We start from the raw sequence: 72,089 nt of genomic DNA on the forward strand, positions 1-72,089 counted from the left end.
TAATCCGAGTAATTCCTCCAGAAACACATCTGGATACTCACATACTATCGGCACACACTCAATCTTCAATTCAGTTTCCTTAGTATTCAACACAAATGCCAGGTAAGCTTTGTATCCTTTCCTCATATATCTTGAAGCAACCATTTCCGTGATTACAATTGGCGGCAAACCTAATTCTCTTGATTTGACCCGTAGAATCTCACCACCCGGGCATTTCAATTTAATATGCTTGCTACCACAATTTACAATTACATCATGAAGGGTTAACCAATCCATACCAAGTATTACATCAAATTCTTCAAATGGTAACAACATAAGGTTAGCCGGGAAACAATGTCCTCGAATCGTCAAAGGACAATTCTTACAGACTTTGTTAACTAGAACTGATTTGCCTAGTGGGTTTGACACTCTAATGATAAATTCCGTAGGTTCAACAGGTATGCTCGTACTAGACACGAATCTCATGAAAATATAGTAATGCATCGACCTCGGGTCAATTAAAGTAATAACATTTGTATTAAAAAGGGAAAAAGTACTTGTAATAACATCAAGAGTAGAGCCTTTCTCTCGAGCACGTATCACATACGTTCTTGCCAAGGCTTGAACCTCTAATTTTGCAGCGTCTTTAGTCATGACTCGACTACCACTAGCACTCCCAAAGTATCTCAGAGGTCCACCTCGTGGAATGGGAGCACTTGACTTCGGGGCTATTTCCACTTCTTTTTCACTCGTTTTGGGCAGTCTCTGAGAAAGTGATTAAGAGAACCACATTTGAAACACGCGCTGCTCTTCATCCGACACTCTACGAAGTGAAATTTGTTGCAGCTCTTACACTTCGGTTTTTGATCATCTACACTCGCTACACTAGTCACCATCGGGGAGCAAAACTTTTGCCCTCGTTGTTTAGAGCTTACCGCTCTACCTGAATATCCCACTGATGAAGTGGAGCGTTCATACTGGCTCCTAGCTTTCTTCGTACAAAACGAGAGTGTTTTACTGCTAGACCTCTTATTCGTGACTCGAGCCTCTCTTTTAGCTCGTTTTCTTTCATTATTAAGTTCATCGGCCTTCTTAGCTCAATCAGTCAATGCGAAAAATTCTTGTATTTCCAAGATCCCAATCCACAACTTGATTTCCTCATTCAGACCTTCTTCGAAGCGTTTACACATTTCCGATTCTGTTTGGACCCATTCGTTGCATACTGACTTAGTCATACAAATTCTTTCTCGTATTCTGCTATAGTCTTATTCCTTTGTTTGAGTCTCAAGAACTCCTTTCGCTTCGAGTCCAAAAATCGTTGACTAATGTATTTCTTCCTAAACTCTGCTTGAAAGAAATCCCAAGTAATATTTTCCTTCGGCACTATCGAGGGTACGGTCTTTCACCAATGATATGCAGTGTCTTTCAAAAGGGACACAGCACACTTTAAACATTCCTCGGGTGTGCACGACAAATCATCTAGCACTCGCATAGTATTTTCGAGCCAGAACTCAGCTCCTTCAGCATCATCATCAACTTTAGCCCTAAATTCCTCAACCCCATACTTTCTATGTTTATCAACAAGGGCTTTACCAATTCTCACCGGTGTCATACATCATGGCACATCCTCATCAGGTTGGTTAGGGGGTGGGGGAGTCTTGGTATATTGGGGAAATTTCTTAGATAATCCCCAAACCATTCATCCATCATATCAAATAAGGCAGGTTGGGCCTCTTCTCGGCCTTCTGACATCAGCCTTCTACTACTAGTAGATACAACTCGTTGTATGGAAGCTAGACCATGGCTCTCGGCTCCCTCAGACTCATATTGTGCTTGATTGGAAGAAATTTACTATATTCAAAACAATTTAAACAATTAGGAGATGTCACACTATCAACATTTGAATAATGGCATGTATAGCGAACTTTGACATCCTCTACGGTAGTCCTAGAACTGACTAAACTGTAGCTCTGATACCACTAAATGTAACACCCCTCACCTATACCTGCCACTGGGATAGGGTTCGAGGCATTATCAGGACTTTACATTTTGAAACGTACTAATTTGGGTCACCGAATTTACTCAAATTTAAAACTTTTCACCTATGAACAACTCGTCCCTTATATAGGTCTACGAAGCCCTAGACACAATCTAAGGCAGTTTGGGACAAACCAGGAGTGTTTGATAGACCTTGGATATCTTAGGAATTGTAACACCCCAAATTTTGGGCCTAGATGAAATGGGCTTTGGGTCTCATAAAATTTTTAAGTGAGCAAGAAAATGACAAATGACATGTTGGTATTAAGGATTTATGGAATTTGAAGTGTCGAGGCATGTTGGAGAAGTTCTGGGTTCGAGTTCTATGGTGGATGAATTTTAATTTAATTATTAAAGGAATCAGGGTTGGGAGTAGTTGGGCTTTAAAATAAAGATAGGGGAAAATGACATCAAAAAGCCTTGTGGAGGAGTGGTTACGTGACGCCACTTAGGGTGTAGGGAGGTGGCGTTAGTAGATAGCAAGGACATCCGAGGTTCGAATCCTAGCTTAGTATTTTTTTAGGAGTTTAATTTTGGCCTTCCAGAAGGTTGGAAGTGGCGTGAAGATGGACTCCAAGGGGAGTGTTCAGAAGAGAAAATTTAGGAAATAGATTGGGGAGTTATCAGAGAGAAAAATGAGGAGATGAGAAGGGGGAAGTGATGGAGCCGAATGGGGAATTGAGGGTCAGGCAATTCGACTATAGGGGCTATAAATAGGTGCCAAATAGGGGGTGACCAGGCTAATGCCGAATTCCCTTCACATTGTTGCTAGAAACCCTTTTTCCTAAAAGCCGAAAACCCTTTGTTTTACTTTCTTCCTTTGTGTCGATTTTCCCTCTTTTCCTCTACACAATTTTCTTTGTTCCACTTTTGGGTTATTCAATTCATTCTTCTACTCTTCTTCTTTAATTTGTACCAAATAAACCTTATTCACCATACTAGTTTGAAAGCCAGAAAGTCGAATCTCCCTTGGGTCGATTACACTTCTGATGTAAGTACCTTATCTCTTTTTTAGCTAGTATTGTTAATACCGATTACTTCCCTCCCTCACTCTTTCTAATCAAATTTGGTAGGGAATTAGTATCGAATCTCGGGTTTTAGCTCTCTGTCGAATTGCTCCTTAGGTGTTTTGCGTTTTGGTAAGTATTTCTCTCTTGTTGACTAAGGTTGGCCGAATGATCTTAAGTGAGATAAGAGGGTGAATTATGTTGGATGCTAGTCCCCTAGTATTTGGTTTTAATGAGTAAGATTAATGTAGATCTAAGGTGTACGTGATCAAGGAAAAACTATTAGGGTTGTTGTTCCAGGTAAGGTTAAGGTGAGGTTTTAGTTTTTTTTGGGTAAAATATGTGTTATGCATACGATTAATGGAAGGGTGATATCATTTTTAGGTTGGTGACTAAGGGAATCGCAGCACGCTTGCTTACCTGGTGTGTACATACACTACACACACAAGTAGATCAGTAAATCTCGAAAAACTGAAATGCCGAAAAGCCGAAAGTTTGGCAACAGTAGTCTTGCGAGTGCGCGAACACTTACAAGGGGGAAACTGATACGTTTCCTGAAGACCATAGGCGAATCCATGGACTTGGGTTGTGAAATGGCCAAACGGGCCACAATGGGCTAAATGGGCCCAATGGGCTATTGGACTGATAATAGGCAAAAATTGATGATTGATGCTATGTGATGGAAAATTGTATAGGAGCATGACTGTAAATGTGATTTGGGCCTAATGGGCCATATGAATGTGATTTGGGCCTAATCGGCTACATAAATTAGAATGGGCCTAATGGGCCATATGAAAGAGATTGGGCCTAGTAGGCCATATATATATAGGTATGTGGATTTGTCTGGGCTTTGTAAGAGGTTGTAGGCCTAGTATATTATGACTGCATAAAACTTAATTAATTTATTAAGGACCGTGGACAAGTCATAGGGTTAAGGTGTGGCAACAGGTTTGTGTATGTCTAGGATTGGATTTAGGGAGAGCTTGGTACTTAAGCGGTCTTAATGACCCACCTCCTCTTCTCTGGAATCCTACTTGGTGCATAGTATTCGTTTATCTTAGCTCACGGGATTTGATAACGGGCCAAGGTAAGTAAGACCATTAATAAAAAAATACCAAAATGCCCCTAAGTGCGAAAATTACTAAAGTACCCCTATGTGATGAGTGTAAGATTTATGATTGCTACATGTATATCTACTGCATTTATATAATATTCTGTTTAGGATGCATATGGGTTGGGAATTATGGAACGGAGGAAGTATATGAGGGTCGCATGGTTGATTGACCACCATGGATCCATCGACGACTTTTAAAGCCCAATATGTGATTGGCAGCTTGTTGCAATGAAGGTAGTTCCGCAATCGGGCTACCATTGGAGTGTACCGGATGGTTGGGACGATATTTATATCCCTACATGGTGTGTAGCGGATGGATTATGAGGGTGGGTTTTACTGCATTGCATTGCATGTATGTTGTATGGTGAATGATGTTTGCTTCTTACTTGTCGAGGGTTGTACACACTGAGTTTGCGAAAACTCACCCCCTCTTTTATTTTTCTCAGGTGATGCTCAGTAGGACGTTTGATGTCTGGAGGTACTTTGGGTGGCCAGCTAGCTAGACAATTTGGATTCATTTTAAAAGTATTTAAGTTACTCGTTTATTAAGTAATTTTGTGACAACCCGAATTAGGGCCTAATCGGAATAGTGGTTTCGTGACCACAAATCCGAGATAGAAATAATTGTTTTATAATTATTTTGGGGTTTATGATATGATTGCATGATTGTGTGAAAATTTCATGATGAAATTCTATGCCTAAAGTGCTTAAATTGAAAGTAGGGACTAAATCGAATAAGTTGCAAAATTTGCATCCCGGAAGTTTTTAGTATGAAATTGTTTTGGAATATTAATTAGGAGGTCTTAAATAGAAATTTGACCAATTTTAAGTTCATGGACAAAATTAGGACATGGAAGGAATTTTTGAAAGTTTAGTAAGGAGGGCATTTTGGTCATTTGCATATTAAATGAAATAAAATGGGAAAAATAACACAAAATTGATCATCATCCTCCTTAGTTGCTGCTGAATTCTCCTCTCTCCATAGCTAGGGTTTCTTCAATTTTCAAGCTCCATAGTAAGTGATTCCAAGCCCGCTTTTAATGTTCTTTACGTTTTGGAATCCGGAAGCTCGATTAAGCTTATGCTAGTAATAATTTAACCTAGGGTTCATATTTGGAAAAATACCCATACGTGAAATTTGTGTATTTTGATGTTTTATGATAGAATATGAGGTTTTAAATTATGTTAAATAACTTGTGCTACTCGGTTTTAAGTGAAAACGAGTAAAAGCAAGCATAATCGGTAAAAATACCTATTGTTCATAACTATATGATAGAGTGAGAATTTGATGTTGTTGTAGAAGAGAAAATGTTCAGCATATCATAAAACATAAGAATAAGGGCTGAAATTAAATTTCTGAGCCTAGGGAAAAATTGTAATTTTGTAAAGTTAGGGGCAAAATGTAATTTTTCCATGATGTAATTTTTGGATTGAAATAAATAGTATGAGTATTAAATGAGCTAAAAGTGTTATTATAGATCAAGAAAGACGCGGGATTGATCTTGAACGGGGGAAGGAAAAAGTTTTGGACTAAATTGCAAAATTTCCACATTTTGCACCAAGGTAAGTTTGTATGTAAATATTACAATAATTTCATGTACATTCTTATATTTCAGCCTATTATATAAATATACTAGCTGATGTTAAAATATAAATCGACTATTGGAAGAATGGAAATAAATATAGAGAGAGATCCGGTTGAACATTTGGAGAGATCGAATGAAATAGAGGGCGTAGCTAGGTCACATGTATGATCTTGAGTGCACATCATGTGTACAAGAAAGCTACGAGACACCTCAGTAGTAGCTAGGTCACATGTGTGATACGATATGTATCCCATGTAGACAAGAGAGCTACGTGAAAGATAAATGTAGCTAGGTCGCATGCGTGATTCCAAGTGAAGGACACCATGTAGACAAGAGAGCTACGAGACAAATCGGCTAGGTCGCATGAGTGGTACTAAGTGTTTACCATGTGTACAAGAGAGCCGAACTAAACGAAGTATGATGGTGGAAATGTGTCTTTGAAACCATTAAATATCGAGGATTGATCCGAATTGTTCAACGGGATGGTTTTGTGGTGATATTGTGGTTTGGACCTACACTTATGGTGAATGAAATGTGGTGAAAATGATTTGTGGTATATACATATATAAGATAAAATGAGGTTAGCATAAAGAATTTGTGAAAGAGTGAAATTAGCATTAAAACTGTTTTTAGATGGTAGCAGTGACGTGATTTTGAAAAAATCACCAAAAATAGAAGGAATATAATTAGAGGTTGAATGAGATGTGAAATTAAAGTTTAATGAGTCTACTTTCATATAAAAGAAACAGAGCAAGCAAAGGATTTCTATATTTTGAGATATTTACAATTGTATGTGACTTGCTCAGGATGAATACGTGATCCCCTGTTCCAAATTTGAAAAATCATTAAAAATTGTACAAAGCAAATTAAGAAATATAGTTTACATGCCTAAATTCCTTATTGAGACTAGTTTTAAATGAAACAGACATAAGGGTTGTTTGAATTGTGTACTGAGAGAAATTCAATTCGTAGTGAACAGAGGTCAGATCAGTTGATCTGTGTAACAGGGGAAACTTTAACTAATAAACTGTACTAATCGGCTGAACCAAAAATTATAGAAAAAAATTAGCAAAAAGCTTTATGAGTCTAGATTCAGGGAAATTTTACGGATTTGAATTTCAAGTTTTTTAACTCGAGTTATGATTTATTTAGTGAATATGATGCAGCAGAGACAGCTTAATCAAAGTGGAATGAATAGTGAAGTTAAGTAGATATGCTTGAATTGTTGTGTAAACATGTTAGATTCTTTAATTAGTATTTACATACTTACTTACTAAGCTATAAGCTTACTTTGTTTCTCTCTTTTGTCTTATAGTGTCCTTCGGCTTGCTCAGGAGTTAAGGATCGTGAAGATCTACCCGCACTATCATACTTTAGGGTATTTGAACTAAACGTTTTGAATTATGGCATGTATAGTAGGCTTAATTATTTTGTTACGTGTCATATTTGTCTAGGTTTAAAATATTAGTTATAGTACTCGACCAGCTACTTTGTACAAGCCATTAAAGTTGGCTAATATTTTTCAAGACATATATTATACGATGCACTATCAAATTGGATGGCATATTTATATCTTGGTTATGTTTAATGGTATGTGTTATGTTCTGGTAATACCTTGTATCCTATTCCGGTACCGGTAACGGGTAAGGGGTGTTACATTTAGTGGTATCAGAGCCAGGTTTAGTCGGTTCTCGGACTAATAAAGTGTGTGTAAAAGTCTAGCTATACATGCCATAAAAATATTGTGATAGTGTCGTGACTCCTGATTATTCTAAAGCGTGTTTTGTTTTAATATAGTAATGGATCCTGAAGGGCTGCGGTGATGATCTTTAGTAATGCGCCGGCTCCGCACAAGGGACCGCTTTGTGGAAAAGTAGACTGAGACATTGAGACAAGGAGATGAGGCTCGGGATGCCTTTCTCCAAATGATGAACAATTGGTATACTGAATTTATTCAAGCAAATCCAAATGCTCAACCTCCTCCACCCCCTCCTATACCTCAGACGATTCCTGTAGCTGCTCAAGGTATAGATTTGGTAAGAATGAACAAGCCTCCGGTTGACAAGATTCGAAAACAAGGGGCCGAAGAGTTTAGAGCAAAGGTCGATGATGATCCTGAGAAAGCGGAATTCTGGCTTGAAAATTCTACCCGTGTATTTGATGAGCTCTCATGTACACCCGAGGAATGCTTAAAGTGTGCTGTATCACTTTTGAGAGATTGACTTACCACCGGTGGAAGACTTTGGTTGCAGTGGTGCCAAAAGAAAAGTTACTTGGGATTTCTTCCGGAAGAATTTAGAAAGAAATACATAAGTCGTTGATTTATTGATCAAAAACGGAAAGAGTTCCTTGAATTGAAGCAGGGAAAATGTCAGTAGCGAGTATGAACGCGAATTTGTAAGACTCAGCAAGTATGCCTGAGAATGTGTGTCCACCGAGGCCATTATGTGTAGAAGATTTGAAGATGGGCTGAATGAGGACATTAAAGTGCTTGTAGGAATTTTGGAGTTGAAAGAATTTGTAGTATTGGTTGATCGAGCTCTTAAAGTCAAGAATTGAACAAAGAAAGAAGAAAAGTCGCTATTGAGGCCCGAGATGTCGAAAAGACAGATAAGCAAGCCATTTCAATCTCAACCAAAGAGGTCCAAAGAGACAAACCCTCGAATGACAGTTTCAGTTGGGGATTCACACAGAGATCGTGGTAGAGCATATTCGGGTCTAAAGCTCAAGCTACTTGGTGGCAAGTGTTGGTAATGTGCGACCTAGAAAGCCCGAGTGTCGACAATGTGGCGAGCAACATTATGGTGAGTGTTGGGGAGCGAGCGAGCTTGTTTCAAAGGTTCTCGCGAGCATTTTATTAGAGATTGTCCGGAGAAAGTTAAAGAAGAAAGATTTGAGTGCTAGATGAATACCACCGCTAGTAGAGGTAGATCACCGAGAAATCTTGGAGGTGGGACTTGTAGTAAAACTGTGATGAAAGATTTAACGGCAAGATCGAAGCTAGAGCACCTGCTAGAGGTTATGCTATACGTGCTCGAGAAGATGCATCATCTCCGATGTCATTCTTGGTACATTTCTCTCTATGATACTATTGTTATTGCATTGATTGATCCGGGTCCACTCATTCCTATATTTGCATGAATTTAGTATCCAATAAAAGTTGCCTATTGAATTTCTTGAGTTTACGATTAAAGTGTCGAACCCTTAGGCAAATATGTGCTAGTTGACAAGGTTTGCAAGAATTGCCCATTAATGATTCAAGGTCACTGTTTTCCGGCCAACTTGATGTTGTTACCATTTGGTGAGTTTGACGTTATCTTGGGAATGGGTGGTTAACATTGTATGATGCTAAGGTAGATTGTAAACAAAAGACACTAGAGTTGAAATGTGAAAATGGAGAAATTCGTGGGTTGAAACAGATGAATCAAATAAATTGCCTATGGTGATTTTGCACATGTCTGCATGTAAATACATGAGAAAAGGTGTGAAGCTTATCCGCTTATGTAATGAATATTGAGTTGCCTCAACTGAAATTTGAATCGATCTCGATAGTCTGTGAGTTTCGGATGTATTTCGGAGGAATTGCACAGGTTGCCTCCGAACAGAGAGATAGATTTTGCCATTGATTTGTTGCTGTCATCGCACCGATCTCGATCGCTCCATATAGAATGGCTCCATGAATTAAAAGAATTGAAGGCTCGGTTGTAGGAGTTAACAGACAAGGATTTGTGAGACCGAGTTTCTCTCCCTGGGTGCTCTGTATTATTCAGAAGAAGAAGGATGGTTCAAGGAGACTTTGCATTGATTACCGTCGACAATAAGGTGACTATAAAGAACAAGTACCCATTGCCGAGGATTGATGATTTATTCGATCGGTTAAAGGGGCCACAGTGTTTTCAAAGATTGATTTGAGGTCCGGTTACTACCGGTGAGAGTTAAGGAGTCGATGTGCCGAAAGCGCCTTTAGGACAAGGTATGGACATTATGAGTTTCTTGTGATGCCTTTTGGCTTAACAAATGCTTCACTATATTTATGGACTTAATGAATCGGATCTTAGGCCATATTTAGATAAGTTTGTAGTAGTGTTTATAGATGACATTTTAATTTATTCTCGAGATGAGTCGAACATGCCGAACACTTGAGAACTATATTGCAGATCTTGAGAGAAAAGAAACTGTTTGCCAAGTTTAGTAAAAGTGAGTTCTGGCTTCGTGAAGTCAGATTTTTGGGGCATATAGTCTCAGGTGATGGTATTCGGGTGGATCGAAGCAAGATTTCTACGATTGTTGATAGGAAACCGCCCAAGAATGTATCCGAGGTTAGAAGCTTTTTAGGCTTAGCAGGGTATTATTGACATTTTGTTGAAGGATTTTCGATGATTGCCTCTCCTATGACTAAGTTGTTGCAAAAGAATGTTAAGTTTGAATGGACTGATAAATGTCAACAAAGTTTTGAAAAGTTGAAAGCACGATTGACTGAAGCACCAATTTTAGTACAGCCCGAGTCGGAAAGGAGTTCAGTAATTTATAGTGATGCATCATTGATGGGCCTTGGATGTGTGTTGATGCAAGAGGGTAAAGTGGTAGCTTATGCTTGAGACAGTTAAAACCGCATGAGAAGAACTATCCTACACATGATTTGGGCGGCATTGTTGTTTTTGCCTTGAAGATTTGGCGACATTATTTGTACGGTGAAAAATGCCGAATTTTTACCGATCACAAAAGTTTGAAGTACTTGATGAATCAAAAGGATCTGAATCATGACAATGAAGATGGCATGAATTATTAAAGGATTATGATCTAATGATTGATTATCATCCGGAAAGGCAAATGTAATTCTTGACGCCTTGAGCGAAAATTTCTTTTTACTTTGAGAGCCATGAACACGGGGTTAGCATTGTCTCGATGATGGGTCAATCTTAGCAGAGATGAGAGCTAAACCGTTATTTCTCCGATTGATTTGTGATGCTCAAAAGAATGATAGTGAGTTGCGGATCAAGAGATCTCAATGCGAATCGAGTTACGACTCGATTTTCGAGTTGGACCGGATGACTATTTGATGTTTCGAGACAGGATATGTGTGAAAAACGATAAATTGATTCGAAAATATTACATGAGGCGCACAATGGTGTTTATCGTTCATCTTGGTAGCATAAAATGTATAATGATTTAAAGAAGTCAGTATTGGTGGCGTGTATGAAAAGGGACATTTCGAATTTGTAACCAAGTGTTTGATCATCAACAAGTAAAAGTGAACATCAAGTGCCTTGAGGATTACTTCAACCAATAATGGTGCTCGAGTGGAAATGGGACAAGATTACCATGGATTTTGTAACCGGTTTGCCTTTAACTCCTAAAAAGAAGGATCTTTGTTTGGGTAGTGGTTGATAGATTAACAAAGCCAGCCCACTTTATACCAAGACGCACGATTACTCACTTGATAAATTAGTCGAATTATATATTGCTGAAATTGTGAAGTTGCACGGAGTACCTATGTCTATAATATCGATAGAGATCCAAGATTTACCTTGAGATTTTGGAAAAAGTTACAAGAAGCTTTGGGTACAAAATTGAACTTTAGTACCGCATTTCATCCACAAACAGATGGTCAAACGGAAAGAGTAATCCGGTACTCAAGATATGCTTAGATGCTATGTTTTAGAATTTGGAGGTAGTTGGGAGAAATATCTATCTTTGATTGAGTTTGCCTACAATAATGCTTATCAATCAAGGATACAAATGGCACCGTATGTAGCCTTGTATGGTCGTAAGTGTCGGACTCCTTTATATTGGACCTGAGCTTAGTGAGAAAGCAGATTTATGGAGTTGATCTAGTTAAAGAAACCAAGAGAAAATAAAAGTAATTGGGATTGCTTGAAAGTCGCTTCAGATCGACAAAAGTCATATGCGATTTAAAAAGAAAAGAGATTGAATTTCGGTGGGTGATAAAGTGTTCTTGAAGGTGTCACCATGGAAAAGATTCGAGATTTAGTCGAAAAGGCAAGTTGAGTCCGCGTTTTATTGGGCGCACGAGATTCTTGAGAGAATTGGACCGATGGCATATCGGTTGGCCTTACCGGCAGAGTTAGAAAGAATTCATAACGTGTTTCATGTATCAATGTTGCGACGTTATTGTTCGATCCTTCACATGTGATTTCCCAACGAAATTGAGATTCGATCGGATATGACCTATGAGGAGGAACCAATAAAGATTTTGGCTCGAGAGGTTAAACAAGATAGCTTTAGTGAAAGTATTGTGGCACAGACATGGGATAGAAGAGGCTACGTGGGAACCGAGGAAGCTATGAGGAAACAAGACCCAAACCTCTTCTACGGTAAGATTTTCGGGACGAAAATCTCAAAGGGGGGAGAATTGTGACAACCCGAATTAGGGCCTAATCGGAATAGTGGTTTCGTGACCACAAATTCGAGATAGAAATAATTGTTTTATAATTATTTTGGGGTTTATGATATGATTGCATGATTGTGTGAAAATTTCGTGATGAAATTCTATGCCTAAAGTGCTTAAATTGAAAGTAGGGACTAAATCGAATAAGTTGCAAAATTTGCATCCCCGAAGTTTTTAGTATCAAATTGTTTTGGAATATTAATTAGGAGGTCTTAAATAGAAATTTGACCAATTTTAAGTTCATGGACAAAATTAGGACATGGAAGGAATTTTTGAAAGTTTAGTAAGGAGGGGCATTTTGGTCATTTGGATATTAAATGAAATAAAATGGGAAAAATAACACAAAATTGATCATCATCCTCCTTAGTTGCTGCTGAATTCTCCCTCTCAAACCATAGCTAGGGTTTCTTCAATTTTCAAGCTCCATAGTAAGTGATTCCAAGCCCCGTTTTTAATGTTCTTTACGTTTTTGGAATCCCGGAAGCTCGATTAAGCTTATGCTAGTAATAATTTAACCTAGGGTTCATATTTGGAAAAATACCCATACGTGAAATTTGTGTATTTTGATGTTTTATGATAGAATATGAGGTTTTAAATTATGTTAAATAACTTGTGCTACTCGGTTTTAAGTGAAAACGAGTAAAAGCAGATAATCGGTAAAAATACCTATTGTTCATAACTATATGATAGAGTGAGAATTTGATGTTGTTGTAGAAGAGAAAAATGTTCAGCATATCATAAAACATAAGAATAAGGGCTGAAATTAAATTTCCGAGCCTAGGGGCAAAATTGTAATTTTGTAAAAGTTAGGGGCAAAATGTAATTTTTCCATGATGTAATTTTGGATTGAAAAATAGTATGAGTATTAAATGAGCTAAATGTGTTATTATAGATCAAGAAAGACGCCGGATTGATCTTGAACGGGGGAAGGAAAAAGTTTTGGACTAAATTGCAAAATTTCCACATTTTGCACCAAGGTAAGTTTGTATGTAAATATTACAATAATTTCATGTACATTCTTATATTTCAGCCTATTATATAAATATACTAGCTGATGTTAAAATATAAATCGACTATTGGAAGAATGGAAATAAATATAGAGAAAGATCCGGTTGAACATTGGAGAGATCGAATGAAATAGAGAGAGCGTAGCTAGGTCACATGTATGATGTTGAGTGCACATCATGTGTACAAGAAAGCTACGAGACACCTCAGTAGTAGCTAGGTCACATGTGTGATACGAGATGTATCCCATGTAGACAAGAGAGCTACGTGAAAGATAAATGTAGCTAGGTCGCATGCGTGATTCCAAGTGAAGGACACCATGTAGACAAGAGAGCTACGAGACAAATCGGCTAGGTCGCATGAGTGGTACTAAGTGTTCACCATGTGTACAAGAGAGCCGAACTAAACGAAGTATGATGGTGGGGGGTGTGTCTTTGAAACCATTAAATATCGAGGATTGATCCGAATTGTTCAACGGGATGGTTTTGTGGTGATATTGTGGTTTGGACCTACACTTATGGTGAATGAAATGTGGTGAAAATGATTTGTGGTATATACATATATAAGATAAAATGAGGTTAGCATAAAGAATTTGTGAAAGAGTGAAATTAGCATTAAAACTGTTTTTAGATGGTAGCAGTGACGTGATTTTAAAAAAATCACCAAAAATAGAAGGAATATAATTAGAGGTTGAATGAGACGTGAAATTAAAGTTTAATGAGTCTACTTTCATATAAAAGAAACAGAGCAAGCAAAGGATTTCTATATTTTGAGATATTTACAATTGTATGTGACTTGCTCAGGATGAATACGTGATCCCCTGTTCCAAATTTGAAAAATCATTAAAAATTGTACGAAGCAAATTAAGAAATATAGTTTACATGCCTAAATTCCTTATTGAGACTAGTTTTAAATGAAACAGACATCATGGTTGTTTGAATTGTGTACTGAGAGAAATTCAATTCGTAGTGAACAGAGGTCAGATCGGTCGAGCTGTGTAACATGGGAAACTTTAACTAATAAACTGTACTAATCGGCTGAACCAAAAATTATAGAAAAAAATTAGAAAAAAGCTTTATGAGTCTAGATTCAGGGAAATTTTACGGATTTGAATTTCGAGTTTTGTAACTCGAGTTATGATTTATTTAGTGAATATGACGCAGCAGAGACAGCTTAATCAAAGTGGAATGAATAGTGAAGTTAAGTAGATATACTTGAATTGTTGTGTAAACATGTTAGATTCTTTAATTAGTATTTACATACTTACTTACTAAGCTATAAGCTTACTTTGTTTCTCTCTTTTGTCTTATAGTGTCCTTCGGCTTGCTCAGGAGTTAAGGATCGTGAAGATCTACCCGAACTATCATACTTTAGGGTATTTGAACTAAACGTTTTGAATTATGGCATGTATAGTAGGCTTAATTATTTTGTTACGTGTCATATTTGTCTAGGTTTAAAATATTAGTTATAGTACTCGACCAGCTACTTTGTACAAGCCATTAATGTTGGCTAATATTGTTCAAGACATATATTATACGATGCACTATCAAATTGGATGACATATTTATATCTTGGTTATGTTTAATGGTATGTGTTATGTTCTGGTAATACCTTGTATCCTGTTCCGGTGACGGTAACGGGTAAGGGGTGTTACAAATTTTTATTGGATTGTAATATGGCCTTCCCCTTTTATTATTGTTTGGTTATTTAAATTCGTGTGTTGTAATTATAAGAAGTGGAACATGAATGTTCTAGGCTATAGTTTTCTTTTGATACTACGTTTCCACAACTAAAGTTTTAAAAGATAAGTTTTCTTAAGTTAAATGTTTTAAGCAAAGCTTCGCAACAGGAAGGAGATTTTACTAAGTAATTGAGATGTAACTTTTAAGGAAGGGTTTTCAATGAAAACAAGGTTTTCGCTAAAACACTTCAATGTGACATGCCAGATTCGGCCATAACGTCTGGGCCGGGTTTGGGGTGTTATATTTAGTGGTATCAGAGCTCAGGTTGTAAAACACGGTATGTGAAGTGGGCCTTATTATATGGTTCGTTTTGGTTTTAAAAATATATATATAATTTTTACAATGTCTTGAAAAAGGGGAAGTCTTGCTGAGCGAGACTCTGAGTCTCCAACGTCGAACCAAGTAAGTTCTTTGCATCTTAAGCCTGTTTAAATTGTTATATAATAGATAGTTAGAGGGCTACTTTAGATGATTATGTTAGAATGGAACTGAAGCCGGTAGGATCCTAAAACTGTTGAGGATTTTTGAAAACTAATCTTCTCTTAAATTACTTCCATAAAACGTCGTGTTAATTATTGAACTAACTAAAACATCATAAAATTTTTAATCCAGAAAATATGTGAATCGACGATGAGTGCTAGAAGAGGTGCGAGAGGCCGTGGTCGAGGCTGCGAAAGTGTTAGGGCTGAATCGTTGGCATTGGGCCATATACCCAATGTTGGAGTAGAAGAGGCTCTGGCCTCACCTGTGGCTGAGAATGGACAGTACGATTGGGCCACAGGGGGATGATGCATTGTCGCAGGCAATGCTAAGGATTTTGGAGAGGGTCGCTGGGCTAAATAATGGCATGGAAAATCCGGGGTCCATTCCAGAGATCAAATAGGGCTGAGATCTTTAAGGGCGTGGCTGGTATGGCTCCTAACGTGGCTGAATATTGGTTGGAGGCCACGAAAAGGATCGTGGAGGACTTGGACTGTTCACCAAAACAAAAGCTAAAAAGGACAGTGTCACTACGCAGGGAAAAATCTTACCAGTGGTGGCTGACAGTGAAAGAGGGCACTCAACCCGAGCAGGTTACTTGGGGGTTCTTCAAAGCTGCGTTCCAAGGAATGTATGTAGGTGTGAGCTATGTGGATGCTAGAAGGAAGGAGTTTCTGAACTTGACCCAGGGAAACAAATCTGTGGCGGAGTATGAGGCGAAATTTCTGCGCCTTAGTAGGTACACAAGAGTTATGGTGGGAATGGACTACGAGTGTTGCGTTAGGTTTGAGGATGAACTTGGAGATAGCCTCAGGGTTTTGATAGCTCCACAAAGGGAGCGAGTTTTCTTGGAGTTGGTAGAGAAAGCAAAGATAGGGAAGGAGGTAAAGTGCACTGAGCACCTAAATCAGGGAGAAAAGGGGTAAGAGCAAAAGGGAGGCTGAGACTCCTAGTGTTGGACAAATGCCTAGGGCTAGGGCCAGAGTTAATGGGCCAATTAGAGCAGGGGCCCCTGCTATTAATCTAGGGGTGCCACCTTGTGCTGATTGTGGGAGAAGCCATGGAGTCGAGTGTTGGAAGAGGATGGGAGCTTGTTTAGCTTGTGGATCTATGGAACATAGGATCAGGAATTGCCTTAGAATGTCAGGTCAGGTGCTAGTTGTGGATCGAGGTGGTGTGCAGCCACCGAGGGGTGGTCAGCAACTGTCGAGAAGCCGTGATCAGGCTAGGGGCAGAAACGGTTTGGGTTGTGGAGCACTGGGCAGAGGTGCTGGTCATGTTGAGGCGAGTCAGCCAGCTTTGGTCTATGCAGCAGGTCGTCAAGTGGATGGAGACGCTCCAGAGGTGAATAATGGTACGTACTTACCCATAGTGTGCTATTTACCTAAGTTGGAATTAGAGTGCGCAGCGAAAGTGTGGTGTGGTAGTCTGTGTTAGTAGTTGGAAATTTCGAGGACGAAATTTCTTTTAGGGGGTAGAGTTGTAACACCCTAAATTTTGGACCTAGATGAAATGGGCTTTGCGTCTCACAAAATTTTTAAGTGAGCAAGAAAATGACAAATGGCATGTTTGCTTTAAGGGTTTAAGGGATTTGAAGTGTCGAGATATGTTGGAGAAGTTCTAGGTTCGAGTTTTGTGGTGGAGGAATTTTAATTTAATTATTAAAGGAATCAGGGTTGGAAGTAGTTGGGCTTTTAAATAAAGATAGGGGAAAATGGCATCAAAAATCCTTGTGGAGGAGTGGCTAAGTGATGCCACTTAGGGTGTACGGAGACGGCGTTAGTAGATAGGAAGGAGATCCGAGGTTCGAATCATAGCTTAGTATGTTTTTTAAGAGTTTAATTTTGGCCTTCTAGGAGGTTGGAAGTGGCGTGAAGATGAACTCCAAGGGGTGTGTTCAGAAGAGAAAATTTAGGAAATAGATTGGGGAGTTGTCAGGGAGAAAAACGAGAAGATGAGAAGGGGGAAGTGATGGAGCCAAATAGGGAATTGAGGTTCAGGCAATTCCGCTATAGGGGCTATAAATAGGTGCCGAATGGGGGGTGGCCAGGCTAATGTCGAATTCCGTTCACCTTGTTGCCAGAAACCCTTTTTCTTTAAAGCTGAAAACCTTTTGTTTTATTTTCTTCCTTTGTGCCGATTTTCCCTCTTTTCCTCTACACAATTTTATTTATTCCACTTTTCGGTTAGCTGATTCCTTCTTCTACTCTTCTTCTTTAATTTGTGCCAAATAAACCTTATTCACCATACTAGTTTGAAAGCTGGAAAGTCGAATCTCCCTTGGGCCAATTAGTTTTCTAGTGTAAGTACCTTATCTATTTTTTGGTTAGTATTGGTAATACTGATGACTTCCCTCCCTCACTCTTTCTAATCAAATTTGGTAGGGAGTTAGTATCGGATCTCGGGTTTTAGCTCTCTGCTGAATTGCTCCGAAGGTATTTTGTGGTTTGCTATGTATTTCTCTCTTATTAACTAAGGTTGGCCGAATGATCTCAAGTGAGATAAGGGGGTGAATTATGTTGGATGCTAGTCCCCTAGTATTTGGTTTTAATGGGTAAGATTAATGTAGATCTAAGGAGTACGTGATCAAGGAAAAACTATTAGGGATTGGTGTTCAAGGTAAGGTTAAGGTGAGGTTTCGATTTTTTTGGGTAAAATATGTGTTAAGCATACGATTAATGGAAGGGTGATATCTTTTGTAGGTTGGTGACTAAGGGAATCGTAGCATGCTTGCTTACCAGGTGTGTACATACACTGCACACACAAGTAGATCGGCAAATCCGAAAAGCCGAAATGCCGAATAGCCAAAAGTTTGGCTATGATAGTCTTGCGAGTGCGTGAACGCTCGCAAGGGTGAAACCGATAGTTTGCCTGAGGCCCATGGGCGATTCCATGGACTTGGGTTGTGAAATGGCCAAACGGGCCACAATGGGCTAAATGGGCCCGATGGGCTGTTGGGCCCATAATAGGAAAAAATTGATGATTGATGCTATGTGATGGAAAATTGTATGCGAGCATGACTATAAATGTGACTTGGGCCTAATGGGCCATATGAATGTGATTTGGGCCTAATCGGCTACATAAATTAGAATGGGCCTAATGGGCCATATGAAACAGATTGGGCCTAGTGGGCCATATATACATAGGTATGTGGATTTGTCTGGGCTTTGTAAGAGGTTGTGGGCCTAGTTTATGATGACTATATAAAACTTAATTAATTTATTAAGGATCGTGGACAAGTCATAAGGTTAAGGTGTGGCAACGGGTACGTGCATGTCTAGGATTGGATCTAGGGAGAGCTTGGTACTTACTCGGTCTTAATGACCCACCTCCTCTTCTCTGGAATCCTACCTGGTGCATAGAATTTGTTTATCTGAGCTCACGGGATTTGTTAACGGGCCAAGGTAAGTAAGACCCGTAATAAAGGAAAATTACCGAAATGCCCCTAAGGGCAAAAATAACTAAAATACCCCTATGGGGTGAGTGTAAGATTTATGATTGCTACATGTATATCTATTACATTCACATGATATTCTGTTTAGGATGCATATGGGTTGGGAATTATGGAACGGAGGAAGTATATGAGGGTCGCATGGTTGCTTGACAACCGTTGATCCACCGACGGCTTTTAAAGCACAATATGTGATTGGTAGCTTGCTGCAATGAAGGTAGTTCCGCAACTGGGCTACCATTGGAGTGCATCAGATGGGTGGGTCGACATTTATATCCCCACATGGTGTGTACCGGGGGATGGAGTTGGTGTGTAGCGGATGGATTATTGGGGTGGTTGCACTGCATTACATTGCCTATATGTTGTATGGTGAATGATGTTTGCTTGTTACTTGTCGAGGGTTGTACACATTGAGTTTGCGAAAAATCACCCCCTCTTTTATTTTTCTCAGGTGATGCTCAATAGGAGGTTCGATGTCTGGAGGTACTCTAGGTGGCCAGCTAGCAAGACAATTTGGATTCATTTTAGAAGTATTTAAGTTACTCGTTTATTAAGTAACTTTCTTTGGCTTGTAATAAGGCCTCCCCCTTTTATTATTGTTTGGTTATTTAAATTCATGTGTTGTAATTATAAGAAGTGGAACATGGATGTCCTAAGCTATAGTTTTCTTTTAATACTACGTTTCTGCAACTAAAGTTTTAAAGGATAAGTTTTCTTAAGTCTAATGTTTTAAGCAAAGCTTCGCAACAGGAAGGAGATTTTACTAAGTAATTGAAATGTAACTTTTAAGGAAGGGTTTTCAATGAAAACAAGGTTTTCGCTAAAACACTTGAATGTGACACACCAGATTCGGCCATAACGTCTAGGCAGGGTTTGGGGTGTTACAGGAATACTTTCCTAATTTGAAGTATCACACGCCCATGTGAGTGGGCCGTGTGGACTCACACGCCCGTGTGTTTTGGGACACATCCATGCCTTTTAGCCGTGGACAACAATGACTTACCAACACGGCCATAGCACAAGCCCATGCTGTCTGCCCGTGGACAACACTGTCTTTTAGACACGGCATGTACACAAGCCTGTGCGGCCTACCCGTGTACACTATTGATTTAAAATTTTAAGTGCAGGGGTCACACGGCCATAGCCCACACCTATGGGAAGGAACACGGACTAGACACACGCCCGTGTGTCTAACCATGTGGACCCTAATAGGCTATTCTCCAACACTTTGGTCACGCTTTCTACCATCTATACTTAATGGTTATCATTTTTTGAAATAAAACATGACCATGCATTTGTAAATCTTTGATAAATCTTATTGTATGGAAACCTCATATCATTGGTTTCATGCATGAAAGGTTATTTCCCTTTTAGTGTTTATGGGTTTTCATGTCACTTTAATTTGTCCAAAATTGGCTCGCTCATGCGACTCATTGCCAATTGGTAACAGCCCAACACATGTAATTAAAATCATGCATAGATTCGTAGGTCATAGCCCACTTCAATTAAGCTAATTTCCATGGCCAAATACAAAGAAATAAACATATTTTTACATGCCTTCATTGGCAAAGCAAATGACACATATAAAAAAATACTCAAAAATACTATACATGCCATTGAACAAAATAGAAATGTCTTTATACCAAAACTTGTCTAGTTGATAGTGTGTTGACTCTCCAATCATCTTCCAACGCTTATGAGTCCTCGAGCTCTGTGAGACAGGGAAAAAGAGAGGGGTAAGCGTTTACATGCTTAGTAAGCTCGAATAACAGGAAAATAAACTTACCAAGTTTTTAACATGCATCCATGATAGATAAGGAAACCAATAATTTTTAAATCGTTCCCTATTACATGCACTCAATCAATAAGTTAGTAGCATAATCAAGCATCATATAATTTAATTAGATGAGCTCATCAGTCAACATCTCATTTACACAAACATCTCATGTTAGTCTCGTTGACTTTCTAGGAAATCTCGATGGAATACCCATTAACCGTCAATTCATACGAATGATCATTTCATATATACACTCCCGCAAACCTCACATCTTATGGCGGGATTACCAGTCCAGGCTAAATCCCCCATTTTATGGAACTCATAAGGCGATGTCGGGATTACCAGTCTAGGTTAAATCCCTTAGTACGACAAACATCCTTAAGGAGCTCGGATCTGAACTACTAGTCCAAGCTAAATTTAGATCCTAATCGAATTACTCATCCGGCTTAAATCTATAATGTACACATATTCTTCAGGAGGCTTGATCATTCAAAGGAACACCTGTCCAGGGTAGATCCTTTCTATACTTGAGATCACAGATTACTTGTTCAGGCTAAATCCTTACTACAACACATGCAGGACCTTATTACACATGTCAATCAGGGTTTATCCATCAAATTCTTTTTTTAACCTCAACCGAGACATTTATCGCAATTTACCATCAATTATGCATTTCTATGATATTTCATGCCAATAATAAATGCAATCATCATGTATTCATAAATCATAAAATTATGCATATTAGGTGTTTACTTTAAGTAATCCGAACTTACCTCGTATTTGTTTCGGAGTTGTGTTTCACTTATTTCGAAACCTTGCGTTTACCTCGATCGACCTCCAAAATTTAATCCTCAGGGTTTATAACAGTAAAAATAGATCATTAACACTCCACATTATACATTACAAGTCTAATTCTCACCCCCAATCCAAATGACCATTTTTCCCTAACCTTTAACATTTTTACGATTTAGTCCCTAAGCTCGTATAATGAAACACATGCAATTTCTATCTTACCCAAGCCTAGCCGAACACTTTTCTCTCTTATGGAAGCCCACATTTCCCGTTATTTCCCATTTCTACCACACATTTTATAATGTTTGCAAAATGGTCCCTACAAGGGTTTTTCATAAAAATCACCCAGAAAAAGATGTTTAACACATATTCATCCTTTATATTCCTCTATAATACATTAAAATACAAGCCACTCATGCATGGGTAAATTTTTAAACATGAACCCTAGCATGAAATATGGGTAGAAATGAAGAGAATAAGCTACCAGGATTCCAAAAATACAAAGAGCATTCAAAGCGGGGCTTGGGAGCACTTACTATTGAGCTTGAAATGTTTGAAAACCCTAGCTATGGTGACAAGAGAATTTCGGCAGCTATGGGGAAGAAGATGGCTGATTTTGGCTTGATTTTTCCCATTTTATTTCATTTAAAAGCCAAATGACCAAAATGCCTTTAAGCCCTTTCTTTGAAATTTCATCCATGCAAACCCATTTTTGTCCAAAAATTTTAGAAATTGGGCAAATTACTCCCCAAGACCTTCTATTTTATAATTTAAACAAATTTCATGCAAACTACTTCTAGAATCTATGTTTTACAATTTATTCAATTTAGTCCCTAATTTTCCAATTGGGCACTTACACAAAGAATTTCTTCATGAAACTTTAACACATGAATATACTCATATTTTAGGCCTCATAATAACCATAAAATACATATTTTGAGGTCAGATTTGTGGTCCCGAAACCATTATTCTAATTAGGCCCTATTTCAGGATGTTACAGCTCTCGTCAGGGTTCTACTTGCATAGTAAATGGGTTGGAACAGTTTAATTTTTATTTGGCCCATCACAGCTCTAATTGCATAATCACTTGCATCGTACATCAACTCAAAAGGTGTGCTCCAATCGGGTTTAATGACTATTGGGGCTGAGATTAACCATTTTTTTAGATCTTTAAAAGCCTCTAAACATGCTTTGTTAAAATCAAACACTGCATCTTTCTCTAACAACAAACACAACAGTTTAGAAATTTTTGAAAAATATTTGATGAACCTTTAGTAAAAACCGACATGGCCTAAGAAACTACTGACTCCTTTCACATTCATTGGGCCACTAATCTTTCAATTACGTCCATCTTTGCTTTGACGACTTTAATTCTTTTCTTTGAAATTCTATACCCTAAGACAATCCCTTGCTTAACCATAAAATGGCATTTCTCCCAATTAAGGACAAGATTAGTCTCTTCGAATCTCTTCAGTACCTTAGCCAAATTACTCAAAAAAATATCATAAGTGTTACCAAAAACAAAAAAAATCATCCATGAAAACCTTAACAAAAATTTCAACCATATCAATAAATATTGCCATCATGCATCATTGAAAGGTTGCAGGTGCATTGTATAAATTAAAAGGCATTTGCCTAAAAGAAAACTTATCGTACGGATAAGTAAAGGTTGTTTTATGTTGGTCTTCCAAAGCTACAACTATTTGGTTATATCCCGAATAACCATCTGAAAAACAATAGAATTCATTAGATCTAACATCTGATCCATAAAAGCCAACGAAAAATGGTCCTTCCGAATGGCTTTATTTAGCTTTCTATAGTCAACACAAATTCTCCAACCAATAACAGTTCTTGTTGGGGTCAATTCGTTACGCTCATTCTCAACAATTGTAATTCCACCTTTCTTTGGCACACACTGCACCAGACTTACCCACGAACTATCTGAAATAGGATAGATGATTCCTGCATCTAGCCATTTGATCACTTCCTTTCTTACAACTTCCTTCATAATAGGATCGAGCCTTCTTTGCCCATCAATTTGAGATTTTTCACCTTTCTCTAGAGTAATTTTTTCATGCAAAATGAAGGGCTTATACCTCGAATATCAGCTATGGTCCAACCAATTGCTTTCTTAAATTTCTTTAGAACAAAAATTAGTTGCTCTTATTGATCTTTTGTCAGTTCTACTAAAATAATCATAGGAAAAATGGAACAATCACCTAAATAAAAGTATTTCGAATAGGAAGGAAGTACCTTTAGTTCGAGTGTAGGTGGTTCTTCGATTGACAATTTGGATTGCACAAATTCTCTGACTTCCAACTCTAATGGTTCAAACCATGTGGATTGAATAAAATTTCTCAAATTGGCTTCCACCAGAACCATGTTTTCTTCACTTTCTTCATCCTCCAAAGGGTCAAGATCTAAGGCTTTCTCCAATGGATCTTCTTCAAAAAAATTTTCCATAGAAATCAAGGTTTTTATCTCTTCCATAACTGAACTCTCTTTTGTCGGATCGGGAAATTTCATTGCTTTAAGAATGTTAAAAGTTACCTGATCACCTTTAACTCGTATGGCGAGTTCGCCTTTCTGCATATCAGTTAACATTTTTCCCGTGGCTAGGAAAGGTCTCCCAAGGATAACTGGCACTTCCTTATCTACTTCAAAATCTAGAATAATGAAATCAGTAGGAAAGATAAATTTATCAACTCTTACCAAAACATCTTCAATCTTTCCTTCAGGGTATGCTAAAGATTGATTCGTTAGCTGGAGCGTCACAGTTGTAGGTCTTACTTCTCCTGTCTCTAGCATCTTGAAAATAGACTTACGCATCGAGTTGATACTTGCTCCTAAGTCACACAAAGCTTTACCATAGTAAGATTCACCAATGTTACAGGGTATCATAAAGCATCCAGGGTCCTTCAATCTCGATGGTATCTTGTTCTGCAAGAACGCACTACACTCCTTTGTCAAGGCGACAGTCTTATACTCACTCAGCTGTTTCTTCTTGATAGTACATCCTTTATAAACTTCACATAATTCAGCATTTGTTCTAAAGCCTCCACCAATGGAATATTGATGTGTAATTTCTTTAGAACATCCAAAAACTTTTTCAATTGCACCTCATGTTTCTACTTGTGTTGCTGCAATTTTTTTGGATATGGAGTTGATGGAACTTTCGGTTGAACTGGACAACTCTTCTGAGGAGGTAAATCTGCATCCAAAGAAGATATTAAAGTATCTGAATTCACTAAGTTAGGATTTACCTTGTCAGTCTTTGTAGATTCTGATTCCTTTCATGTAGGAATTTCATCAGCTGGTTGATTCTTCTCAACGAGCTTATCTTTGACCTCAATCAATCGGGGTTCCAGAATTTTACCACTTCACAATGGCACTACCTTGATATGTTCTTTACCCAAATTTCTTGGATTCTCAGTATCACTCGACAAGGTTCTTTGCGGTCTAGTATTAAGCTCCGTAGCTAACTGGCCCTTTTGGTTTTCCAAATTTTTCAATGTTGCTACTTGGCTTTGCATCAAAATGTCATTCTTTGCCTTGTACGCTTTCAACAAGTTTTCCAAACTGTTTGATGCCTCAGGTTGAGGTGGTTTGTAACACCCCTAACCGTATCCGTCACCAGATTATGGTTTCGAGGCATTACTGATCAAATGCAACTCAAAACAGACAATTAAACAATTTATACTTCGTAAATCAATCACATGAATACTCTCATATACCAAGCATATATCAACCAACTCACTTATTATCTGAGTATCAAAACAATTTTATAGCTAATGCTTATGTACACTTTAATAACATATTGTGCATGCTCTATAATTACCAACAATCAACTCATATACTTATTTAATAACTATGGTATTCGAAATTATAACTATGAATCAAACAAGTTTCCTTATTTCAAGTAATCAGTATCATTACACTCAAATAATTCATGTCATATATGTACAAATTAATAACCCAAATTCATAAGCAAAACCTGTAACACCCTAATACCCGTGTCCAATATTAATTTAAGTAATTACAACAATAATAGCACATTTCCATGAGTAACTTCTATAGTAAGCACATACTAAAACAAGGGTAAAAATGTAAGGTGATTTTTCTCCTCTTGACCGAATATACATACATAATGTATCTCGAATGCTTAACATGTTAGTTCAAGCATAACATAATCACACTCATATCACAATATGGATTCATATGTCAAGTTGATTTCACTTCAAGATTTATTATTAAACCATTTTCACATCCATACATAGAACTTTAGGCGCATTCACATCGCCTTATATATATACAATACTATCAAAACAGCAACCTCCCAAAATATTATTCTATACATGCCATAATGTCTAATTGATTTTTAAACAAAGATACCAAAAAGGGGTTGTCAAAAGATGTGATGACTTCGTAACGAATCCAAGCTTTCCTCGACAAGATGATCTATACAAAACCAATAAACACACCAAGTGAGTTATTAACTCAATAAGTCCTAAGAAATTTTTTTAAAAAAAAGATGTAATGATCCAATTACCTTAACAAAAATTTAAAATTTCAATCCAATATTAGCCAAATTCAAACAGGATATCACAAGGAAATCTTATGTCACATGTGTACATTATGAATTTGGTACATACTTACCTGAATTCACTATGTATTCCTACACCATTTAATCACAAATTGAAAGGACCATGGTAAATATCATATGCATATCGTTGGCATATATATATAAATGACAAACAATATCCAATTAACCAAATAAAGCACAAACCAATCCGCTCCATCTATAAATCAATCTCCAATCATTTAGATTCATTGATCATTAATTTATATCTTTGTTCAATTATATACTAATTGAGCCGATTACCTTTCTCTTCTTTCTCTCTTCCCGAGCATTATCTATTAATATACAGATATAGATCAAGTCCCATGTCTAATATCCATGCACATTTCATTACTCCCAGTTTAAAGTTTTAAACTTTTTCATTTACACAAGCAATTCTCTACGATTGATATCGCACACTTAGTGCTCGATTTAAAGGTCCGCACACATAGTGCTCTTACTCATTCGCACACATAGTGCCGCGTTTCCTTGCACACATAGTGCTATATAATCTCGCACACATAGTGCCATGTAGTTTTTGCACACATAGTGCCGCATAACCTCGCACACATAGTGCTGAAATCTCTTATCTATAGCTACCACTATGTCATAGATAGGTTGATAAATCTCACATTAGATTTTCACAAATTCATACATACCATGATTTCTTATCCAACCTATTTTATGTGCAATATTAACCGTAACTTAAATTACTTAGGAACTTACCTTTTTAGTGGGATGAACAACTCCGATCAGCTACTCAACCGCTTTCGCTTTTCCTTTGGTCGAACTTGGCTCCCTTTGATTTTGAGCTCCAACTAAGCAAATAAAATAATTCAATCATCGTAGCCCCAATTTATATTCATTCCTCATAGACACACACACATATTCGATATTCCATCTAATATTAACCATAGCCAAAAACCCACCATACAATTAAAACCCTTGTTCAAATTATTATTCACTAAAATACTATGGCCGAATCCCTCAATTAGCTAACATAGCCTCTTGTATTCAATCTAATCACGTATATACAACCTAAATCCCTCTTTTAACACATAATTCACTATCTTGGAACTCATTTTCTAACTAACTTAACTTACTCCAAATCCAAATGCTATTTGAGGATTAAGCTCATGTTCTTTTCATTATTAAGCAAGTATTATAACTCAACTAACATCCATTTTCAATTTGAAACATCAACATTCAAAATTAAACACGAAAATTCATAGCCGAATATATATACTTTGTCCCAAACTCATAAATTCATCCATTCTAAGCTCAATTTGCCAATTAAACAAGAACTACTAATATTAGGCTATATTTCACAATTTATCTTAAATTGCCGAATGGACTCATGCTCCTAATTCATATACTTAACTCAATTAGCCGACTACTCAAGCTCATTTGAGCCACAAATGGTAATTTAGTTTGTTCATACTCAATTAGAAAAATTTCTCCTTACAAATTATCAAAACATACACAATGTAACCCATTGAGCTCATGACCGAATGCTTCATGCATCACAAACACAAAATCATACACATGGGTCATGTTAGGAGCTTCAAAACCAATTTAAATTTCTCAAAATCCAAAGAAAAACATATGAAATCATACCTTAATTCCTAACACAAGATGGCCGAATGCCTTAGGTGTTCTTTCTTTAATTTCTTGTTTAGTTTCGGCAAAAGGGAGACAAAATGAGAAACTTTGTTTTATCACCCTTTTCTATTATTATTTCATGGTTTTCTAATATAAAACTATTTAATATTGTTTCACTAATATAAAATACACAAAATGCCAAATTTTTCATCATCATTACCGTCCACTATAATCATAGTGGTCCATTTGACATGCAAGTCCTCTATGATGCTATCCGTATAAAATTTGGCCACTTCAACTTTTACCTATCACATTTTTATGGTTTCTCAACTAAGTCCTTTCAAGTAAAATTCCCATTCATAAGACTAAATTAAAACATCAAATTTTCACACATGCACTATCACACATAGAAGTTATGCAAATAAATTTTAAATAAATTTTATGACTCAGTTTTGTGGTCCCGAAACCACATTCCGACTAGGGTCAAATTAGGGCTGTCACAATTCTCCCCTACTTAAAAATTTTCGTCCTCGAAAATCTTACCAGCGTATAAATTCAGATAGCGTTCTTTCATAGAGTCTTCGAGCTCCCAAGTAGCCTCTTCTACTCCATGTTTGACCCATAATACTTTTACTAAAGAAATCTTCTTGTTCCGCAATTCTTTCACTTCTTGAGCTAAGATACGTATCAGTTCTTCTTCATAGTTCAAATCTGATTGAATCTCAACTTCAGATAAACCAACCACATGTGAAGGATCTGATCTATACCGCTAAGCATCGATACATGGAACACATTATGAATCTTTGCGAGTTCAGGTGGCAGAACCAATCTATAAGTAGCCGGCCCAATCCGTTCTGCTATCTCGTACGGTCCAATAAATCTTGGGCTCAATTTGCCCTTAAGGCCAAATCGGAGTAACTTTTTCCAGGGTGAGACTTTCAAAAATACTTTATCACCAATTTGATACTCAATATCTTTGCGTTTCAAATCTGCATATGATTTCTGACAATCCTATGCTGCCTTCAAACTATCACTAATCACTTTCACTTTTTCTTCAGCTTCTCTGATCAAATCAACCCCGTATATCTTATTTTCACTAAGTTCGGTCCAATACAATGGTGTGCGGCATTTGCGACCGTATAAAGCCTCGTATGGTGCCATCTTGATACTTGATTGGAAGCTATTGTTGTATGCGAATTTAATCAAAGGTAAATATCATTCCCACGAACCACTGAACTCGAGAATGCAACATCTCAACATATCTTTGAGTATCTGAATAACTCGTTCAGATTGACCATCTGTCTGGGGATGGAAAGCAGTGCTAAAATGTAGCTTAGTACCCAACGCTTCATGCAATTTTCTCCAGAATCGGGATGTAAATCTTGGGTCTCTATCAGAAAAAATAGAAGTAGGTACTCCGTGTAGTCGAACAATTTGAGAAACATATAATTCTGCCAATCTATCAAGTGAAAAATCTGTACGAACAGGGATAAAAAGAGCGGACTTCGTCAATCTATCAACAATAACCCAGATTAAGTCTTTCTTGCTCAGTGTCAGTAGTAAACCAGATACAAAGTCCATCGTTACTCCATCCCATTTCCACTCAGGTATCATGATCAGCTGTAATAATCCCGAAGGCACCTGATGTTTCGCTTTCACTTGTTGACATATCAAATATTTAGAAACAAAGTCAGAAATATCTCTTTTCATACCATGCCACCAATATTGTCTTTTTAGATCGTTGTACATTTTCGTGCTACCAGGATGGACCGACATTCGGCTACAATAGGCCTCACTCAAAATCATCGAAGTAAGTTCTGAATTTCTTGGAACACAAAATTGACCTCTAAATCTTAAACAATCATTGTCGTCAATTTGAAACTCTGAACCCATATTAGAATTACATTGAGCTCGTTTAGCAACCAATTTTTCGTCGATTTTCTATGCTTCACAAATTTGCCGTATTAACACTGGTTCTCCTTTTAATTCTGCTACCAGAACATCATCAGCGGAAATAGATAGATGTACATTCATTGCTCAAAGAGTAAATAGAGATTTTTGACTTAGGGCATCAGCCACCACATTTGCTTTACCAGGATGATAATCAATGACAATTTCGTAATCCTTTAATAATTCAAGCCACCGTCGTTGTCTCAGATTCAAGTCTCTCTGAGTCATTAAATATTTTAGGCTTTTGTGATCAGTATAAACATGGCATTTCTCTCCAAACAGGTAATGACGCCAAATTTTAAGAGCAAACACAATCGCAGCTAGCTCAATATCATGAGTTGGATAATTTTTCTCGTGAGGCTTTAGTTGTCTATAAGCATACTGCATCAGCACACAACCCAAACCGTTCAAAGAAGCATCACTGTAGACTACGAACTCTTTACCAGACTCTGGCTGAACTAACACAGGAGCCTTCGTCAAAAGGGTTTTCAGCTGGTCAAAACTTGTCTAACACTGCTTTGACCACTCAAACTTGATATCTTTCCGGAGTAGTTTCATCAACGGTGTTGCGATCATCGATAAACCCTTAATGAATCGTCGGTAGTACCCCACGAGTCCCAAAAAGCTCTGAACTTCAGAAACATTCCTCAGAGGTTTCCAGTCAAGAATGGCTGAAATTTTGTTTGGATCAACTCTAATACCCGAAGCGGATATAATATGTCCCAGAAAGCTGACCTCCCTTAACTAGAATTCACATTTACTGAAGTTTGCATACAATTGATTATCTCGCAAAATCTGCAGTACAAGCCTCAAGTATTCGGCATGTTCGGACTCATTGTGAGAATAAACTAGAATATCATCTATGAACACCACTACAAATCAATCTAAATACTGTTTGAATACCCGATTCATCAAATACATGAAAACCGCAGGGGCATTAGTGAGCCCAAATGGCATCACTAAAAACTCATAGTGTTTATATCTCATACTGAAAGCAGTCTTAGGAACGTCAGAATCTCTAACTCGCAACTGATAATAGCCAGATCACAAATCAATCTTCGAAAACACGGAAGCTCCTTTCAACTGGTCAAATAAGTCATCTATCCGCGGCAACGGATATTTATTCTTTATCGTCACTTTATTGAGTTGATGATAATCAATACACATTCGCATAGTTTCATCTTTCTTTTTCATGAACAGAACTGGAACACCCCAAGGTGAGAAGCTGGGTCGTGCAAAACCTCTGTCAGTCAACTCTTGCAATTCAGCTTTCAATTCTTTTAACTCAATAGGTGCCATACGATACGGAGCGATTGAAATCAGTGTCGTACCCTGAACCAATTCTATGCCGAACTCTACTTCTCTAACAGGTGGCAATCTCGGTAATTCCTCAGGAAACACTTCTGGATACTCACAAACTACAGGCACAGTCTCGAGCTTTCATTCTGATACCTTGCTATCCAGTACATTTGCAAGATAAGCTTCATAACCCTTTCTCACATATTTCTGAGCTAACACAGCAGACACAGCAGATATCACTGCTAGTAACCCACTCAGATCACTAGACTAAATTTGAATCATTTCACCACTCGAACATCGCAAGTCTATAGTCTTTCGCTTGCAATTTACCACAGCATCATGTTCGGTTAACCAGTCCATTTCGAGAATAATATCGAATTCGTCGAAGGGTAATAGCATCAAATCCACCGGAAAACAGAAATCTTTAATTATCAATGAACATCTCTTGCATACTTTATCAACTAACACATACCAACCCAAAGGGTTTGACATCAGATCAAGAATTCAAGAGACTCAACAAGTAGAGTCTTACTGGACGCTAATGTTTCACATACGTAAGAATGAGTCAAACTAGGATCAATTAAAGCAAGTACACTAGTACTATAGAGGGTGAATCTACCAGTGATAACATCAAGGGAGGATGCCTCCTCTCGTGCACGAATGGCATAAGCTCTGGCGGGGGCACGAGTCTCAGATCGAACCGCCATATCAGAAGTCCCTCTCTGATTACCACCCCTGCCTCCAGTATTTCTCGGTGGTCTACCTCTAGTTGTTGCACCACTCAATCTCGTACCTTGCATCTTATTTTTCTCATCAGGTTCCATGCAATCTCAAATGAAATGATCCCGCGAACCACATCTATAACAGGCTCTGTTAATAGACTTACCCCAACATTCACCTACATGTTGTCTTCCACACTGTGGACATTCGGGTTTTTCTTGCCGATTGTTGCCAACACTAGCAACCGAAGTAGCTCGAGAGTTCGTTGATGGTTGCTCTTTAATAGAAATTCCTACAGTCGTCTTTGATCTGTTAGTATCATCTCTGAACTTCTTTGCAGCCAAAAAAGAATTTTTACCCGCTGATCTTTTACGAAAGTCCCTAGCTTCATATTCAGCTTTCTTTTTCTCATTTCCAAGTTCTTCAGCCTTGCAAGCTCGTTTAACCAGTGTTACGAATTCCTTTATTTCTAGAATACCCACCAGCAGCTTTAAATCTTCGTTCAATCCCTCTTCAAATCTTTTACACATGGAAATTTCATCAGCTACACACTCCCGAGCATAACGACTGAGTCTTACAAACTCACGTTCATATTCGGATACCGTCAAACGGCCTTGTTTAAGCTCTAAAAATTCTTTGCGTTTTTGATCGATGAATCGTTGACTAATATACTTCTTACGAAACTCCGTCTGAAAAAAGTCCTATGTAACTCGTTCCTTTGGAACAATCGAAATCAGGGTTCTCCACCAATAGTAGGCTGAATCTCGTAATAAGGATATTTCACACTTTAGACACTCATCGGGTGTGCAAGATAGCTCATCGAAAACACGGATGGTATTATCAAGCCAAAACTCAGCCCTTTCAGCATCATAAGTAGCTGTGGCTCGAAATTCCTTGGCCCCACGCTTCCTAATCAAATCAACAGGAGGTTTACTCAGCCTCAAGGGATCAGTAGTTGCTGGTATTATAGGCACCGGAGGAGGATTATTTAAATTCAGAAATTGTTGAGCAGCCAGGTTTGTTCGGGCATATTGTGCAACCCACTCATTCATCATGGTAAAGAAGGCTTGCTTAACCCCATCATCTTGATTACTCGCAGATGGTTGAGGTTCAACAGGCGCTGTCCCTTGCGCGGGAGCAGGCGCTACACTCTCAACGTCATCCGCTAAGGCTCTCTCTGGAGTGGATTCCATTTACTAATCAAAACAACAATTTCAACCGTCAGAAGTCATCACACTATCATATACTAGCATTATGGCATGTATAGTTAGACTCTCACGCTCTACGGTAGTCCTAGAATCGACTAAACCATAGCTTTGATACCAATAAAAATGTAACACCCTCATACCCGTGTCCAATATTAATTTCAGTAATTATAACAATAATAGCACGTTTCCATGAGTAACTTCTATAGTAAGCACATACTAAAACAAGGGTAAAAATGCAAGGTGATTTTTCTCCTGTTGACCGAATATACATACATAATGTATCTCGAATTCTTAACATGTTAGTTCAAGCATAACATAATCACACTCATATCACAATATCGGTTCATATGTGAAGTTGATTTCACTTCAAGATTTATAATTAAACCATTTTCACATCCATACATAGAACTTTAGCCGTATTCATAGGGCCTTATATATATACAATACTATCAAAATAGCAACCTCCCAAAATATTATTCTATACATGCCATAATGTCTATTTGAGTTTTAAAAAAGATACCAAAAAGGGGTTGTCAAAAGATGTGATGACTTCGTAACGAATCCAAGCTTTCCTCGACAAGATGATCTATACAAAACAATAAACACACCAAGTGAGTTATTAACTCAATAAGTCTTAAGAAATTTTAAAAAAAAAAGATGTAATGATCCAATTATCTTAACAAAAATTTAAAATTTCAATCCAATATTAGCCAAATTTAAATAAGACATCACAAGGAAATCTTATGTCACATGTGTACATTATGAATTTGGTACATACTTACCTGAATTCACTATATACTCCTATACCATTTAATCGCAAATTGAAAGGACCATGGTAAATATCATATGCATATCGTTGGCATATATATATAAATGACAAACAATGTCCAATTAATCAAATAAAGTACAAACCAAGCCGCTTCATCTATAAATCAATCTCCAATCCATTTAGATTCATTTATCATTAATTTATATCTTTGTTCAATTATATACTAATTAAGCCGATTACCTTTCTCTTCTTTCTCTCTTCCCGAGCATTATCTATTAATATACAGATATAGACCAAGTCCCATGTCTAATATCCATGCACATTTCATTACTCCGAGTTTAAAGTTTTAAACTTTTTCATTTGCACAAGCAATTCTCTACGATCGATATCGCACACTTAGTGCTCGATTTAAAGGTCTGAACACATAGTGCTCTTACTCATTCGCACACATAGTGCTGCGTTTCCTCACAAACATAGTGCCATGTAGTTTTTGCACACATAGTGCCGCATAACCTCGCACACATAGTGATGAAATCTCTTATCTATAGCTACCACTATGTCATAGATAGGTTGATAAATCTCACATTCGATTTTCACAAATTCATACATACCATGATTTCTTATCCAACCTATTTTAGGTGCAATATTAACCGTAACTTAAATTACTTAGGAACTTACCTTTTTAGTCCGATGAACAACTCTGATCAGCTACTCAACCGCTTTTGCTTTTCCTTTGGCCGAACTTGGCTCCCTTTGATTTTGAGCTCCAACTAAGCAAATAAAATAATTCAATCATTGTAGCCCCAATTTATATTCATTCCTCACAGACACGCACACATATTCGGTATTCCATCTAATATTAACCATAGCCGAAAACCCTCGTACAATTAAAACCCTTGTTCAAATTATTATTCACTAAAATATTATGGCCGAATCCCTCAATTAGCTAACACAGCCTCTTGTATTCAATCTAATAACGTATATACAACCTAAATCCCTCTTTTAACACATAATTCACTATCTTGGAACTCATTTTCTAACTAACTTAACTTACTCCAAATCCGAATGCTATTTGAGGATTAAGCTCATGTTCTTTTCATTATTAAGCAAGTATTATAACTCAACTAACATCCATTTTCAATTTGAAACATCAACATTCAAAATTAAACACGAAAATTCATAGCCGAATATATATACTTTGTCCCAAACTCATAAATTCATCCATTCTAAGCTCAATTTGCCAATTAAACAAGAACTACTAATATTAAGCATTATTTCACAATTTATCTTAAATTGCCGAATGGACTCATGCTCCTAATTCATATACTTAACTCAATTAGCTGACTACTCAAGCTCATTTGAGCCACATATAGTAATTTAGTTTGTTCATACTCAATTAGAGAAATTTCTCCTTACAAATTATCAAAACATACACAATGTAACCCATTGAGCTCATGACCGAATGCTTCATGCATCACAAACACAAAATCATACACATGGGTCATGTTAGGGGCTTCAAAACCAATTTAAATTTCTCAAAATACAAAGAAATACATATGAAATCATACCTTAATTCCTAACACAAGATGGCCTAATGCGTTAGGTGTTCTTTCTTCAATTTCTTGTTTAGTTTCGGCAAAAGGGGAGACAAAATTGAGAAACTTTGTTTTTATCACCCTTTTTCTATTATTAATTCATGGTTTTCTAATATAAAACTATTTAATATTATTTCACTAATATAAAATACACAAAATGTCAAATTTTTCATCATCATTACCGTCCACTATAATCATAGTGGTCCATTTGACATGCAAGTCCTCTATGATGCTATCCATATACAATTTGGCCACTTCAACTTTTACCTATCACATTTTTATGGTTTCTCAACTAAGTCCTTCCAAGTAAAATTCCCATTCATAAGACTAAATTAAAACATCAAATTTTCACACATGCACTATCACACATAGAAGTTAAGCAAATAAATTTTAAATAAATTTTATGACTCAGTTTTGAGGTCTCGAGACCACATTCCGACTAGTGTCAAATTAGGACTGTCACAAAACCAACATTACCAAAGGATATATATAAAACCCGTTTCATTTCCTTATATATACGGCTAACTCAATTAATTTGTACATATTCATAAGCTTACAAATAACTAACGAATTTATATAGCCATACACATATACATATCAACCATAATATAAGCGCATATATATATGCTTGTAAAAACATATAAGAGCTCAATTAACATATCATAATCAAATACCAAAGCACACCTAACCTTTAGTCATTAATCTCATCTCCTTATATAAATCTAAGTCCTAATATGTCCTACTTACCATAACATCAAATCAAGTATCATACATATCATTAATATGGTCCATAAGTGAACACCGAATTTACCCCATGCATATATCTTGATTTTTATCTAGCTAATACATGATATATCTTAGCTCAATTAACAACCATTATATACTATATGACCGAATCACATAAAAAATTTCACAAACATCATATATCTTGGATACACTCTCAATATAAGCTGAAACCAAGACCAAATATATATCATAACCAATTCATTCTTACCACATTTGAAATCGTCAACCAACCTCAATACACAAAACACATATCACAAATTCTAATCATCCATGGCACATAGCATAATAACCAAAATGGACTTAAACCATAATTAAACCGAAACCGAACTCAAGCATAGAAGTTAAGCCATTTTCGCTTGGCTCAAATTATACATAGACCAAAATACAACATTTCAAAAGTATAATCCAGCCTATACATGCCATAGTTCCAAAAATTCAGCTTATAAAATACCGAAGACAGTCGATAGTGTGATAAGCTTTGCTGATGATCCCCAAGCTCGTAACTTGAATCCAAAAATCTATAAAATAGAAACAAATATACACACACAGAGTAAACTTTTATAGCTTAGTAAGTCATAAGAAAATAAACAACCCAATGATATAATCAACTCACATAAACTAAACTAAATTTTATTATCATTACGACATTTAGTCTCAAGGTACGAAGTTCATGATTAACATGTTTTCATACATAAATGTCACCTTGACCGAATGCTCATATAGTTAAATTAACAAATTATCATTCAACTTCCAAAGCCAAAATGTCATTATAAAAACAAATACACATACACTCATATACACAAGCTCATGATTTAAAATATAACTTCAAACACATATATTAAACATATGACTGAATCTTCATGATCATATGCATACATATTTAAAGAACATTTCAATAATATTCATATTATATATTCACACAGCCGAATACACTTACCATGCTCACATTCATTCTTCCTTAACTTCATACATGATTTGTAACAAATATTAAGTAACTTACTTACCAAATAACTACCACATACTTGATCACTTTAACTTATTTTGCACATTCGTTCACAGCTTATCATTACCATTGCCCGATGAACCATTCAGAATTAGATAGGAAACTTGGATAATCACATATATCGTACAATGCCAACGTCCCAAACATGGTCTTACATGTAATCACATATCGATGCCACTGTCCCGGACAGGGTCTTACTCGCACACATATATCGGAGTCACATATTGATGCCAACGTATAAAATGTGGTCTTACTTGCACACATATATCGATTCCATGGTATTACTCACACATCACATATCAGGATCCTATGTCATGACATATGTATCCTAGCTATTCCTAGGGTTCATACGAGGCTTTCGGATGGTGTAACTCAGTTGAAACGAATTTGTAAACATAGTTACCAAGCTTAATAACAATCAACAATTATGTATATATTCACATATATTCCATTTCAGCATATATAACTCACATATAATTAAAATAAACAATGTCTATTTGCTTATAAACTTACCTCGAATGATGTAAAATGGAACGGGACGACTAGTCGACAACTTTAGTTTCCCCCCGATCCAAATTCAATTTTCTCTTTTCTTGATCTAAATTAATATAAATTAAACTTATTGAATCAAATATCCAATCAAATTCATCCAAAAACACATAAATGGCCAAATTACACATTTTCCCATGACATTTCATATTTTTCATAATTTAGTCCCTATTGAACAAAACACAAAATATACAAAATTTCAACACACTTATGTTAGACCGAATGTTCCTAGTGTCTATACAAGTCCATATATTTCATTTATTTCACATTTTAGTCCCTCAATTTATTATTTTTTCAATTTAGTCCTAATTACTTAAAATCACCAAAAACTCCAATACAAAACATGTTAACCAAAAACATATCTTTCATATTTCATCATCAAACAACAAAGATCACAAGCTTTCAACAATGGCATAACTCAAAATATTCATCAAAATAAAAAATTCAAGCATGGGTCTTGTAGATAACTTAGCAACGATATCAAAAACGTAAAAATTATTAAAAACCGAGCTAGTTACATACCTTGGTTGAACTTCCAAAGTGCCAAATACCCTAGCTTCTTTTTCTTTTTTTTCTTTATGTATTTCGGTCATGAAATAATAATATGAACATTGATTTTTAATTATATGTTTTATTATATACAATTTATTACAAAATTTACATATTTAACCTTTGACATATAATAATAAAATCATGTTCATTAAGGTTACTACCGTCCTTAGCTTATAAATATGGTTTATTTACAACATAAATACATCATAAAATAAAAACATCATCAATTCGGCCCTTTTTAGAAATAACCATAAAATTTTTATTTTACGCAATTAAGTCCTTTTATTTAATCACACTCAAACGATAAAATTAAAGCATGAAAATTTCACAGATATAATTTCACACAAAATAAACACAAAAAATAATTTTAAAATATTTTTCTGACTTGGATTCATGGTCCTGAAACTACTATTTTGATTAGGATCTAAATCGGGGTGTTACATGGTTCTAGAGCTTGCTAATTAAACCCTTGAGATTGGTTGAGTCTATGCTGCATAAAGTTGTTGTTTGGTCCATTTCATTGGTTGCTCCAAGAAAGGTTGGGGTGATTACACCATAAAGGATTATAAAAGTTGGACTAGGGTCCTTGTCCACTTATATTTTTGTGTTGGTTCCCCACGTAGTACACTGACTCGAGATTCAATAGGCAATTCTCAAAAGAATGACCTTTCCCACACTTCAAACGGACTTGGTGGCTGAGCTACAAAATTATTAGCACTATTAGTGTTAAACTGTTTTAAGATAGAGGAAATAGATGATACCTGAGCTGATAACGAAGTGAGGGAATTAACTTCATGAACTCCGGCTACATGTCTTCATGAAGCTATTTGATTTGGTGGCCATTGATAGTTATTACTCACGATCCTCTCAATGATCTCATAAGCCTCATTATAAGACTTAGACAAAATTGCACCATTCGCAGAAGCATCTACCTTCAATCTTGTATATGCATTAAGACCATTATAGAATGTGTCCAACTAGATACAATGAGGAATCCCATGATGAGGATACTTACAAAGTAACTTCTTGAATCGCTTCCAAGCCTCATACAAAGACTCGTCATCCAATTGTTGGAAAGTTGTGATCTCGTTCCTTAACTTAGCATTCTTGCTAGGCAGGAAATACTTAACCAAAAATCTCTCTGGTAATTATTGCCATGTAGATATGGAACTTGGAAATGAATTGAGCCATGCTCGTGCTCGATCTCGCAACTAGTACGGAAACAACTTCAGTGTATCTTCAGTCAGACTGACTATCTTGAATGAATGACTCACCTCTATAAACAATTGAAGGTGGAGATGTAGATCTTCCGTGGGCATACCACTAAATTGATCCATCATTTGTAACATTTGAAACATTACTGGTTTCAATTCGAATTGTGCTGCCTCAATATCTGGCCTTCTAATTCCTAGATTTAACTCATTGAAAAGTGGTACAGTATATTGTCTGATGCATCGATCCCTATTAATGGCCAACAAATCGAACAGCTTCAGGAAAACATGTAGCCAAAGTTCATGAAGTTGATGCCCTCACATTGTTATTAGCTCAGGTATTGTCTATTTCCTCTATGTTAAAGCAATTTACCGCTAATAGTGCTACTAATTTTGCAGCTCAGCCACCAAGTCATTTTGAAGTAGTTTGGGGAAGGTCATTCTTTCGAGAATTGCCCACTGAATCCCGAGTCAGTGTACTATGTGGGGAACCAACACCAAAATAGGAGTGGACAAGGACCCCAGTCCAAGTTCTATAGTCCTTCAGGGCGTAACCACCCCAACCTTTTCTGGAGCAACCAAGGAAATGGACCAAACAATAACTTTATGCAGCATAGACTCAACAAATCTCAAGGGTTTAATCAGCAAGCCTCAACACCACCTCAAGCTGAAGCATCAAATAGTTTGGAGAACTTGTTGAAAGCATACATGGAAAAGAATGACGCTTTGATCCAAAGCCAAGCAGCAACACTGAAAAATTTGGAAAACCAAATGGGCAGTTAGCTATTGAACTTCGTAATAGACCACAAGGAACCTTGCCGAGCGATACTGAGAATCTAAGAAATTTGGGTAAAGAACATATCAAGGTACTGGCATTGCGAAGTGGTAAAATTATCGAACCCCGATTGATTGAGGTCGAAGATAAGCCTGTTGAAAATAATCAACCAGCTGTTGAAATTCCTACACCAAAGGAATCAGAATCTGCAAAGACTGACAAGGAAAATCCTAACTTAGTGAATTCAGATACTTTAACAACTTCTTTGGATACAAATTTACCTACTTAGAAGAGTTGTTCGGTTCAACCGAAAGTTCCATCACCTCCATATCAGCAAAGATTGTAGCAACACAAGCAGAAATAGGAGGTGCAATTCAAGAAGTTTTTTGATGTTCTGAAGCATTTACACATCAATATTCCATTAGTGGAGGCTTTAGAACAAATGCCGAATTATGTGAAGTTTATGAAGGATGTACTATCCAAGAAGAAATGACTGAGTGAGTATGAGACTATCGGCTTGACAAAGGAGTGCAATGCGTTCCTATAGAACAAGCTGCCACCGAAATTGAAGGATCCAGGAAGCTTTACAATACCCTGTAACACTGGTGAATCTTATTGTGTGACTTAGGAGCAAGTATCAACTTGATGCCTAGGTTTGTTTTCAAGATGCTAGGGATTGGAGAAGTAAGACATACAACTGTGACACTCCAGCTAGCGAATCGATCTTTAGCATACCCCGAAGGAAAGATTGAGGATGTGTTGGTAAGAATTGATAAATTTATTTTTCCTGCTAATTTCAATATTCTAGATTTTAAAGCTGATAAAGAAGTGCCAATTATCCTTGGGAGACCTTTCCTAACCACGGGAAGAACATTAATTGATGTGCAGAAAGGTGAACTCATCATACGAGTTCAAGACGATCAGGTAACTTTTAACTTTCTTAAAGTGATGAAATTTCTTGATCCGATAGAAGAGTGTTCAGTTATGGAAAAGATAGAAACCTTGATTTCTATGGAAAGCAATTTTGAAGAAGATCCATTGGAGAAAGCCTTAGGGTTTGACCCTTTAAAGGATGAAGAAAGTGAAAAAAACATGGTGCTAGTAGAAACCAATCCGAGAAATTTTATTCAATCCACATGGTTTGAGCCATTGGAGTTGGAAGTCAGAGAATTTGTGTAACCCTAATTGTCAATCGAAGAACCACCTACACTCGAACTAAAGGTACTTCCTTTCTCACAACCTATTTTAGACAGTAGCGTGATTACACACCTTAAACGAAGATGCGTCAGTAGCCTACGAGCCCAAAGCCTATATTCAATCAAAATACTCCATTAATCAATGACAATAGGATTAACATCTCCTCCTTAGATCGATACACGTAACTGATTACGAACTCCTTTAGAGATTACCTGCGTTCTGAACGAACTTATAAACTAACATAGTACACACACATAAATTGAACCAATCGTACAACCACTTCTTGGAGGTGCAAAACTAAAACTAGGGAAGGAAAGTAATCAATTCACAATCCTCAGAAAGATTGTTGCCGCAACAAGGCAGAGCTTGCGCAATCACTCCCCTAACAATAGTCGGCTGAAAAGAAGGTGTTAAAAGAGAAATATTTGGCCAACAAAGATTGAATTGCACTTGAGAGAAGAAGGAAGAAGAAGGCAGGAAAGAATCGATGACCCCAAGCTAAAGTCGAAAGGGTTTGAGAGATTGGAAAGCAATAGGTATTCAGCCAAGAAGGAGAAACAAAAAACGTAGATAAGAGGGTTGGAGAAAGGAGTAGAATAGCAACCAAAAAGGATCGAAAGATACCCGAAATAACACAAAATGGCTTCAGAAACAAAAGAAACCAGCCATAATTACGCAAAAACACAAACAAAAATAGAAAGAAAAAAACCCCAAAAAGTAGACAATGCCGAAAGTATTAGAGAATATCAACTCAGTCGAAAATCCCTATGCCCACTACCCAATTTCGGCACAACTCTACCATACCTCAAACAACATTTTTTCCTCCCTTATCTCCCTCTTAGAATCTGTCCACCATAATCTACTCAATCGCCCATTCAAACTTCAATCAAACACCTCAATTTCAGTCAACCAAGGACACTTCCCCAGCACTTGTAGCAAAAATAAAATGCTCTATTTGGCTTTCCAAGCCTCGAACCTCAGACCCCAAGGAACGCCCTACACACCACTCACCTCTAAACTAGCAAGCCTTTTGAGACATATTTTACCCACAATAATTTAAAAGTCTACTAACTACAGCAAGGGTTAATTTCCTAAAAACAAAGTTTTTACAAATGCCAAGCTTGAACCTAAGACTTCTCAGGCACTTTCCAGGGCACTTAACCATTGAAACAAGCATGCATTTGAGTTACACAACACACAGAAAATAAGTACCTATATTTTGGGGCATTACAACCCCACCCCCTAAAAGAAAATTTCGGCCTCAAGATTTACCTAGTCAAAACAGATGAAGGTATTGATTTCGCATCGTCTCCTTGTGTTCCCATGTGTCTTCCTCAGAGCTGTGATTACGCCATAATACATTAACCAGTGGAACGGAATTCTTCCTTAGAACCTTCACATCACGGTCTAAAATCTGAACCCACTCTTCCTCAAAGGCGAAATCTGGCCTAACTTCAATCTCCTCAGTCGAGATGCTATACTCGGGATTAGAGCGATTTCGCCTTAATATAGAGACGTGGAACACATCATGAATCTGGTCCAACTCTGGAGGTAACTCAAGTTGATAGCCAACCGGTCCCACACGTTTCAATATGCGGTAATGCCCAATGAACCTAGGGCTTAGCTTGCCCTTCTGTCCAAATCTCAAAACCTTTTTCCATGGCCACCAATATAACTCACGAAGGTCTCGATACATCTAATTCCCACCAGGATGCATAGCATATGAACAACTATGTGCCTCTTGCAGTATAGACTGCTTCAGATCTATATCCTTTGGCACACAAACTCTCCTATGAAAACAGAGTACCCTTTCGCTATTTAGCCCAAAATCTGAAGTTTCCCCACTCTCTATCTATCATAAATGAAGACCCAAAGACTTATCCTCCAACTGTTTCCCCTAATATGCTCAATCCATCTTGGTTTACCTTGAAGTTCTGCCAACAAGCTGCCATCGTCAAACAAACTGAGACGAGCAAACATCACCCTAAGATCAGTCACAGCCCTATAGCTCAGTGCGTCAGTTACTACATTAGCCTTACCAGGATGGTATTCAATCGAACAGTCATAATCCTTAAGCAGCTCAATCCATCTACGCTGCCTAAGGTTTAGCTCCTTCTGAGTGAGGAGATACTTGAAGCTCTTGTGATCTATGTAAATGATACACTTCTCACTGTACAAGTAATGCCTCCAAATTTTCAGTACGAACACCACTGCGGCCAACTCGAAGTCATGTGTCGGGTAGTTCGCCTCATGCATCTTAAGCTGACAAGACACATAAGCCGCCACCTTAACGTCTTGCATCAACACACATCTTAAACCAACATCTGATGCATCGCTGTAGACAGTGAATTCTTTCCAAGACTCTAGCTGTATTAAGACAGGATCCTCAGTCAGAACTTTTTTAAGCTTCTCAAAACTTTCCTGCTTCTTATCAGTCCAATTAAACGGTACCCCTTTACACAACAACTTAGTCAGAGGTGCAGTAATCAACGAAAACCCTTCCACAAAACGTCTATAATACCCTGCCAGACCCAGAAGACCGCGAATCTCAGATACCGACTTAGGCTACTTCCAATCCAAAATAACTTCTATTTTTCGAGGATCAACCCTAATCCCCTCAGCAGATACCACATGGCACTTTTCGTAACCAAAATTCACACTTGCTGAACTCAACATATAATTGTTTCTCCCTCAAACTCTGCAAAACAACTCAGCGATGAGCATCATGTTCATCTTTAGTTCTTGAATACACCAGAACATCATCTATAAACACAACCACGAACTGATCCAGATAGGGCTGGAACACTCGGTTCATCAGATCCATAAAAGCCGCTGGTACATTTGTCAGTCCAAACGGCATCACTAGGAACTTGTAATGACCATAACGAGTCCTAAATGTTGTCTTGTAAACATCAGTCTCCTTGACTCTTAGTAGATGATACCTCAATCGGAGATCAATCTTAGAGAAGACCGAAGCTCCTTAGAACTGGTCGAATAGATCGTCTATCCTCAGTAGGGGGTACTTATTCTTAATAGTTAATTTGTTCAATTGCCGGTAATCGATGCACATACGCATGGTTCCATCCTTCTTTTTTACAAATAAAATCGGTGCTCCCCACGAAGACACACTAGGGCGGATGAACCCTTGATCCAGTAACTCTTGAATCTAAGCTTTAAACTCCTAAAGCTCATTTAATGCTATTCTATAAGGGGCGATGGACGCTGAAGCTGTACCAGGCAGGAGATCAATCCCAAAATCGTCTTTACGGTTTGGAGGTAACCTAGGTAGTTCATCGGGAAAAACATCCAGAAAATCCTTAACCGTTCTGATACCTTTAACAGACGTAACCTTAGAATTAGAAGCACTGATATAGGCTAGATACGCCTCACAACCCTTACGAACCAATTTCTCGGCCCTAAGTGCAAAAATCACATTTGATAGATAATTCTGATGCTCCCCAATCACAACTACCTCATCACCCTTTGCAGTTTTCAGTACCACCTATTTTGCAGCACAGTCCAAATTCACCTGATGCTTAACCAGCCAATCCATGCCCAATATTAAGTCGAATTCTCCAAAAGGAAGTTCCATTAAATCCGCCAAAAAGATCATTGCTTGAACCTCCAAAAGTTACATCCTTAAACAGTTTATTCACTCTCACCGACTACTCACTCATAGTGTTTTCAACCATAATACCCAAAGTCTCAGACATAGTGCATGTTATATATGAGTGCTTAGACCCAACATCAATGCAGTATAAGGTACATTATGGATAAAGAACGTAGCCGTAATAACATCTAGGGCGTCTTCATCGTCTCGACGATGTACAGTATAAACCAGTGTCGGCTGCCTCGCCTTTGTATAACGAACACCTTTGCCTGGTGCTCCATGACCACGACCCATGCCATTTCCACCTTGGCCCTGACCACGGCCTCTCGGCGGCTACTAAACACCTCTCGACGGCTTCACAATACCCATACCCGAAGCTTGCATCTGACCGGGCCTCTGTGGACAATCTCTGATACGGTGCTCCATAGATCCGCACCTCAAAATGCCGTTATCCTTTTCTAGCACTCGCCCTGATGGCGTCTCCCACAATCAGTACAAGGCTGTGGCCCAAAAGCAACAACAGGTTGCCAAACTCTGACTGGCCCATCAGCTCTGGCCTTTTTCTTAGGCCTCTGAAATGAACTTGAGGGCTCTGAATCTCTTTTATTTCTACCCTTCTCTTTCTCACAGTTCTAGCGCTCAGCGCGCTTCACATCTTCGGTGATCTTCACCTTATCCACCTAAATAGCAAAATTTCGCTCCCTCTGTGGAGCTATCAGAATCCTTAAACTATCTCTGAGGCCATCCTCAAATCGAACATAGCGCTCGTATTCAGTTGCCACCATCCCACGTGCATAGCGGCTAAGTCACAAAAACTCATACTCATATTAAGCTACTGATTTATCCCATTGAGTCAAATTCAGAATCTCTCTCCTCCGGGCATCCACATAACTAGCGCCTACATATTTCCTTGGAATGCAGTTTTGAAAAATTCCAAAGTCAACCGATCGGGCTGAGTACCCTCTTTTTGTAACACCCCTAACCCGTATCCGTCACCGGATTAAGGTTATGAAACAATACATATCAAAAGCACAATTCCAAACATTGATTTATACTCATGAACTAGTCTCAAAAATCAGTCAAAACTTATTTCACGAACTAACACAACACTTAAATTTGAAACATTTCATATCATACATATACAGAAAGTCATGTCATTCACTTGCAATAAAATAAATTATACCATTCAACTATTAAAGCATTTACGGAATTTAACAAAGATATGATATAAACCTAAATGATTATTTAGCTATTATAAATATGCGAGTATACACTGACTTTCCAAAATAACTGCTAATGATAACATTACTCACCCCAAACTCAAGCATCATTTAAATATCTAATATCAATTGAATTTATACTTAAAACACATGTCAACACACTATACAAACAAATATCTTAATAAATATTTGCAGAATGACTAACCCAATTAGTACCAAATATCTAATTCAAAAGATAACAACCACATAAGTCACAAGATTTTTCCGAACATTTATGCATGCTAATACCATGTAATAGTTCATTTATGAATCTAACCTTTATGACTTTAATGAATGTTTTGTCATGGTAACTGAATACTTATAATTAAAAATATAAATTTCATACTTATCATTGAACATAGATCACAACCGAATTCCTAATCCCCATATTCTAAATCATTTTGTTTTATAAACATATAATTCAAATGATTTATCAAACCACTTCAATACATGTATAATCACAAATGCCGAACCATAGTGTAACACCCCGTACCCGAGACTGCTGCCGGAGTCGGACACGAGGGGTTAACGGCTTAACCATTCATTTTCACAGTCCATTTTAAAAATTTTCCAGGCAGTTGGCTAACTGCGTCACTGTCACTTTAAAAATCATATCTTGAGTTCCAAAACTAGAAAATCAGTTTCGTAATTTTTCCCTGAAACTAGACTCATATATGCATCTACAAATTTTTTTCTAGAATTTTTGGTATGGCCAATTAGTACAGTTTATTAGTTAAAGTCTCCCCTGTTACAGGGTGCGACTACACTGACCTTCATGCATTACGACCTGGATATCTCCCTGTACAGGGATTCAATACTGATACCGTTTGTTTCTATAGAAACTAGACTCAGATAGGAATCTATATATATATGGAATGACTCCTAATTATCTCTGGTTAATTTATAATGAATTTCCAAAGTCGGAACAGGGAATCCAGAAACTGTTCTGGCCCTGTTTCACGAAAACCTAAATATATCTTAACATACAACTCATATGACCGTTTCGTTTCTTCCATATGAAAGTATATTCATCAAGGTTAATTTACATAATTTATTCACTATTTAATTCCATTCCTACTATTTTTAGTGATTTTTCACATCCACATCGCTGCTACTGTCAGCATCTGCCTTTAAGGTAGACTTTACCTATTTCATAGTTTCCATGATTCAATTAGCCCTTTTTGCATACATAGCACAAAGTATAATCATGATTAACCATTCCAATGGCTAATCGTTTCTATACATTTCCATACCTCTTAGTGATCAACATACAAAACGATTATAGTACTATGCTAAAAGCGATATAAGCCATTTTCGCATGGCTATCCAAATTTACACAAAATCCATGGGTACATGACCAACAACAAAAGGGTAGTCCTATACATGCCATTTCAAAGTTCAACCAAAATTGTACCAAAGGGGCTTTGATAGTGTGGGAGATTTCGACTTCCAAATATCCCGAGTCCGATGGTGACGAGCCAAAATCTATAAAACAGAGAAACAAAGAAAGCGAGTAAGCAATTTATGCTTAGTAAGTTTTGAGCAAGGATTCCAGCACAACAAAAGCATAGCATTCAGATAGCTAAACGGATAATTTCATATGCACAAATTCTCAATATCATACTTACTTCACATTACCAACCCTTATGTTCATACACAAAGATCAACTTAGCCAAAGGCCGGTAGCTCATTTATCAACCGGCGAATACTTATTAGTAAGGGCTCGACTAATTCAAAGCACATACTGAAACATACCTCATTGTCGGGATTTCACAAGCGTATTAACTGAAATTTTTACAGCAAGTTCATTCATTCCCGAATCACGTACCTTCGAGTTTAACGGATATAGCTACTCGTTCAAATACCTTCGGGACATAGCTCGGTTATAGTAGCTCGGACAAATGCCTTCAGGACTTATCCCGGATTTAGTAACTCGCACAAATGCCTTCGGATCTTAGTCCGGATTTAGTAACTCGCACAAATGCCTTCGGATCTTAGTCCGGATTTAGTAACTCGCACAATTGCCTTCAGATCTTAGTCGGATTTAGTAACTTAGCACAAAGCCTTGGGACTTAGCCGGACATCATTCAAGAACCATGCACACATATATCAATAAATCATGACACATCCATATTTCATTTTCATTACCAAAACTCAACACAAGACACTTATCATATTTACAATTTCGCTCAATAGCCACATACAAAGGGCATGATTTTGATTTACTTAAGACATAATCTAATCGAATCATAATTTAAGTTCCATTACTCAAAACTTACCTCGGATGTTGTCGAACGGCTTCAACGACTATTCGATCACTTTTTCCTTTCCCTTATCCAACTGTGGTCCCCTAAGCTCTTGAGCTAATTCAAACAAATTTAACTTATCAAAGTCTCATTTTGCTAGCTTATGGCGAATAAGACAAGGAGTTTGATAGGTCATATGGCCACCCTTTAGCTCAAATACACAATGATCGACGCATTTTTAATCACATCAACAATTTAATACAATTCATTCGAACATCAAAAGAGAAGCTCAAGGTACTTAGTCCATATATATACATTAGACATTAGAGTCACATATGTACGAAATCACGAATCGAATTCAACATACTAGCTAATATTTCCCTTAGCGAATTTTCTAAGTCAAGCTAAAGCCATCAATAGGCTACCAATGGCCGAACATACACATCTATGCTAAGGCCGATTGCAACACTTAATACATTCTACAAGTATGGTCACTTGTGTTGACTAAACACCATTTGTTTCAAGTTCAAAACTTGGCTAATACACATATATACACTATTAAAGCATCCTCTCCCTTTACACTAATTCAACACGTGCATTACCCATAATATACCAAATTACATTCGGCCTTAGCACACAACTTGCTAGCCGATTCTTCTCCATCTAGCAACCAATGTACATGCGAGCTCATTTGTTAGACTCTACTTCATCTAACAACAACCTTATTTCTCTTCTATATCCTACCATGGCCGAATGCATCACAACACCTTACCATTTTAATTTTTGGTCATGGTTGAACAAGGAACTTAATGTCTCACTCAAGGATGCTAAAAAGGAGATTCAAGAGTTATCAATCCACTATCACATGCATCATTAACAAGCTTCACATTTAGCATGCAATGACATCAACACAAAATCCACCTTGGCCGAATACCATCCCCATGACATAGCAAAGATTTGAACCATGGGCTAATAAGAACATCAAGCTAGCAACTAAAAACATGCATGAATCTCATGGCACAACATCAAACATACCTTAATCTTGATACAAGTATGGCCGAACCTCCTCCTAATCCTCTTCTAAACCAAACATGGAGCAAGAATTCCTTCCTTCTTCCTTAGAATTTTCGGCCAAAAGAAAATGAAAAGGATGAACAAATTTTTTTTTCTCTTTTCTTCAACTCACGGCAATGGGGGGGGTGTAACCCCCCGAACCCGAGACCATCGCCGGTGTCGGACACAAGAGGTTAACAAGCCAAGTTCACATATTTTGCCCACCAATTTGACATTTCCAGTCAGGCTGGAAAACTGCGTCACTGTCGCCTTAAAAATCATATCTCGAGTTTCAAAACTCGGAAACTGGTTTCGTAAATTTTCCCTGAATTTAGACTCATGTATCCATCCATGGATTTATTTCTAGAATTTTTGGTCAGGCCAATTGGTACAGTTTATTAGTTAAAGTCACCCATGTTACAGGGATCGACTGCTCTGACCTTCGCGCGTTTCAACTTGAATATCTCTCTGTACAGGGCTTTAATACTGGTGTCGTTTGTTTCTAATGAAACTAGACTCAAAATGGAATCTGTACATATAAGGCACGACTCCTAATTCTTTCTGGATAATTTATAGTAAATTTTTAAAGTTGCGACAGGGGACCCAGAAACCGTTCTGGCCCTGTCTCATAATAGCTTTAATATCTCTTAACATGTAACTCCTATGACCATTTCGTTTCTTCCATATGAAAATAGACTCATCAAGGTTCATTTACATAGCTTATTCACTATTTAATACCATTCCTACAAATTTTGGTGATTTTTCACATTCACGTCACTGCAGCTGGCAGCATCTGTTTTTAAGGTAGGTCTTACCTATTTTGTAGTCTCCATGAACCAACTAGTCTTGCCATACATAGGTTCATATATGATCATTTTAACCATACCAATGGCTGATCATGTGACCAACACTCCCATTTCCAATCCATAATCACATCATGACACCATATATATACATACAAACCAAAAATAGTCCAAGTTCATGCTTCCTTTTACGAGCCATTTTCGCATGGCCGTATACATATACATCACCACATTTTTAAACCAACAAGGGTAGTCCTATACATGCCATTTCAAAGTTCAAACAAAATTTATACCAAAATAGAGGCGTTGATAGTGTGGATGACTTGACTTTATTGATCCCGAATCCGATTGCTATCGGCGAAATCTATAAAACAGAGAGCCAAAGCAACGGGTAAGCATTTTATGCTTAGTAAGTCTCAAGGAATATAATCAACTCTAATTACAGCAATACATTCACATAGCCAAATGCATCATTTCATTAATACACATTCTTACTTCACACTTCATCATTATATACTTTCACAAAGTATCAATCAATTCAATAACTGAAATTCATTAGTCGATTGAGCGAATGTTGCTCAAACATGTCGACTTTCAATGCACATATAAAGCGTACCTTATTCTTTGGGCTTCTCGAGTGTACTAATTGAATTTATTACAGCAACCAACACTCACCTCCAGCCCAAGATTCTTGAATATAACCGGATATAAGCATGTGCACAAATGCCTTGGTCTTAGCCGGATAGAATGACTTCGCATACGAATGCCTTGGTCTTAGCCCGGATATAGCCGCTAGCACAATTGCCTTGGTCTTAACCGGATATAATTTCAACATAATTGTCTTGAGGCTTAGCCGGATATCATTCAATTTCTCATGCACACATACATCAATAATCATTGGACATACATATTTCATTTTCGTTACTAAGGCTCAAACACAATTATAATCATTAGCATAATCGCCTTGAGACTTAGCCGGGTAGAATTGAATACTCATACACACATAAATCAATAATCAATACATCCATATTTCATTCCACATAATTCAATTAAGGTCACTTCTTGAGGACTTACCTCGGATGTTATCGAACGGCTTTTACGGCTATTCGATCACTTTTTCCTTCCCTTGTCCAATTGTGGCCCTCTTAGCTCTTGAGCTAATTCAAACAAATTCAATCTATTAAAACCTCATTGTGCTAGCTTATGGCGAATATGACAAGGAGTTTAAATGGTCATATGGCCACTCTTTAGCTTGAATACACAATGGTCATGCACATTTTATACTACATCAAGCAATTCAATACAATTTATTCGAGCATCAAGGAAAAGCTAAGGCCTTCAATAGGCTACCCAAGGCCGAATATTCATGTACATGTTGAGGCCAATTATGCACTTAATACCTCACAAAAACAGCATGGTTAATGCTTTGCATATTGTTGCTCAAAACTTATAATATAGCATCAAGCACTCATATGTGTGCTAGGCCGAATGTGCTTGCAATTTCACATTCATTCTTCAACATCTTCTTCTTTAAACAAACATATTCATCACTTAGTTCATAACCAAAACATCATGTGCAAACATATATATACATATATGAGCATGGCTGAATTTCAAGGTGTCCATAGCCATCCAAAACACAAATTTTAACTAACATGCAAGAAGCATGAACCATGCTCATGAATGCATCATGGCGAATATGACAATCATGCCCTTTTCAACTTCAATCATGATTAAACAAAAGAAAACTCAAAATCTTACTCAAGAGTAGACAATCCATCATTGCATGCATCATCATCAAGCTTCACACTTAGCATGCAATGGCTTTATCACCATAACAACTTTGGCCAAATACCATTTCCATGGCATAACAAAGATTTGAGCCATGGCTAACATGCACATCAAGTTAGCAACCAAAATATGCATGAAACTCCTAACACAACCTCATACATACCTTAATCTTGATGCAAACTTAGCCAAATCTCCTTCTAGATCTCTTCCAAACCAAGCATGAAGCAAAAATCCTCCCCCTTTTTCCTTAGTATTTTCGGCCAAGAAGTGAAAATAGATGAACAAATTTTTTTTCTTTTCTTTCTTTAGGATATTCGGCCAAGGGCTATGGAGAAAGATGAACACTTTTTTTTTTTGTTTCTCATCCTACTAACATTAATTTTTTTTCCATACTCTTATTTTATTATTTCTAACATCCACCACTAGCAAAACATGTTTAAGACATGTTTTCTTTTGCCCATATTCATCACCATGGCCGGCCACTTCCCTCTCTTTGGGTAAATTGACATGCAAAACCATACTTTTGCATGCATGCACTATTAGACCTTTGAAGATTGGCCTATCACCTTTCAACAATGTTTCATATAAGTCCATCTAAATAAATTCACATGGAAATGATCAAATTAATGCATGCAACTTTCACACATGCATTTGCTAACATCATAAACATAGAATATAACTTCTAATTACTTATAAGACTCGGTTTAACGGTCCCGACACCACTTCCGACTAGGGTCAAATTAGGAGGTCACAACTCTCCCCACTTAAGAAATTTTCGTCCCCGAAAATCTTACCGTAAATAGGTTTGGATATCGCTCTTTCATAGAGTTCTCGGTCTCCCAAGTAGCTTCTTCTATCCCGTGCTTGAGCCATAACACTTTCACTAGCGGAACCCGTTTGTTTCGCAATTCTTTCACTTCCCGTGATAGGATACGAATCGGTTCTTCCTCATAACTCATATTAGCTTGAATTTCAATTTCTGATGGACTAATCACGTGCGATGGATAATATCTATAGCGTCGAAGCATCGAAACATGAAAGACATCGTGAACCTTTTTGAGTTCAGGGGGCAAAATCAAACGATATGCCACTGGACCGACTCGCTCGGATATCTCATATGGCCCAATGAACCTCGGGCTCACTTGCCCCTTACCGAATCGAGTATCTTTTTCAAGGCGATACCTTGAGAAACACTTTATCACCCACCTGATACTCGATATCCTTACGCTTCAGATCCGCGTACGACTTCTGACGATCGGAGGCTATCTTCAGACTTTCACGGATTACTTTCACTTTCTGTTCAGCATCTCTAATCAAATCCACCCCGAAAATCTTGCTTTCACCGAGCTCAGTCCAAAACAATGGTGTATGGCATTTACGACCGTACAAGGCCTCGTAGGGTGCCATCTTAATACTTGATTGAAAGTTGTTGTTGTGGCGAATTCAATCAACGGCAAATACCGTTCCCATGAACCACTAAACTCGAGGACGCAACATCTTAACATATCCTCAAGTATCCGAATTATCCGCTCGGATTGACCATCGGTTTGGGGTGAAAGGCGGTCTGAAATGCAACTTGGTACCCAAAGCTTCTTGCAACTTTTTCCAAAATCGCGAGGTAAATCTCGGATCTCTATCCGACACGATGGAAATAGGCACCCGTGTAATCTCTAACTGAGAAGCGTACAATTCGGCTAATTTGTCCATTGAAAAATCCGACGTACGGGGACAAAGTGGGCCGACTTAGTCAATCTATCTACCACGACCCAAACCGCATCCTTCTTACTTGCTGACAATGGCAGTCCGGATACAAAGTCCATTGTGACTCGATCCCATTTCCACTCGGGTATCGTGATTGGCTAAAGTAATCCTGAAGGCACCTGATGTTCCGCTTTCACTTGTTGACATATTAAACATCTCGAAACAAAGTCGGAGATGTCTCGCTTCATACCATGCCACCAAAACCGACGTTTCAAATCATTGTACATCTTCGTACTCCCCGGGTGGATTGCCATTCGGCTACAATGGGCTTCATTCGAATTATCGAAATGAGTTCAATTCTTTGGAACACACTGACGACTTTTGAACCTCAAACAATCGTCATCGTCGATTTGAAATTCGAGTCCTTGTTCGAACACACTCGGCCCGTTTTGCACCAACTCGTCATCGACTTTCGAGCTTCTCGAATTTGATGTATCAATAGTGGTTTGGCTTTCAATTCAGCTACTAACACACTATCGGATCGAGCAGACAAGTGCACGTTCATCGCTCAGAAGCGAATAATGATTTACGACTCAAGGCATCCGCAACCACATTCGCCTTTCCCGAGTGATAGTCAATGACCAGCTCATAATCCTTTAACAGCTCGAGCCAATGTCTTTGTCGTAGATTTAAGTCTCTTTGGGTCATCAAATATTTGAGACTTTTGTGATCCGAATACACATGGCACCTTTCACCAAATAAGTAATGTCGCCAAATCTTTAAGGCGAATACGATGGCGGCCAATTCGAGATCATCGGTCGGATAATTTTTCTCGTGTGGGTTTAATTGCCTCGACGCATAGGCCACAACTCGACCTTCTTGCATCAATACACAACCTAACCCAAGTAGGGAGGCGTCACTATAGATGACAAACTCCTTGCCGGACTCGGGTTGCACTAGAATTGGGGCTTCAGTCAAATAAGTTTTCATTGATCGAAACTTTTTGGCATTTCTCAAATCCATTCGAACTTAACATCCTTTTGGAGTAAGCCGTCATCGGCGTGGCTATCGTTGAGAAGCCTTTACAAATCGTCGGTAATAACAAGCAAGCCCCAAAAACTCGAACCTCATTAATATTTCTGAGGCTTCCAATTAAGTATGGCTGAAATTTTATTCGGTCGACTCGAATACCGATCTGAGATACCACATGACCCAAGAAGCTAACCTCTCTTAATCGAACTCACACTTGCTGAACTTAGCATATAATTGCTTATCCGTAAGATTTGCGGCACTAACCGCAGTGTTCAGCATGTTCGGTCTCATTTCTTGAATAAACCAAGATGTCATCAATGAACACGACTACGAATCGATCCAAATATGGTGCAAGATCCGATTCATTAAATCCATAAATACCGTTAGGGCATTAGTGAGCCCAAACGGCATCACTAGGAACTCATAGTGACCATATCTCGCTCAAGGCGGTCTTGGGTACGTCCGAATCTCGGATTCGCAATTGATAATAGCCCGATCTCAAATCTATTTTCGAGAACACCGAGGCTCCCTTGATTGATCGAACAAGTCATCAATACGTGGCAACGGATATTTGTTCCTTATCATCGCTTTATTAAGTCGACGATAGTCGATGCACGTACCGCATGGTTCCATCCTTCTTCTTCACGAACAACACTGGCGCACCCAAGGCGAAAAACTTCGGGCGAGCAAAACCTCTATCCACCAATTCTTGCAATCGAGCTTTCAACTCCTTTAATTTCGTTGGTGCCATACGACACGGAGCTATCGAAATTGGAGTGGTACCGGTACCAATTCGATGCCAAATTCTATTTCTCGAATAGGTGGTAAACCGGCAATTCTTCGTGGAAAACATCCGGGTATTCACAAACCACGCACAGATTCGGGTTTCTTTTCGATTCCTTGTCATCAAGAACGACGCAAGGTACGCCGCACCCTTTTCTTATATATTTACGGGCCAACATCGGCGATATTACGGTGGCAACCCTTTAAGTCCAGTAGACTCAACCCGAATTATTTCATTATTCGCACCTCAAATCGATAGTCTTGCTCTTGCAATTTACAACCGCATCGTGCATGGTCAACCAATCCAAACCAAGAATAACGTCGAACTCATCGAAGCGGCAAAAGCATCAAGTCCGTGGGAAAACAAGAACCTCGGAACACTAGGGGACTTTTCTTGCACACTTTGTTGACAAGCACGTAATGACCCAAGGGTTTGACACCGAATTACAAACTCGAGAGACTCAATAGGCAAAGTCTTCTTGGATGCTAAGGTTTCACATATATATGAATGAGTAGAACCGGGGTCAATCAAAGCAATCACATTTGTATTGAAAAGAGTGAAAGTACCGGTAATGACATCCGAGAGGCAAGCATCCTCACGTCTTGGCGATGGCATAAGTCCTTGCAGAACACGAGCCTCGGATCGATGGTAGCATCTCTAGATCCTCTCGACCGCCCTTGTCATTGCCCATATTTCTAGGTGGCCTACCTCGGCGTTGGTAGCACCGGGTTTCCACTCGACTTACATTCTGTTCATGCATCCTCGGGCAATCCTTCATAAAGTGGTCGGCCGACCCACACTTATAGCGAGAGCGATCACGAAACCAACAGCTCCCGAATGCCATTTGCCACAATGTGGACACTCGCCCTCTCTCGGCGATCATTTCCACCATCTGGCGATCGAAATGACTCGTGTGGTCACAGGGGTCGATCGCGTCCTCGTCTAGAAAAGCCCAAACGCCTCTAGACCGGCTCGCATCATCTCGAAATCTCTTTGATGCTTGTTGAAGAGACTTTCCGAGGACCTCTTCGAATTCTCCGGTTCCCACATCAGCTTTTTGTTTCTCCTTTCTAAGCTCTTGGCTTTACAAGCTCGCTCAACAAGTACTACGAACTCTCGTATCTCGAGAATGCCAACGAACATCCTTATATCATCATTCAGCCCATCCTCGAGCGTTTACACATAATGGCTTTGGACGAAATGCATTCTCGCTCGTCTGGCTAAGCCTCACAAATTTTCGTTCGTAGTCGATGAATCGACATAGAACCTTGCTTAAGGTCAAGGAATTCCTTCGCTTTTGGTCGATGAATCTCGATCGATATACTTTTTTCGAACTTCGGTTTGAAAGAATTCCCAAGTCACTTGCTCTCTAGGTACCACGAAGTCGAGTACTCCACCAATAGTAGGCGGACTCACGTAGCAAGGAGATGGTACACTTTAAGCACTCATCGGTGTACAGGATAGCTCATCGAGCACCGGATAGTGTTATCCAACCAAAATTCAGCTCGCTTCGGCATCATCATCATCCGTAGCCTTAAATTCAGTGGCCCCATGTTTTGAATCCTATCATTTGGGGCTTCTTGGACCTTATTTGGTCGATCACGGAGGTATTGTAGGTCTTGGGGTTGCATTTGTCGGGAATGGAGGTTGTGGAACAGTAGTGTTAGTTCGAATGTATTGATTAAACCATTCGTTCATCACACTATAAAAGGCTTGCCTAGCCTCGTCATTCGGATTCTTGGCCATAGGTTGAGAGTCATGGCCTGTCCCTTCTTGGCGAGCAGCGCCACACTCTCCATATCATCAGCTATCTTTCGGTTGGGATCGGGATCCATTGCTATAAACAAACACAAAGTCAAATTGTAAGAAATCACCACACTATCGAGTCATCATTTAATGGCATGTATAGCTAGACCCCAAACACATCACGGTAGTCCTAGAATCGACTAAACCGTGGCTCTGATACCAATAAAATTGTAACACCCCGAATCCGAGACCATGGCCGGTGTCGGACACGAGGGGTTAACAAGCCAAGTTCACATATTTTGCCCACCAATTTGACATTTCCAGTCAGGCTGGAAAACTGCATCACCGTCGGCTTAAAAATCATATCTCGAGTTTCAAAACTCGGAAACTGGTTTCATAAATTTTCCCTTAATTTAGACTCATGTATCCATCCATGGATTTATTTCTAGAATTTTTGGTCGGGCCAATTGGTACAGTTTATTAGTTAAAGTCACCCATGTTACAGGGATCGACTGCTCTGACCTTCGCGCGTTGCAACTTGAATATCTCTCTGTACAGGGCTTTAATACTGGTGCCGTTTGTTTCTAATGTAACTAGACTCAAAATGGAATCTGTACATATAAGGCACGACTCCTAATTCTTTCTGGATAATTTATAGTAAATTTTTAAAGTTGCGACAGGGGACCCAGAAACCGTTCTGGCCCTGTCTCACAATAGCTTTAATATCTCTTAACATGTAACTGCTATGACCATTTCGTTTCTTCCTTATCAAAATAGACTCATCAAGGTTCATTTACATAGCTTATTCACTATTTAATACCATTCCTACAAATTTTGGTGATTTTTCACATTCACATCACTGCAGCTGGCAGCATCTGTTTTTAAGGTAGGTCTTACCTATTTTGTAGTCTCCATGAACCAACTAGTCTTGCCATACATAGGTTCATATATGATCATTTTAACCATACAAATGGCTGATCATGTGACCAACACTCCCATTTCCAATCCATAATCACATCATGACACCATATATATACATACAAACCAAAAATAATCCAAGTTCATGCTTCCTTTTACGAGCCATTTTCGCATGGCAGTATACATATACATCACCACATTTTAAACCAACAAGGGTAGTCCTATACATGCCATTTCAAAGTTCAAACAAAATTTATACCAAAATAGAGGCGCTGATAGTGTGGATGACTTGACTTTATTGATCCCGAATCCGATTGCTATCGAGAAATCTATAAAACAGAGAGCCAAAGCAACGGGTAAGCATTTTTATGCTTAGTAAGTCTCAAGGAATATAATCAACTCTAATTACAGCAATACATTCACATAGCCAAATGCATCATTTCATTAATACACATTCTTACTTCACACTTCATCATTATATACTTTCACAAAGTATCAATCAATTCAATAACTGAAATTCATTAGTCGATTGAGCGAATGTTGCTCAAACATGTCGACTTTCAATGCACATATAAACGTACCTTATTCTTTGGGCTTCTCGAGTGTACTAATTGAATTTATTACAGCAACCAACACTCACCTCCAGCCCAAGATTCTTGAATATAACCGGATATAAGCATGTGCACAAATGCCTTGGTCTTAGCCGGATAGAATGACTTCATACGAATGCTTGGTCTTAGCCCGGATATAGTCGCTAGCACAATTGCCTTGGTCTTAACCCGGATATAATTTCAGCATAATTGTCTTGGGCTTAGCCCGGATATCATTCAATTTCTCATGCACACATACATCAATAATCATTGGACATACATATTTCATTTTCGTTACTAAGGCTCAAACACAATTATAATCATTAGCATAATCGCCTTGGGACTTAGCCGGGTAGAATTCGAATACTCATACACACATAAATCAATAATCAATACATCCATATTTCATTCCACATAATTCAATTAAGGTCACTTCTTGAGGAGTTACCTCGGATGTTATCGAACGGCTTTTACGGCTATTCGATCACTTTTTCCTTCCCTTGTCCAATTGTGGCCCTCTTAGCTCTTGAGCTAATTCAAACAAATTCAATCTATTAAAACCTCATTGTGCTAGCTTATGGCGAATATGACAAGGAGTTTAAATGGTCATATGGCCACTCTTTAGCTTGAATACACAATGGTCATGCACATTTTATACTACATCAAGCAATTCAATACAATTTATTCGAGCATCAAGGAAAAGCTAAGGCCTTCAATAGGCTACCCAAGGCCGAATATTCATGTACATGTTGAGGCCAATTATGCACTTAATACCTCACAAAAACAGCATGCATTTTACCAGTTAATGCTTTGCATGTTGTTGCTCAAAACTTATAATATAGCATCAAGCACTCATATGTGTGCTAGGCCGAATGTGCTTGCAATTTCACATTCATTCTTCAACATCTTCTTCTTTAAACAAACATATTCATCACTTAGTTCATAACCAAAACATCATGTGCAAACATATATATACATATATGAGCATGGCTGAATTTCAAGGTGTCCATAGCCATCCAAAACACAAATTTTAACTAACATGCAAGAAGCATGAACCATGCTCATGAATGCATCATGGTCGAATATGACAATCATGCCCCTTTTCAACTTCAATCATGATTAAACAAAAAGAAAACTCAAAATCTTACTCAAGAGTAGACAATCCATCATTGCATGCATCATCATCAAGCTTCACACTTAGCATGCAATGGCTTTATCACCATAACAACTTTGGCCAAATACCATTTCCATGGCATAACAAAGATTTGAGCCATGGCTAACATGCACATCAAGTTAGCAACCAAAACATGCATGAAACTCCTAACACAACCTCATACATACCTTAATCTTGATGCAAACTTAGCCAAATCTCCTTCTAGATCTCTTCCAAACCAAGCATGAAGCAAAAATCCTCCCCCTTTTTCCTTAGTATTTTCGGCCAAGAAGTGAAAATAGATGAACAAATTTTTTTTCTTTTCTTTCTTTAGGATATTTGGCCAAGGGCTATGGAGAAAGATGAACACTTTTTTTTTGTTTCTCATCCTACTAACATTAATTTTTTTTTTCCATACTCTTATTTAATTATTTCTAACATCCACCACTAGCAAAACATGTTTAAGACATGTTTTCTTTTTATATATTCATCACCATGGCCGCCACTTCCCTCTCTTTGGGTAAATTGACATGCAAAACCATACTTTTGCATGCATGTACTATTAGACCTTTGAAGATTGGCCTATCACCTTTCAACAATGTTTCATATAAGTCCATCTAAATAAATTCACATGGAAATGATCAAATTAATGCATGCAACTTTCACACATGCATTTGCTAACATCATAAACATAGAATATAACTTCTAATTACTTATAAGACTCGGTTTAACGGTCCCGACACCACTTCCCGACTAGGGTCAAATTAGGGACGTCACAGGGGGGGGATCGCACACCTTCTTTCCTTTTTTTTTCATTTCTTTATTACCCATACACCTTATTTTATTTATTCCAACATAAACCACTTACACAACATGTTTTATGACATGTTTTGCCCATCCCCCTTTGTCATGGCCAGCCACTAGGCTTTAATCTAGGGAAATTTGACATGCAAGCCCATCATTTTCACATCATGCATTAATAGGCCACTTTACATTTGCCTAGCACATTTCTAAATTTTCTCACATAAGTCCTATTTGATAAAATTCACTTACAATTAACAAAATTCAAACATGAATTTTTCACACATGCATATGTACATATAATGAGCATCAACTATGACGGCTAATTATTTTTATGACTCGGTTTAGTGGTCCCGAGACCACTTTCCGACTAGGGTCAATTTAGGGCTGTCACAACTCTCCCCCACTTAAGAAATTTTCGTCCCCGAAAATCTTACCGGTAAATAGGTTTGGGTATCGCTCTTTCATAGAGTTCTCGGGTTCCCAAGTAGCTTCTTCTATCCCGTGTTTGAGCCATAACACTTTCACTAGCGGAACCCTTTTGTTTCGCAACTCTTTCACTACACGTGCTAGGATACAAATCGGTTCTTCTTCATAACTCATATTGGCTTGAATTTCAACCTCTGATGGACTAATTACGTGCGACGGATCAGATCTATAACGTCGAAGCATCGAAACATGGAAGACGTTGTGAATCTTTTCAAGTTCGGGGGGCAAAATCAAATGATACGCAACTGGACCAACTCGTTCGGATATCTCATATGGCCCGATGAATCTCAGACTCAATTTGCCCTTACGGCCAAATCGGAGTATCTTTTTCCAAGGTGAGACCTTAAGAAACACTTTGTCTCCTACCTGATATTCAATGTCTTTTTGTTTCAAATCTGCGTACGATTTTTGACGATCTGCGGCTGCCTTTATACTTTCATGGATTACTTTTACTTTCCGTTCAGCATCTTTAATCAAGTCTACTCCGAAAATTTTACTTTCACCGAGTTTGGTCTAAAACAATGGCGTACGGCATTTTTGACCGTACAAAGCCTCGTAAGGTGCCATCTTAATACTTGACTGAAAACTATTGTTGTAAGCGAATTCAATCAAAGGTAAATACCGTTCCCATGAACCACTAAACTCAAGGATGCAACATCTCAACATATCCTCAAGTATCTGGATTATCCGCTCGGATTGACCATCGGTTTGTGGATGAAAAGCGGTACTAAAATGCAGCTTGGTACCCAAAGCTTCTTGCAATTTCTTCCAAAATCGTGAGGTGAATCTCGGATCTCTATCCGACACGATAGAAATTGGTACCCCGTGTAATCTCACAATCTGAGAAACATACAATTCAGCTAATTTTTCCATTGAAAAATCCGTGCGGACGGGGATAAAGTGAGCCGACTTAGTCAATCTATCAACAACGACCCAAATCGCATCTTTCTTACTTGCCGACACTGGCAACCCAGATACAAAATCCATCGTGACTCGTTCCCATTTCCATTCAGGTATCATGATCGGCTGAAGCAAACCCGTAGGCACTTGATGTTCCGCCTTCACTTGCTGACATACCAAGCACTTCGAAACAAAATCGGAAATGTTTCGTTTCATACCATGCCACCAAAACTGGCGTCTCAGATCGTTGTACATTTTCGTAATCCCCGGGTGAATTGACATTCGGCTACAATGAGCTTCATTCAGAATCATCGAAATGAGTTCTGAATTTCTTGGAACACACAACCGATTTCTATACCTCAAACAATCGTCATCATCAATTTGAAACTCCGATTCCACATTCGGAACACATTCAGCCCGTTTTGCAACCAACTCATCGTCGACTTTCTGAGCTTCACGAATTTGATGAATCAATAATGGTTTGGCCTTTAATTCGGCTATTAACACATTGTCGGGTAGAATAGACAAGTGTACATTCATCACTTGTAAAGCAAACAGTGATTTTCGGCTTAAGGCGTCCGCAACCACATTAGCCTTTCCCGGGTGATAATCAATGACAAGCTCATAATCTTTTAACAACTCGAGCCAACGTCTTTGTCGCAGATTCAAGTCTCTTTAAGTCATCAAATATTTGAGACTTTTGTGATCCGAAAATACATGGCACTTCTCACCAAATAAGTAATGTCGCCATATTTTCAAGGCGAATACGATGGCAGCTAATTCGATATCATGGGTCGGATAATTTTTCTCATGTGGCTTTAATTGTCTCCACGCATAGGCCACAACTCGACCTTCTTGCATCAATACGCAACCTAACCCAAGTAGAGAGGCGTCACTATAGATGACAAACTCTTTGCCTGATTCAGGCTGCACCAAAATTAGAGCTTCCGTCAAATAAGTTTTCAGTTGATCAAAACTTTTCTGTCATTTTTCCGTCCATTAGAACTTAACATCTTTTGAAGTAGCTTCGTCATGGGTGTGGCTATCATCGAGAAACCTTTACAAACCGCGGTAATAGTAAGCAAGTCCCAAAAGCTCGAACCTCGATAATATTTCTGAGGCTTCCAGTTAAGTATGGCTGAAATTTTGCTCGGGTCGACTCGAATACTCGATGCAGATACCACATGACCCGAGAAGCTAACCTCTCTTAACCAGAACTCACACTTGCTGAACTTAGCATATAACTGCTTATCCCGTAAAATTTGCAACACTAATCTCGGATGTTCAAGCATGTTCGGTCTCATCTCTTGAATAGACCAAGATGTCATCAATGGACACAACTATGAACCGGTCCAAATCTCGCTCGAAGATCCGATTCATCAAATCCATAAATACCCATAGGGCATTAGTGAGCCCAAACGGCATCACTAAGAACTCATAGTGACCGTACCTTGTTCGAAAGCGAGTTTTGGGTACATCCGAATCTCGAATTAGAATCGGTAATACCCGATCTCAAATCTATCTTTGAAAACACCGAGGCTCCTTTAGTTGATCAAACAAATCATCAATACGCTGTAACGGATATTTATTCTTTATCGTCACTTTATTCATTGACGATAGTCAATGCACAACCTCATGGTTCCGTCCTTCTTTTTAACAAACAATACTTGGTGCACCCCAAGGTGAGAAACTTGGTCGATCAAACCTCTATCCGTCAATTCTTGCAAGCGAGCTTTGAACTCTTTTAACTCGGTTGGTGCCATATGATACGGAGCTATCAAAATCGGCGTAGTCGTGTACAAGCTCAATACCAAATCTATCTCCGAACAGTGGCAAACCCGGTAATTCTTGGGAAAAACATCCGGTATTCACAAACCACCGCACAGATTCGGTTTTATTTCTAACTCCTTATCATCAAGTACATACGCAAGGTATGCTTCGCACCCTTTCTTACATATTTCGGGCCAACATTGATGATGTTACAGCTGGCAACCCCTTTAAGTCCGTAGACTCAACTCGGATCATCTCGTTATTTGCGCACCTCAAATCAATAGTCTTGCTTTTGCAATTCACAACCGCATCATGCACGGTCAACCAATCCAAACCAAGAATAACATCAAATTCATCAAACGGCAAAAGCATCAAGTCCGCCAGAAAACAGGAACCTCGAATTACTAGGGGACATTTCTTACACACTTTGTCGACAAGCACGTAACGACCCAAGGGATTTGACGCCCGAATTATGAACTCAGTAGACTCAATAGGTAAAGTCTTATTGGATGCTAAGGTGTCGATATATAAGAATGAGTAGAACCGTGGTCAATCAAAGCAATCACATTAGTATCAAAGAGAGTGAAAGTACTGGTAATAACATCCGGCGAGAAGCATCCTCGGCGATGCAGCGTATAGCATAAGCCCTAGCAGGGCGCGAGCCTCGGTCCGGTCGTAGCATCTCTAGATCCTCTCGACTACCGCTAGCATTGCCCGTATTTCTAGATGGTCTACCTCGGCGTTGGTAGCACCCGGTTTCCACTCTAATTTACATTCTGCTCAGCAACCTCGGGCAATCTTTAATGAAGTGGTCAACTGATCCGCACTTGTAACAGAGCGGTCATGGAATCTACAACTTCCGTAATGCCATTTGCCACAATATCGGCACTCCGTTCTATCTCGACGATCATTTCCAACACCGGCGATCAAGTGATTCGTGTGCTCACAGGGGTTGATCGCGATCTCGTCTAAAAAGCCCGATGTGTCCCTAGACCGCCCAAGCCATCTCTAAATTTCTTTGATGATGTGGGAAGGGCTTCCCAAGACCTCTTCTGAAACTCCTTGCTCCCACCTCACTTTTCTTTTCTCCATCTTGAGCTCCTCGGCCTTGCAAGCTCGCTCAACAAGTACTACAAATTCTCGAATTTCCAAGATGCCAACATACGACTTTATATCATCATTTAGTCCATCCTCAAACGTTTACATTACGCTTCGAGGAAATACATTCTCGCATGCATCGGCTAAGCCTCACAAATTTTCATTCATAGTCAGAACCGACATGGAACCTTGTTTGAGTTCAAGAAATTCTTTCCGCTTTGGTCAATGAATCTTTGATGATATACTTCTTTCAAACTCGGTTTGGAAGAACTCCCAAGTTACTTGCTCTCTAGGCACAATGAAGTCAACGTATTCCACCAATAGTAGGCGTAATCACGTAGCAAGGAGATAGTACACTTTAGGCACTCATCGGGTGTGCAAGATAGTTCATCGAGTACCCGAATAGTGTTGTCCAACCAAAATTCAGCTTGCTCGGCATCATCACTATCCGTAGCCTTAAATTCAAGAGCTCTGTTTTTGGATTCTATCAACTGGGGCTTATTTGACCTTATTTGGTCGATTACAGCGCATTGTAGGTGCGGGGTTGTGTTTGTTGGGAATGGAGGTTGTGGAACAACAGTATTAGTTCGAATGTATTGGTTGAACCAATCATTCATCACGCTATAGAAAGCTTGTCTAGCTTCATCATTTGGATTACTAGCATTAGGTTGAGAGTCCGCCGGTCTTTGTCCCTTCAAAGTGAGCAAAGCGCTACACTCTCAAGATCATCACCATCGCTCGGTCGGGATCGGGATCCATTACTATAAATAAACACATTTGCAAATGTCAGAAATCACCACACTATCAAATAATCATAGAAAATGGCATGTATAGCTAGACCCAAACGCATTACGGTAGTCCTAGAATCGACTAAATCGTAGCTCTGGTACCAATCTAATTGTAACACCCCGTACCCGAGACCGCTGCCGGAGTCGGACACGAGGGGGTTAACGGCTTAAACTATTCATTTTCACAGTCCATTTTAAAAATTTTCCAGGCAGTTAGCTAACTGCGTCACTGTCACTTTAAAAATCATATCTTGAGTTCCAAAACTCGAAAATCAGTTTCATAATTATTCCCTGAAACTAGACTCATATATGCATCTACAAATTTTTGTCTAGAATTTTTGGTTGGGCCAATTCATACAGTTTATTAGTTAAAGTCTCCCCTGTTACAGGGTGTGACTACACTGACCTTCATGCATTACGACCTGGATATCTCCCTGTACAGGGCTTCAATACTGATGTCATGTGTTTCTATAGAAACTAGACTCAGAGAGGAATCTATACATATATGGAATGACTCCTAATTATCTCTGGTTAATTTATAATGAATTTCAAACTTTGAAACAGGGAATCCAGAAACCGTTCTGGCCCTATTTCACGAAAACCTAAATATCTCTTAACATACAACTCATATGACCGTTTCGTTTCTTCCATATGAAAGTAGATTCATCAAGGTTCATTTAAATAATTTATTCACTATTTAATTCCATTCCTACTATTTTTAGTGATTTTCACATCCACATCGCTGCTGCTGTCAAGATCGCCTTTAAGGTAGACTTTACCTATTTCATAGTTTCCATGATTCAATTAGCCCTTTTTGCATACATAGCACAAAGTATAATCATGATTAACCATTCAATGGCTAATCGTTTCTATACATTTCCATACCTCTTAGTGATCAACATACAAAACGATTATAGTACTATGCTAAAAGCATTATATAAGCCATTTTCGCATGGCTATCCAAATTTACACAAAATCCATGGGTACATGACCAACAACAAAAAGGGTAGTCCTATACATGCCATTTCAAAGTTCAACCAAAATTGTACCAAAAGGGGCTTTGATAGTGTGGGAGACTTCGACTTCCAAATATCCCGAGTCCGATGGTGACGAGCCAAAATCTATAAAATAGAGAAACAAAGAAACGGAGTAAGCAATTTATGCTTAGTAAGTTTTGAGCAAGGATTCAAGACAACAAAAGCATAGCATTCATATAGCTAAACGGATAATTTCATATGCATAAATTCTCAATATCATACTTACTTTGCATTACCAACCCTTATGTTCATACACAAAGATCAACTTAGCCAAAGGCCGGTAGCTCATTTATCAACCGGCGAATACTTATTTGTAAGGGCTCGACTAATTCAAAGAACATCTGAAACATACCTCATTGTCGGATTTCACAAGCGCATTAACTGAAATTTTTACAGCAAGTTCATTCATTCCGAATCACGTACCTTCGGAGTTTAACCGGATATAGCTACTGTTCAAATACCTTGGGACATAGCCGGTTATAGTAGCTCACACAAATGCCTTCAGGACTTATCCGGATTTAGTAACTTCGCACAAATGCCTTCGGATCTTAGTCCGGATTTAGTAACTTGCACAAATGCCTTCGGATCTTAGTCCGATTTAGTAACTCGCACAATTGCCTTCGGATCTTATTAGGATTTAGTAACTTAGCACAAAGCCTTGGGACTTAGCCCGGACATCATTCAAGAACCATGCACACATATATCAATAAATCATGACACATCCATATTTCATTTTCATTACCAAATCTCAACACAAGACACTTATCATATTTACAATTTCGCTCAATAGCCACATACAAAGGGCATGATTTTGATTTACTTAAGACATAATCTAATCGAATCATAATTTAAGTTCCATTACTCGAAAACTTACCTCGGATGTTGTCGAACGGCTTCAACGGCTATTCGATCACTTTTTCCTTTCCTTATCCAACTGTGGTCCCTAAGCTCTTGAGCTAATTCAAACAAATTTAACTTATCAAAGTCTCATTTTGCTAGCTTATGGCGAATATGACAAGGAGTTTGATAGGTCATATGGCCACCCTTTAGCTCAAATACACAATGATCATACGCATTTTTAATCACATCAACAATTTAATACATTTCATTTGAACATCAAAAGAGAAGCTCAAGGTACTTAGCCCATATATATACATTAGACATTAGAGTCACATATGTACGAAATCACTAATCGAATTCAACATACTAGCTAATATTTCCCTTAGCGAAATTTTCTAAGTCAAGCTAAAGTCAGTCAATAGGCTACCAATGGCCGAACATACACATCTATGCTAAGGCCGATTGCAACACTTAATACATTCTACAAGTATGGTCACTTGTGTTGACTAAACACCATTTGTTTCAAGTTCAAAACTTGGCTAATACACATATATACACTATTAAAGCATCCTCTCCTTTACACTAATTCAACACATGCATTACCCATAATATACCAAATTACATTCGCCTTAGCACACAACTTGCTAGCCGATTCTTCTCCATCTAGCAACCAATGCACATACGAGCTCATTTGTTAGACTCTACTTCATCTAACAACAACCTTATTTCTCTTCTATATCCTACCATGGCCGAATGCATCACAACACCTTACCATTTCAATTTTTGGTCATGGTTGAACAAGGAACTTAATGTCTCACTCAAGGATGCTAAAAAGGAGATTCAAGAGTTATCAATCCATCATCACATGCATCATTAACAAGCTTCACATTTAGCATGCAATGACATCAACACAAAATCCACCTTGGCCGAATACCATCCCCATGACATAGCAAAGATTTGAACCATGGGCTAATAAGAACATCAAGCTAGCAACTAAAAACATGCATGAATCTCATGGCACAACATCAAACATATCTTAATCTTGATACAAGTATGGCCGAACCTCCTCCTAATCCTCTTCTAAACCAAACATGGAGCAAGAATTCCTTCCTTCTTCCTTAGAATTTTCGGCCAAAAGAAAATGAAAAGGATGAACAAATTTTTTTTCTCTTTTCTTCAACTCACGGCAATGGGGGGGATCACACACCTTCTTTCTTGTTTTTTCATTTCTTTATTACCCATACACCTTATTTTATTTATTCCAACATGAACCACTTACACAACATGTTTTATGACATGTTTTGCCCATCCCCCTTTGTCATGGCCGGCCACTAGGCTTTAATCTAGGGAAATTTGACATGCAAGCCCATCATTTTCACATCATGCATTAATAGGCCACTTTACATTTGCCTAGCACATTTCTAAATTTTCTCACATAAGTCCTATTTGATAAAACTCACTTACAATTAACAAAATTCAAACATGAATTTTTTCACACATGCATATGTACATATAATGAGCATCAACTATGACGGCTAATTATTTTTATGACTCGGTTTAGTGGTCCCAAGACCACTTTCCGACTAAGGTCAATTTAGGGCTGTCACATTGGAGTTTTTGATGATTTTGAGTAATTAGGACTAAATTACAAAACTAATAATTTGAGGGACTGAAATGTGAAATAAATGAAATATATGGACTTGTATGAATATGGGTAAGATTCGGCCTAACATGGGTATAGTGAAATTTTGCATATTTTGTGTTTTGTACAATAGAGACTAAATTGTAAAAAGTGTAAATGTCAAGGGTAAAATGGTAATTTTCCCATTCATGTGTTTTTGGACTAAATTGATGAAAATATGTTTGAAAAAGCTTAATTTGAATATGTTTAGATCAAGAACCAAAGAAATCGGATTTGGATTGGGGGAAAATGAAAGTTGTCGACTAGCCATCCCATTTCGTTTTATATCATCCGAGGTAAGTTTATAAGCAAATAGACATACTTAATTTTAATTAAATGCTAAATATATATGCTGAAATAAAATATATGAATTTATATATGCTATGGACAAATATGAATAAGCTTGGCTACTATATTTCCGAATTTGTTTTGACCGAGTTATGATGTCCAAAAGCCCCGTATGAACCTTAGGAATAGTTAGGATACATATGTCACGACATAGGATTCTGATATATGTGAGCGAGTAAGACCATGGCATCAATATGTGATTCCGATATATGTGTGCGAGTAAAACCCTGTCTGGGACAGTGGGATCGATTTGTGGTTACATGTAAGACCACGGCTGGGACATGGCATTATACGATATGTGTCATTATCCGAGTGTCCTATCCAATTTCAAATGGTTCATCGAGCATTGATAAATGGTGAACAAATATGTAAAATTAGCTAAGTGACTAGGTATGTATTAGCTTGTTACCTACTTGAATTAAGGTAAGTGAGTATATTGATATTTGTTACAAACATGTGTAATATAAATGAAGAATATATGCGAATATGGCATGGATGTTCTGCCTTGTGAACAAGAAGTATGATCCTTGTTGAAATGATTTTTAAATATGTGTATATATGATCTTGTATATTCGGCTATATAAGTAATGTATGTATATACAATTATATCTTGACTCATGAGCCTATGTATATTAACGCATGTGTTTGTCAAGTTTTATAATGATATTTTGGCTTTTGAAAGTTGAACAATAATTTGATAACTTAACCATGTTAGCATTCAGCCAAGGTAAAAAATTTGAATAAAGATATATTATTTATGAAACTTGTAAGTTTGGGATTAAGCTTGATATTGATAATGTAATTCGGTTAGTTAAATGAGTTGATTATACCATTGGGTTGTTTATTTGTTTATGACTTACTAAGCTATGATAGCTTACTCTGGTGTGTTCGTGTTTACTCTATTTTATAGATTTTGGAGTCAAGCTACGAGCTCGGGGACTGTCAGCAAAGTTCATCACACTTTCTACTATTTTGGTACCTTTATAAGTTAAACTCGAATTATGGCATGTATAGGTTGGAATGTGTTTTAAATGATGAACTTTGGTTTTGTATAAAGGCTATGCAAAAATGGCTTAATTTCTATGTTTGATTTCAGTTTTGTTTGGTTGTGGCTTGAATATGTTTTGGTTATATTGTTAAGTGCTATGAAGAAGTAATATTCATGATAGGTGTTTTATGTTTTGGAAATGGTTAATGATTTTGGATCAATATATGGCTGACTCGACTAAGGTATACATAGAGCAAGGTATATGTGAATGGGGTGGTTGTATTAGGTCAATTAATTATATTTTTTTCTGCATTATAGGTTGGTTGATTATGACCGAACATGAAATAACTTTATCTTGATATATTCATTATATGGTATGGCAATCTTCATGTCACTAATATATATATATATATTAGTTAAATGACTATGAATGAAGTAATGACATTCAGTTATGAGATGGGAGATATAAATATTTCTTTTTGAGCTACCTATGTGTGACAGCCCTAAATTGACCCTAGTCGGAAAGTGGTCTCGGGACCATTAAACCGAGTCATAAAAATAATTAGCCGTCATAGTTGATGCTCATTATATGTACATATGCATGTGTGAAAAATTCATGTTTGAATTTTGTTAATTGTAAGTGAATTTTATCAAATAGGAATTATGTGAGAAAATTTAGAAATGTGCTAGGCAAATGTAAAGTGGCCTATTAAAGCATGATGTGAAAATAATGGGCTTGCTTGTCAAATTTCCCTAGATTAAAGCCTAGTGGCGGCCATGACAAAGGGGATGGGCAAAACATGTCATAAAACATGTTGTGTAAGTGGTTTATGTTGGAATAAATAAAATAAGGTGTATGGGTAATAAAGAAATGAAAAAAAGGAAAGAAGTGTGTGATCCCCATTGCCGTGAGTTGAAGAAAAGAGAAAAAATTTGTTCATCCTTTTCATTTTCTTTTGGCGAAAATTCTAAGGAAGAAGGAAGAAATTCTTGCTCCATGTTTGGTTTAGAAGAGGATTAGGAGGAGGTTCGCCATACTTGTATCAAGATTAAGGTATGTTTGATGTTGTGCCATGAGATTCATGCATGTTTTTAGTTGCTACCTTGATGTTCTTATTAGCCCATGGTTCAAATCTTTGCTATGTCATGGGGATGGTATTCGGCCAAGGTGGATTTTGTGTTGATGTCATTGCATGCTAAATGTGAAGCTTGTTAATGATGCATGTGATGGTGGATTGATAACTCTTGAATCTCCTTTTTAGCATCCTTGAGTGAGACATTAAGTTCCTTGTTCAACCATGACCAAAAATTGAAATGGTAAGGTGTTGTGATGCATTCGGCCATGGTAGGATATAGAAGAGAAATAAGGTTGTTGTTAGATGAAGTAGAGTCTAACAAATGAGCTCGTATGTGCATTGGTTGCTAGATGGAGAAGAATCGGCTAGCAAGT

General features: G+C 37.9%; 1 non-coding gene across 1 annotated transcript; it reads left to right on the forward strand.

The window, feature by feature from the left end:
* Positions 1–39,023: 39,023 nt before the first annotated feature.
* Positions 39,024–39,130, forward strand: LOC128292357 (small nucleolar RNA R71). Its single transcript, XR_008282341.1, has one exon. It is a non-coding gene; the product is annotated as a small nucleolar RNA R71 (small nucleolar RNA).
* The last annotated feature ends 32,959 nt before the right edge of the window (positions 39,131–72,089 follow it).

Source organism: Gossypium arboreum, chromosome 4 (genome assembly GCF_025698485.1).
Source record: "Gossypium arboreum isolate Shixiya-1 chromosome 4, ASM2569848v2, whole genome shotgun sequence".
Lineage (NCBI taxonomy): Eukaryota > Viridiplantae > Streptophyta > Magnoliopsida > Malvales > Malvaceae > Gossypium > Gossypium arboreum.